The sequence below is a fragment of the Amborella trichopoda genome, chromosome 13, assembly GCF_054954075.1.
Source record: "Amborella trichopoda isolate Santa Cruz 75 chromosome 13, AtrichopodaSantaCruz75HAP2 v2.0, whole genome shotgun sequence".
Classification (NCBI taxonomy): domain Eukaryota; kingdom Viridiplantae; phylum Streptophyta; class Magnoliopsida; order Amborellales; family Amborellaceae; genus Amborella; species Amborella trichopoda.
The window spans coordinates 39,317,433-39,382,013 of NC_142348.1; the positions used below are offsets into that span (position 1 = coordinate 39,317,433).

The window sequence follows — 64,581 nt, forward strand, 5'->3', positions numbered from 1 at the left end:
AAAGGGTAAAATTAATATTTTAACTAAAAGACAATGACACTATACAAATAAAGTTCCAAGACACTAACTTCTAAAATGCCATTGTACTTTTATGAAAATTTCAAATTTAACCTTGGTTAATGGTAAAGTTACCTATTTAAATAATTTTTTAATGAAAAAATAATGATTGTTTTGATAAATACACCCATCACAGGAAAAAATGAGCCCAATAGCCCAGATTGAATCTAGGTCAATCAGACGATCATGAATGTCTGATAATGTTTAAATTTAATTTTTTTTTCTACAAATCCAAATCACTTGAAATTTGAAGCGTGTGTACATCAAAAATAGATGAATCTTCAAATGGTATCAAAAAACTATTTCACGTGAAATAAATTGATCAAAATACCTTTAAAATGTTTCGAGGGTATTTTGGTCAATTTTTATTTCACGAATTATTTTTTTTATATTTTTATTAGATGCATCTCGATGAGAAGAACACCCTTCTAAAATTTCTAGTGCTTTAGATTTGTAAAAAAAAAAATTAAAATTCAAACACTACTAGTTATTTGTGTTCGTCAGATCGGCCCAGATTCAATATGGGTCGTTAGGCTTACACTATTCCATGAGTTAATGGGCTCATATATATATATATATATATATATATATATATATATATATATATATATATATATATATATATATATATATATATATATATATATATATATATATATATATATATATATATATATATATATAGGGAAAAGATGTTGTGTGCCCAGGTGCGTATTGCCACAGCAAATGTCCACGGCCCAAATTGAATTTGGGCCGATCTAACGTTCACAGATGTCTGATAGTATTTGAATTTAAATTTTTTTTCTAAAAATCTAAATCACTTGAAATTTTAGGAATATGTTCTTCAAAAACAAGTGAATCTATGAAAAATATATAAAAAAAAATTATATGAAATAAATTGATCAAAATACCCTTTAAAATCTTTAGGAGGTATTTTGGTCTATTGTTTTTTTACGAATTATTTTTTTTATATTTTTATTAGGTGCGCATTGATGAGAAGAACACACGCTTAAAATTTCAAGTGATTTGAATTTGTATAAAATAAATTAAAACTCAAATACTATCAGATATCTGTAAGCATCAAATCGACCACAGAATGGCCCATATTCAATCTGGGCCATTCGTGTATGGGCGTACAATAGCGACTTCTCTTTCTCTAATCTTAGTTTTAGAGAAAATTATGGAAACCGCTAGTAGCAAATCTTCCTTGGCATGCCACCCCCAATACTTTGTAATCTACAGTTTTTATTTAAAAAATATTTAATTTTTCAACTACCCCTAAGACAAAAGTAACGTACAAAATATCCCTTGTACTACATGTAAGATTAACCATATATATATTATATAAATACGATTAATATGAAATTTTGGGTGTATATACCTAACACTATTTCTCACAATATAAAAATATAAAAAAATTATTTTCAATAATTTAAAATGACCAAACTACCCCCATTAGTTTTTAGAGGTATTTCGATCATTTTATATTATGGAAATATTTTTTTTATATTTTTTATTTCTGTGTTCTATTCTTTAGTGCCCATTTCTAAAATTTCATTATGATCTAATTTATATAAAAATAATTAAAATTAAAATACTGATATACAATATGAAGCGCATGATGAAGATCTGACAACTCCCATGTCACCTATATTTATTCATTATAGCTGACCAGCTATTATTAGCATTTCTATATATATATATAGGAATTATGGGTAATTGTACTGTAAGATGGAGATTTGGATCTAACTTTTAAGGAGATGTAATCTCTAACATGGACATCATGAATATGAAAAAATAAATAAATTTAAAAATTAATTTTGTGAAAAAATATTTGGAATGTTAGTTTCAATTATTTTTAGGTGGAGCGCCAATTTGCATCCATTTTTAAGATGGATGCTTTATATCCCCGGGATTGTAAATGTAGAAATACAGCCCCAGCTGCATGACACAATTTTCTTTTAGATATCCCTACTTCAAACACCTTAATACTACATTATGAGCCCCAACTACTATTGTTCTTTGCAACTGCCCCTAAGTAAAAAGATGACTTTGTTTTACTAAAATACCTTCATTTTAGGTCATGTTTCCCCACTCTCACTTTGTCTCTCTTAACCTGTCCAGCTCAAAATGTGTCAATCTAGCATAACTTAAATATAGAAGCCATAATGGCACATTTTGTATCATACTAGCTAGCACAATTTCAATACAAGTTGGTCCGACTCATTTTTTGTCGGATTGATAAAAAACTTATATTAAAAGTCAGTCTAGTACATTTTACCCAAAGCATATTTGACACAAAATGTACCATACCGACACATTTTGAAGATAAGAACTCAGTTCGACACACTTTTGTAACGGACATGCACATGTAGGGTGTGAAATGTAAGTTAGAATAGAAGATATTTTTGTCCACAAAGACCCCTTTTTGACTTAGGGGTGGTTGTAAAAATAAAAATCTTGTGATTAGGGGTATGGTTTAAAAAGTATTAGCAGTGTGGGATACCTAAAATGTAACGTCAAAAGGGGCATCTATGTAGGTAAAAATAATAAAGAAATAAAATAAAATAAAATTTTGAGAGATTATACTGGATCTACAAGAAAATCCACCAAAAGATCTTTTCAAAAGGTAAAAAATATTTCTTTACTCAATCACCCTCTATTTACTAAAAAAGAAAAAGCGTATTCCCTTTAAATACAAACTCAAAAAGAAACAAATAAAAAACTCTCTCTCTCTCTCTCCCACATTTTTCTCCCTAAATCTCTTTTCTTCTTATATAAATCCCCCTCTCTCAACTAAATCCCATAAATATAAGAGATTCATTTTAACGCCCCATATCTCTCGGGCATCACGTATAATTATCATTTTATTTTAAAATAGGAACAGTATAAAATGAGACCATTTACTTTTGGTACAAGGTGAGACATTAATCTTGACCATTGGATTTAAAATTAGTAATTATTCTATTGATCAAGCTCAAACTTCAAAAGAAATTTTCTCGAACTATGTAACACATCCAAGCTATCAAACTTCACATCAGGTGATTGTAACTAATTGTGACCACCTTGTTTCAAAGGTAATTAGTCTCATTGTATACAATTTTTTCATAAAACCTTATACAATGGGTTTTTAATTTTTATGTTTTGGGCAAGCTTTCTATGCTTCCCCTACAGCATAGAAGTTCTTTCATCCCCCTTATCCAACCGTCCATTCTGAATTGAGCGCTAAGATTGTCTCAATCACAATGTCACGTCTCTATTTTATTTTTAATTGTTGTTTCTAACAACTATTTTGACACCAAATTTTCGACGTCCATTCCTCTATTAAACTCTCACAAGCAAAAAATATTTTTTAAAAAATAAAATGACCAAAATACCCTTAAAAATTTCAAGGGGTATTTTGGTCATTATATTTTATCAAAAATTTATTTTTAATATTTTTAATAGGTGTGCCCTAATGAAAAAGTGGCACGTACCAAATTTCATATTCATAAAATTTGTATAAAAAAAATTAAAAATAAAATATTTTGAGACGTCGGATCTAAGATCAAACGGTGAATGGCTCTCCTGATCAAAATTGGACGACTGGATGGTAGGGAGAGGATAGAACTTCTATGTCGTAGGGGAAGCATAGAAACATTGCCCTTATTTTTTTATTACTTTTTAAGATCTTTATATTTAAGATTAGGGCAAGTTTTCTATGCTTTTTCTACAGCGTAAAACTTATGAATGAAGGGCTGCGATTGCCCCAATCACAATGTCACATCGTTACACTATTTTATTTTTAAATTTTTTTCTATAAACTATTTTGACACCACAATTTGAACGTCCAATCCTCTATTAAACTCACACTAGCGAAAAATATAATAAGAATATTTCCAATAAATATTTACCAAAATACCTCTGAAATTCAATGGGTATTTTGGTTATTATATTTTATCGAATTTTTTTTTAATATTTTTAATAGGTGCGCGCCAATGAGAAGATGGCACGTACGAAATTTCATATTCATACAATTTATATAAAAAAGTAAGAAAAACTACTTTGTCATGTCGGATCTAAGATCAAACGGTGAGTGGCTCTACTTGATCAAAATTGGACAGCTGGATGGTAGAGGATGCATAGATCTTGTATGCTTTTCATATTCATATAATTTATATACAAAAAAGTAAAAAAGAATACTTTGATACGTTGGATCTAAGATTATTTTTTCAATCAAAATTGGACGACTGGATGGTAGGGGACCATAAATCTTCTATGCTGTGGGAGAAGTATAGAAACCTTTCCCTTAAGATTATTTAGGTTTCAGAGAAACTCCCTAACATAAAACGCTACTCTCTCCCTCTACAATCACGTAACAGCAAGGAAAGAAAGAAACAGAGAGAGAAAGAAGAAGCAACATGTAAAACCATGACAAGCCAAGGAAGAAGAAGCGTCCGCGTCCCTCTCGCTCTCTATTTTCTCGCTCATCAAACCCAACTCAAAACAACAGCCAGGAACAAGATCCATATTCAAAGGAAGCAGAATCCGCCATGACCGAGTCGACAAAGAAGGGAATCAGAGATAATCAGACTCAAACTATGATAAGGCCGAGGAAGAAGAAGTGTCCGTGTCCTTCTCGCTCTTTCTTTTATCGTTCAACACTATCAAAAACCAGCAAGGAACAAGATCCATATTCGAAGGAAGCAGAATTCTCCATGACCGAGTCGACAAAGAAGCGAACCAGAGAGAATCCGTCTCAAACCATGATAAGGCCGAGGAAGAAGAAGTGTCCACGTCCTTCTCGCTCTTTCTTTTCTCTCTCAACACTATCAAACACCAGCAAGGAACAAGATCCATATTCAAAGGAAGCAGAATCCTCCATGACCGAGTCGACAAAGAAGCGAACCAGAGAGAATTTGTCTCAAACCATGACAAGGCTGAGGAAGAAGAAGTGTCCGCGTCCTTCTCGCTCTTTCTTTTCTCTCTCATCACTATCAAACACCAGCAAAGAACAAGACGCATATTCAAACGAAACAGAATCCTTCATCAACGAATCGATAAAAAAGCAGAAAGGAGGGGCCGTTAATCGTGGCATTGAGATTGATGAAATAAAAATCCGACTCTTACAATTTAGGGTGGAAGAACGACGCCAACTGATAAATTTCATGATAAGAGAGGATCCTTCTGTCTTCATCGGAACAGAGAAAGGCTCAAGATAAACCGTTTGATTATCTGCCTCTTCAAAGATGACTTGCTTCCTGCAATGTAATTTTCTTGTTTATTTCCTTATTTTCTTTTTTCCCTTTTTTTGTCTGCAATCTGCAATATTTTTTTTTAAAAAAAAAATTACGGACAATACAAATATCATCTTAAGTTATGTAAGAGTTTTGTTCATAAATGGATTGTATAGGTGGTTGAATGGATTGTATAGGTGGTTGCGGCTCGTCGTTCCAAAGTCGATATTTGAGGGTTTGATTTGAGCTCCATTTTTTTTTTATGAATCTTTTAGAAAAGTGCAAAAACAAGGCTCTAAAAGTTCGTCCTAATTAAAAAAAGGTCACTGACCTTGTTTTGGACAAGGGGCCGTGTAAACAGTTGTCGTGGAAGTTCAAGTTTTTAGTGAAGAAATGGGAATCCTTAGACTCTTACCAAAGGTATTGATAGGTGGCTCTCCAACTACTTCTAAACGTGAAGCACCCCAATTTCATTTTTTGGGCAATTAAGAAGTGCAGTAAACATTTTGAAAATGGATTGTGTATAATTGAATGGCGTAGATTCGATTCGATACATCTTTTAAGAGAGCATCAATTAAAATGAAATATATAGAACACTAGAGCATTATATATATGGTGCAGTTTGTATAGAGCCGAGGTTCTAAATAATCAAATTAGTGCCCACCTTCAAATAGTGCCGAGATATGTGGTTTCAAATATGGAAATATTTGACTAACCTTAAAATATATTTTCATTTTTAATTATAATATTTAAAGCTTCAAAAAAGTGTAGATCAGGCATATTTATGAAAAATTGAATAACTTAAAAATTGACTGTCCTAAAATGGGTTACAAGATGCACTATTTTCAAAACTTGAAATCGATTATTTTCTCAAGACCATGCATCTTGATGTCTAGATGATCAATTCGAGGATATTTTGGCATCAAAACAACCTCTTTAAATTTTTTAGGCAGGCTCTAATTTGATTATTTAGAGCCTAGGCTCTATACAAACGTTTTCCTTAATGAAACACTACCGGATAACTGTGACCGTGCTATGAAGTTTTGATGGTGATGAGGGTGCGAAATCACTGATCATTTTCGTCTATAGATGTTTGGAAGAGTTTTATATATATATATATATATATATATATATATATATATATATATATATATATATATATATATATATATATATATATATATATATATATATATATATATATATATATATATATATATATATATATATATATATATATAAATAATATTTAATTCTAATTTTATATGATTTTCATAATTATAATTAATGAAACTATGTTTATTATTGCTATAATATATGAATTACTATATTAATATTAATGAAATTGTAATAAAAATAAATACATAGTGGAATATTTATTAATTATGATATTCATGAAAAAATTGTAATTACTTTATTATTTATAACTACTAAAGACATCCTCAAGTTAAATTGGTTTATTATTTCTTTTTTAGTTATAAATTTTAATTTATAACTATATTTAATATTGCATGTAGTTTTAAAGAATTTGAATTTTTTCAAGTATAGTCATAAAATTGATACATTTTGAAATAAATATTAAAAAATGACATGCATTTGGCAGTTTATATTATAGAAGATGTCCTTTGTGTTCATACTTTATTTATGTGTGATTAGGTCTCATGTTTTTATGTAAATAGGCCTTCATAGATACCCTGAATAAATGCTTTATTCCAAATATCATATTAACTTTAATTTTCAAACTTTAGTGTTCAAGATGATCCTCAATAAAACTATAGCGTTCAAGATCCATTTGAACTTGGATGAGAGTTAATTGTAATATTTTCCCTTTTAAATCAGAAAATTGGAAGAGAGTTATTTGTAATATTTTCCCTTTCAAATCAGAAAATTGGAAGAGTTAAAAGATTCAAATCTTACTATTAATTTTAACTTTAATTTGGAACATTGGAGGATTTAACTTTAACTTGGAGTTAAAGATTCAATCCTTGCTATTAATTTTAACTTTAATTTGGAACATTGGAGGATTTAACTTTTAACTTGGAACATTGGAGGAGATTGATGGGAAGTATACTTGAATTCACCTTATAAAAACTATATTTCTTATAATATTGTTTCTCATATATGTTAAATCTGTCTTTGTTTCTATATTCCTTATAATATTGTTTCCCATATGATAAATCTATCTTTATTTTTTAAATCCATCTTTGTTTTTTTTTTTTTTTTACGGTAAGCCTTTTCAACTTTATTAGGTAAACCTTTTCAACTTAAGCCTTTTCAACTTTTCTAGGTAAACCTTTTCAACTTTACTCTCCAAGCTACGACGAACCTTTTAAACTTTTCTCTCTTTGAGAGTTCACAAATGTCTTTTATTTAACTACTTCAAAATTAGTATTCAAAATTCACAATTGAAAATGGTAATACATGAATTACTACATTGATATTAATAAAAATAAACTATTAGAATATTTATAATTAGAAACATATAGTTATATGATATCATTCAAAAATCATAACTACTTTGTTATCTTTATTAGTAATATATTGTAACTACTAAAAACATCTACAGGTTAAATTGGTTTATAAATTTTTTTTAAAATTTTAATTGCAAATTTTAATATATAACTATATTGAATATCACCTACAGTTTTAAAGAATTTGAGTTTTTAAAAGTATAGTCATAAAATTTGTATATTTTAAAATAAATATTAAAAAATAACATGCAATTAGCATTTTATTCGGTAGAAGATACCTTTTTTATTAGGTACTTTATTAATGTGTGATTACACGCATTTTATTTTGTCGAAGATGCCCTTTTTATTATGTACTTTATTCATGTTTGATTAAGCCCATGCTTTGAATGTGAATAGGCCTTCATAGAGCTTCCCCTCTCTTTCTCTCTCCCCCCTCTCTTATTGTCTCTCACTCTCTCCATTTGTCTTCTCTCTCTCCTCCCATCCCTCTCCTTTCTTCTCTCTATTAGCGTATGTATATTTATATTGATATAAATCATTATGAATACATATTGAGATATGTATATGTTTGGGTATATATCCCTTAGGTGTCTCTTGATTAATTAATAAAGAAAGGGTTCTCTGCAGTACCATGAGTTTTTTACATAGAGTCAGAGCGATAGGTTCCTCAACCTCAAGATCTGAGCTTGCACTTCAGATCTGAAGTTGCATCATGGTATAAGCTCTCTAAATGCAAAGTCTCTCTCACTTAAGTAATTTGCGTTTCTGACTACAACCCTATGCCATTGACTGGCTTTGATACAACGGACAACCACGATCTCTTTTTGGCTTGGCAAAGCTCTCACTCCTCCTTTCACCTCTCACGCTGCTCCTTGAGCCTATTGGCAAGAAGCTTCTGGTACTTTGTTCCTTGAGCCTGTTGGCAAGAAGCCTCTGGTACTCTGCTGCCTCAGCCTTGGCCTTGATAGATATTTGTTGCAACAAAAAAGAATTCAAAATATAAAATAAAAGAGTTTCGACTCAAAAAATATATAGGAAGCTTGGATTGAATCAATCGACACTTTCACTATTGCTTTAGAATAGAACACAAGGCTGTAGTACAATAGAGCAACCACAATCTTCCACTTACGCCTAACTCACCCTTTCTATCTCAACAGCCACTTTACATCACAATAATGTCTTACTACTTATAGACTCAATTAACCGCCTATACATATGGTCTACAAAGGGCCACATGGCCCATCACATTGTACACCTCTTTTCACCAAGCACCCCTTCACATTGTACACCTCTTTTCACCAAGCACCCCATCACATTGTACACCTCTTTTCACGAAGCACCCCCTTCACATTGTACATCTCCTTTCTATCCCACTTCTACTACTTTTCCTTTTATGTCCCTCTTTATTCTCTTTTATTATCTCTTTCTTTCTTCTTTGCATCTCTTTTTGCCCTTCTCTATTATGCATTTCATTTTCTTATCTCTCTCTTTCCTTTTTCTATAAAACCCTTGCTCCTTTTATATTTGATTATTATTATTATTGTTATTGTTATCTCTATTATGCATTTCATTTTCTTATCTCTTTCTTTCCTTTTTCTATAAAACCCTTGCTCCTTTTATATTTTATTGTTATCGTTATTATCATTGTTATTGTTACTGCTACTATTACTATTATTATTATTATTATCATGCTACCTCAAGGGGGCCATACTGAGGTTCATCTGGCTTGGGTCTATCCCACAAAATTCGGTCTGGTACCTTTTTTGTCTCCGGTACCTTCTCCTAAGGGAGATGACGTCAGAAGGCTATCGGATTCACAAGTGATCCTTTCTACCCTCTTTCTAATTTTTAAATTTTCTTCATCTTTCTCCATTGTACCAATCAGCCCTCTAAAGACAAGTAAGGGTCTTATGCCACTGTACCAATCATCCCTCTAACGACGAGTAAGGGTCATATGCATGTGTATTTATAAGGCACAAAGTACAACAAGGGAGCCAAACGAACCCGTGAGGTAGGTCCCGCCTCACACCCCTAATTCATGAACCCACCGTAAGGTTGGTATCCCCTCACGCCCCGAATTTTCTCTCCTTAGTTGGTACCTACCCGCACCCACGCACTCCTTAGTTGGTAGCGACCCACACCCACGCATTGTGGTTTTCGAGAGAGTGATATTGGGCAATTGCGGTTTCGAGAGAGTGATGTTAGGCAATTGCGGTTTCCGAGAGAGTGATGTCGGGCAGGGTCCCATATTTGAGTCCCTGCATACGAACAAACCCGACGAGACGGAGGCCCAACCATTCATCTCTAACAATTGATAAAAAAATATTAAAAGCCATCCCTGCTTCAACCTTATCAAAATATGCGTAAATTGAGAGGAAGGAATGTCAACTAGGCCCAAACATCTAAAGAAAAATAAGAAAGAACATAAAAAAAAGAAGAAATTAGCATCTTTCCTCTTTATAGTAAGTTAACTCTATCCAGTCTTGCACAGTAGACTCTCTTCGTAATAATGAGTTTAGCATCTTTCCTCTTTATAGTAAGTTAAATCTGTCCAGACAGTCTTGGCACATTAGACTCTCTCCATAATAATGAGTTTCCTCTCTCCATAATAATGAGTTTCCTTGACTTGTGTGTATATATTAAAAAAATTAAAATTTTTCAAAAAAATCCTTAAACATGTAAGGTTGATCTATAATTTGTGTTATATGTTTTTGGGCCAAGATTGTGAGTGTTTTTCTGCCATAAATCCCTATTTATGTATTCTTTCTATTTTGGATTTTTAAAAAATGACCACATGCTAGGGTGGTACGCACGACAACCACCCCAACAAGGCTAATGATCACATGCTAGGGTGGTACGTAGGACAGCCACCCTAACAGAGCCAATGATCACATGTTAGGGTCGCAGGACAACCACCCTGACAGGGCTAATGATCACATGCTAAGGTCGTATGCAGTACAACCACCCTAACAAAGCCAATGATGACATGCTAGGGTTGCAGAACAACCACGCTAACAAGGCTAATGATCACATGCTAAGGTGGTATGCAGGACAACCACCCTATTAGGGCCAATGATCACATGCTAGGTGGTTGGGGTAGCAGGACAACCACCCTAACAGGGCTAATGATCACATGCTAAGGTCGCACGCAGTAAACAGAGCCAATGATGATATGCTAGGGTCGCAGGACAACCATCCTAACAAGACTAATAATCACATGCTAAGGTGGTATGCAGGACAACCACCCTAACAGGGCCAATGATCACATGCTACGTGGTACACAGGACAACCACCCTAACAGGGCCAAGAAAAAGAGAAGCCCAACCAAAAGCAAAAAAACAAATAAAACGTTGAGTGAGAACTTAAATAAATAGAACTAAACTAGCTTAACTATCCATGCAAAAAAACAAATAAAATGCAGAGTGAGAACTTAAATAAATACAACTAAAACAGCTTAACTAACCATATAATCTATATATCAATGACCAAAACTCCTCGATAACTTAACATGAAATTTGTCAAAAAAAATTTATCCTTGAATTTCTCTAAAAAAAAATAAAAATAAATAAAAATAAAAATAACATTACTTCAAGATATGTTTGTAAATCTTGGGTCTATCGAGATATATAACAGAATTTTTTTATCCTTGAATTTCTCCAAATAAAAAATAAAAATAAAAATAAAAATAACATTGCCCCCAAAATATATTTCAAAATGTTGGATCTATTGAGATATAAAACTTAAAAATGAGAGATATGAAGATATTTTCCATTTCATATATGTCATGGCAGCCATTACCATCACACGCCAAGAAGTTCTTCGACATACCCCGCTATAACAAATTTTCAATCTCGAGTGGAAGATAATTAGCACATATGTGGTGTTCCAAGGGAACATAATGAGCATTTGCTCGCTTAGGCAAAAGATCTGCTTGCGATGAGTTTTTTATCTGAAATTTGGGGATCCATCTAAAGATTACAAGAAGTTTGATTTTCAAGGGTATAAAAAAGGATTTTGATTTTTTCAACACCGAGATTTTACTCTTCAAAAATTGGACAATCTATATTCAATCTAAAATTTAAGGCCTTAAAAATAGTCTAAGTTAGGTTTTACCCAAGTAAGTGGACCAAATGCTCAAAGCCATGTTTCTAACAGGATAAGATTGCAACTTTATGGAATAGAAGTAAGTGGACCTCAAAAATCTAATAGAAAAGACTGTTACAAAGTTTGAAAACCTTCTAACTGATTATCTCAATCTCAAGATGTATGGATATTAAGGAAAAAAATGTAAATTTCAAGTCTTAAAAATAGTCATTAAGTTATATGGACAATTTATTTTCAAGATGTTTAATTGCTTATAGATCTGCTCAATCTACACTATTTTTAAATTTTCAAATTTCATAATTAGAGCTAAACATGAATTATCAAGATTCAAGACATCATAAGGTTTCCGAAACTAGAACTATATCTTCCAGCAACATTTAGAGTTACACCAATAATACAAGGGTGTGAGTGCGACAAACGACTATGAAGGACTTCAATCTAATTACGCTTATCAAAGTGACACTGATCTTATTTGCATATAAAGAGAGGATTGGCAACAAATGGAGTAGATACATAATATATATATATATATATATATATATATATATATATATATATATATATATATATATCCTTTCTAAGGGTGTGGGTGAGGTTTTGGGAATTTAGGGTTTTTTTTTTTCCAATTTTTTGAAACTATGGTTATATTAGCGATAATTTCCCTTTTTTTTTTTTTTTTGAAAAACTCCCGGACAATACAAGTATCATCTTAAGTTATGTAAGAGTTTTGGTCATAAATGGATTATATTGGTGGTTGAAGTTCGACATTCCAAAGTTGATATTTGAGGGTTTGATTTGGAGAAAAAAATTTGTGAGCTCCATTTTTTTTTTTTTCTTTTATGTTTTCTTTTTTGGAATCTTTTAGAAATGTGAAAAAACAAGACTCTAAAAGATCTTCCTATAAAAAAAAAAAGTCCCTGATCCCCTTTTGGACAAGGGGCCGATGGTTGTGGAAGTTCAAGTTGGGAATTCTTAGACTCTTACCATAAAGGTGTTGATAGTGTTGGCTATATGGTCTTTCAAGGCCTTAAAGCCAAGAGTCGTACGCTTAGTGGGAGTTAAAGAGAGATTGAATTTGGGTGCTTGGCGCATTGGGGCCCAGATTCATATACTCCGAGTATTTGAGGTATTGAGTGTATACGTTTTAAGAGTGTGAACTCTTGGGGAGGTGTGATGTTCACACCTCCTAGTCAGGACTATACTGATTAGAATGCTTCATAGTTGATGTGATAAGCCAAGGCGTAGCCCGGGTATTTAAAAGAGTATTCATCCTATATGGAATGGTCGGCTCATGGGGCATGAGCCCGTATCCTGACACGAGACTGTTCTATGACATGTACACCCACAGTCGTATGGGGAAGCCACTTTGCTATAGTATTATCCGACTTAGAAGAGCTAGTGCACATGTGCTTTGAGAGGACCCATGTATTTGAATAGGAACACGTCCAACAGGGGTGCACCAGTAGTCCATTGAACCCCCGGTGACTGGTAGCTCTGGCTCAACGACTTTGATGTGATCAATTATGTGTCATTGCCATAAACCATAGACACTGCAGCCTAGGTCCATTGAGTCGGCTTGAGACACCGGTGCAATGTTATTCGGGTTAGCCCAATGGAAGACTCCGACTATTGTTATAAGTTTAAAGGTCTCATTTATCTTTGGCCCAAATTTATCTAAAATTGATAAGGAAATATTTTATATTGATGAGAAATTGTGTAATAATGTTGATAAATCATTTAGAGAATTTTTTAGAGTATTTGAGATTTTTTTAATACTAAAACATGATTTTCAAATTTGTTTGATATAAATACCAAACAAGGACATCCTATGGGGATGCCACATGGATCCCAAGTGGCCATAGGGATGCCACGTGGTACCCCCACCTCCTCACTCGTGGATGACATCATGACGATGTCATATCCATGTGGAGACCTATTTATCATTAATTCCTTTGTTGATATTATGTTGTAACATGTTATCTTGTTATTTAAAGTGTCATATATTGTTATGACTTAAGTTTGATTTAGTCACAGGTTTTTTTTTGCTCATATGTAGCATTTTTGGCATGTGTAAAGTCATGGGATTTTGAAAATTAATTTAATTCATATGATTATCCACATATGATTTTGTAGTGGGTGAGTATATTTTATGTGGCACCACCTTATGGGCTTGACTCCATGTTTTAAAATTCTATTGGTAGTATCATAAGATATTTTATTTACATGTGTGGATGTCTCATATTACCTTTATTTCCATGCCTTTATATTTTATTGACTCTCACAAATTATTCAAAAACTATGGGCATAAGTGTAAACATGAATTTGGACTTAATGGAAAATAAAACATGGAGCTAAGGGCTTCAAGGTAAAATGACTATAAACTTAGGTTTTAATGAGTGAAGGGTGTCAAAAGCTCATCCATTGATCTTGGTGATAAGATATAGATGAGTGGCTTTGACAAAAGCCTCTCATGTGCCATTGATCTAAGGCATCAAGGATTAAGATCAAATCTATCTTTATGATCTAAGTATAAAAGTAACTTATGGGATCAATTATAACCTTAACTTGAGTATTCACTTCAAAGAGAAAGAGAGGGAGAGCCCTTGACAAAAATGTGGCCACCCATGAGAATATCTTCTTCCTTGAGCTTTCATTTGAAACCCTTCCATGGAGTAATCCCTCATTTATGTGATCAAACACATACTATTGCTTCATTAAAATATTATTTTTTCTTCTTATATTTTTAATTTCTACCGCATATCTATTATCAAAGCTTGCTGTAATTTTTAATTTACAGTAGCTTTTTTCATTTTTTGTCATGAAAACTTGATATTTGAAGAGTCCCAAAGCAATAGTGTAATTCATACACATGGTATGTGTAAACTAACTTACTTACTCCATGATCTTGAGTAGTTTCCACTTGATTTTCTTGATCTTATTTTTTTAGGATTTTTACTGAGAATATACAAGTGATGATAGGTTTATTTCATCATATTTGAGCATATGAAATAGTCTTTTGAGTTTTTTTTTTAATGTTTAAAAGTTCGTGTGGTCCCTTATGGACCACATGGTGTAGTTTTACCATAACTTCCTTATTTTTTGTAGTATTTTTGTCAAACTTTGAAGGGCTATTTTGATACATGTCTCTCTCATAATTTGATCCACATTAAGTGAAATAAAAATGATCATTTGTTTCCCATTGGATTGATCTCCTTGAGTTATTATTATCAACCGTGCCTTAGACAATGAGACAAAATTAAGTTCTCAAAAGGCCCTTTCGTGGCTCAGGCACAAGGGGTTCGAACCATGGTTTTCCTATATATATTTACATGTTAATTTAATGTATTTACAGTTATTAAATAGATTCATGATTGGTTAAATTGAGTATATTGTGTGTATATTGAAATTGTTCTTTAATCTTGCAGTATGAGCTTTAATGCTATGCATTATTGTTTATGTGAATTGAAATCTTATTGAATTATTATAGTCTAGTGTATGAGACATTATGATATATGATGATGATGAAAAGTGAAGATGAAATTATCATATAATGTTGATATAATGAGGAATTGCAAGTACAAGTCATGCAATATGTTGTAGAGATGTACATTGTGAATATTTGAATATTGTATTGAGTTTAATTGTATTTTTGAGTAAGGGATTTGTAAGGGACATATTAGGGTTGAATTTTACTATTCAAATGTGTATAAACCATGTTTGTAGGTTAGAATATATGTATTATGATTTTGCATTGAGATACTTATGCATTTAATCCCTGGAGTTTTTATACAATGGGAATTTTTTAAAAGATTGCATTTCTAACCCATTGGTCTTTTACCACCATCAGATAGATGGCTCTCCAACTACTTCTCCAAATGGATATGAAATGAATGTGAAGCACTCCAATTTCATTCTTAGGGCAATTGATGAAGAGTAATAAACATTTTGAAAATAGATTGTTTATAATTGAATGGCATAGATTTGATTCGATACATCTTTTAAGAGAGCATCAATTAAAATGGAATATATAGAACACCAGAGCATTATATACATGGTGCGGTTTATATAGAGCGGAGGTTCTAAACAACTAAATTAGAGCCCACCTTCAAATAGTGTCGAGAAATGTGGTTTCAATAATAGAAATCTTTGGCTAACCTTAAAATATATTTTTAATTTTTAATTATAAAATTTAAAGCTTCAAAAAAGTGTAGATCATCCATATCTATGAAAAATTAAATAACTTCAAAATTGACAATTCAAAAATGTGTTACAAGATGCATGAATAACTTAAAAGTTGACGGTCCAAAAATGCGTTACAAGATGCAATGGCAAATTTGAAATAGATAACTTAACTATTAAGCAATCACAAATTTGAAATATTTACAAAAGTACAATGACATTTTAGAAGTTAGTGTTCTAGACTTTTATTTGTAGATTGCCTTAGTCTTTTAATAAAAATTTCAATTTTATCCCTTATAGAGATGACAAAGTTACCTCTCGTCTTGTAGTAATATTTACAAAATTGCCCTAATGATGAAGATATTACAAAAAGTAATATTTTTTAAAAAATACACCACAAAATTAGTAAATCCGTCCTTCTCAACTCTCTCTATCTTTAACCTTTGTAATTTGAAGGGTTGTGAAGTTTGGATTATCCTATATATATATATAGCAATGATCCAATGCAACAGTTGTATTATAGTATAATGCAATGACACTTCTAGAAAACCATGTTTGTGGTATTTGTATGACCCCCAAATTTTACACACACACTTTCTTGATCTCAATAATCAATCAAATGAGTCCCCTCCAAAAACGAATCTAGACCATTCATTTTGTGAATTTCAAGACCTTAGCCTTTATAAATTCAAAATTATTTTTTTCTCTTCTAACATTATTCATCTAATGATAATAAAGCCATCTAAAAAGATTGGAAATGAAAAAAATCTTTATAATGCCTAAATCTAAGGATCTCATCAAAATGAATGACCTATGTTAATTGGGCTAAAAAAATATTTTCTAGGTTGTGTTTTCAATTTTTTCCTTCTTTATGATTGTTCATTAGAATGAAAAGAGTGCATATTTCAAAATTTGGATCAAACAAATGGTCATAAAATGGTTTTTTAAGGTTATTGCATCATATTACTATACAACGGTTGCATGAAATCATTGCCTATATATATATATATATATATATATATATATATATATATATATATATATATATATATATATATATATATATATATATATATGGTTTATCTAGAGTTAACAACCCCTCAAAATACAAAGGTTAAAGTTAGAAGAGGTTGTGATGGGTATATATATATATATAAAAGATGATTACTTTTTGTTTAAAAAACTATTTTAATAAGTATCTTAACTATTAACCAATAGCAAATTTGAAATGAGAAATGATCCTATAGGGCCCTCCCCCACCCATGTGTGTAGAACTCCAAAGGATCACCATTAAATTTGGCACAGATCTATAGAATGGTGATAACTTTTTTAGATATTTGTGCCAACTTTAATGGTGATCCTTTGGGGTCCTACACATGGATGGGTGAGGGTCCTATAAGATCATTACTCATTTGAAATTTTTACAAAAGTAGAATGACATTTTGGAAGTTAGTGTCCTCAAATTTTATTTGTAGAGTGTTATTATCTTTTAGCAAAAATTTCATCTTTACCCTTTATGGAGATGACAAAAGTACCCACTATCTTGTAGTAATATTTAAAGAATTACTTTTACTTAATGATGAAGATATCACAAAAAAATAACTTTTTCAAAGAAATACACTACAAAATTAGTAAATCCACCCCTTCAGAACTCTCTATATATTTAACCTTTGTAATTTGAAGGGCTGTGAAGTTTAGATTATCCTATATATATATATATATATATATATATATATGAGACCCTCTCACACCCACGTGTGTAGGACCCCAAAGGATCACCATTAAATTTGTACAGATCTCTATAAAAGTCAAGTCCCACACACCATGTGATAACTTTTTCAGATATTTGTGCTAAATTTAATGATGATCTTTTGGGGTCCTACACACATGGATGTGGGAGTGTCTCATGGAATCATTACACACACACACACACACACACACACACATACACACACACACACACACACACATACACACATACACATACACACACACACACACACACACACACACACACATATATATATATATATATATATATATATAGAAAAAAGATGGGATTAGCCCACTAGCTCATATGAACATATAAGCTCAATGGAACAGATTGAATCTGGGCCGATCTGACGATTACAAATGTCTGGTAGTGTTTGAATTTTATTTTATTTTTTACAAATCCAAACCACTTGAAAGTTTAGGTGTGTATTCTTCTCATCAAGGCGCACCTATTAAAAATATAAAAAAAATTATTCGTGAAAAGTAAAATGATCAAAATACCCCCCGATGTTTTTTTCGAGGGTATTTTGATCAATTTATTTCATATAAAAATTTCTTTTGATATTTTTTAAAAATTTACCTAGTTTTAATAAACACACACCTAAAATTTCAAGTGATTTGGATTTACCTATTTTTTATAAACACACACGACCAAACATCTGTGATCGTCAGATTGGCCCAGATTCAATGAGCAAGTGGGCTAATCCCAGCTTTTTTATCATCTGATACAGCCCGTTGGGATCATTTTTACTTGTGAGCCCACTATATATATATATATATATATATATATATATATATATATATATATATATGTGTGTGTGTGTGTGTGTGTGTGTGTGTGTGTGTGTGTGTGTGTGTGTGTGTGTGTGTGTGTGTGTGTGTGTGGATTTTCTAGAGTTTGCAATCTTCCAAAAACCATAGGTTCAAGTTAGAGGGACTTGTGAAGTACCATTTTACACTTACTACCATCACCTTATTTGATGACCAATGCCTATATACAAGGGCATTTTAGATTTTTCGCTAAAAACTTCAAAAGACAACCTTCCAAAACACGAGGGAATTTTGAATTTTGGCCCACCGACTCTATCCCCTCTTTGACACGCCTCTGCTCTCTACCCCCTCCCCTTGCCTTCCCCATTCTCTCTCCCTCTAACTCTCATGTCTTGCCCTCCCCCATACTCTCTCTCTCCTAAAAATACAGGATCCCATCCCATACTCTCTCTCTTACGTTACTATTCCCTCACACCCCTCCCTCTCTCTCATGACCTCAATGCTTGCTAACTGGCTTATGATCTGGTTGAACTCGTTGAGATGTTCAAACAGATCTGTACCTTCTTCCATCTAAATAGAATACAACTACTTCTTCAAGAACAACTTATTCGTCAAGTAGATACTCTAGAGTTTTATCCAAACCTCTAGAGCAGTTTCGAGGTCCACCACATAATGCAAGGCATCATCTGATAGATTCAGACAAATCGCACTTACCGTCTTTTCCTCAATCTCTTGCCACTCTTTATCGTCTATCTTTGTTGGTTTTTTCGATTTCCCTAGCAAAGCCTTAGCTAAACCTTGTTGTATCAAACGATCCTTTATCCTTTGTCGCCAAAGGGTGAAGTTGTTCTTTCCATTGAATCTCTCAATGTCATATAAGCAATTTCCTGTCATCGTGGTAGTAAACCCCAGAACGCGGAATAACCTGGTAGGCTCTAATACCAATTTGTTGAAACTAAAAACAATCCACGAAAACAAAAAAGAAAAAACAAACACAAAAGAAAGAGACAAGCAACCACAATGCAAAGATATACGTGGTTCGGCAATGTGCCTACGTCCACGAGAAATGAGAACTTCTTTACTGGCAATAGAAAATAGGGTTACAATAGCTCGTTTCCTCACACCTCTCTGTTCTCTGTTATTACAAAAAGATCTGTGTTTTTCCCTTAACCTAAAAAGAATCACCATCGCTACAATATATAGAGTCTCGTACAAATTACCAAAATACCTATGTACAGATATATATCAAGTCCCAGATAGATGGTACAAATTATCGAAATACCCTTGTACGGATATCTGAAACCCCGCAGGGGCTGAGTCAACTATGTCTACCTGACCGGACACTCTTCCGGGCCTCAAGCCCTTCGGGCTTTTAACGGCCATCTGGAGTCGTCATTTTGACTCCTAATTAGCAGATCTATTTCCTCATAGTACAATACATCAATTCTCAACAGATACATCACACGGAATTGGTAATCACCAATGATGATTGAAAAACACCGCCCTTGGCTAAATATGGAACAGATACATCACACGAAATTGGTAATCACCAATCTGCTTTAGCATTTGCTTTACAGTAACAATGAAGTACTTCAACCTCAAGTGACTGAAGAATGTCACCAATTTCATGAAAAATGGAAGAGAGTTTCCAAAGAGCTCGCGCTTCTCTTTTACACCATGATATAATATTCGTTGAATCTCCTTCAATAACCTTTTCTTTATGAAATTTTAAAAGCAATTTAATTCCCTCCAATAGACCGCTAGCTTCTGCTTCATTGATTGTTGTATTAGCACAAAGACTCGAGGAAGATTTCTCAACCCTATTTGAAGGTGTATTTTACTTCAATTGCTTAGAGCCTCGGCGCTCCTGCACATTTAGACGCTTCAATAAATTTGGTGGCATGATTGTACATTTCCCACTGAATTACAAAAAAAATAAAATAATAATAATAAAAATAAAAACTCAAATACACCCTATTAGTCCCCACACAAGAAAAGAATAAAAGAACAATAATAGAGAATTCATTGTAGTCATCACGACTCATAGTTTATTGTAGCTTTATCGGTATCAATTCCTGTTCTAGGAAAGAAGAACCCGCCGACCATATCTTTGTGCACGGCATATCTGCATGACATGCTCAAGGGCGAGGCTATAAATGCTTACAAATTCGTTCGAGTTAGAGCGAGAGACACATTTGGTAGAGAGAGGATCGCCATGGATCTATGCAGGCCCACCCTTTGCTTCATGTCTTCTGTCATTCTTTTTCTCATCATAACACAACCCGTTCCTTCGGCTTCACAGGAAGTTGGTAATCTCTGCTACCCATTTTCTCTCTCTGTCTTTAGATACTGCAGTTTTTTTGTTTTCCCTCACTTTTTTCGTCCTCCTGCAATTTCTTCTGTTCCTCTCTTCCTTCTAAATCTAATTTATTTCTGGTTTTTGCTTTTGTATCCTCTCACATGATGTTCTCTCTCTCATATGAAGTTTTTGTTTGATGAATGGTAAAGGATGAGAGAGAATTTGATTATTTGGAAGCAGTGAAAGGAGGCCGAAGAGCTGGGGCGCGCTCTATCCCGAATAGGCGGCTTGCAGCAATGGGGATATGCAGTCCCCTATTGACCTGCTTCACGAAAGGGTGGAGGTTCTGCCAAATTTGGGGCGATTACAGAGAAAATATAAGCCCGCTAAAGCCATCCTAGAGAACAGAGGCCATGATAAATGGTATCACCTGCAACTCTCTTGAGTTCACTACAATTGCCCGACTTTTTCTCTCACTCTCTATAGGTTTAGAAATGGGCAAGCCAGACGGGACAGCCCGGCGAAACTTTTTTTGCCCGATACGCCAGCCCGACCCCTGCCCCACCAGCCAGCACAAAGAGCCCGCACCACTTTCCCGCCCGCACAAAAAGCCCGCACGGAAAGCCCGCACGCACGGAAAGCACGCACCACTCGCCCACAAGCACGGAAAGCCCGCCCACTTACCCACACGCACGGAGAGCCCGCACCACTTGCCCGCACCACTTGCCTGCACGCACGGAAAGCACGCACCACTTGCCTGCAGCCACGGAAAGCACGCACCACTTGCCCGCACGCATGGAGAGCCTGCATCACTTACCCGCACGCACGGAAAGCCCTCACCATTTATCCGCACGCATGGAGAGCCCGCACCACTTGCCCGCACGCACGGAAAGCCCGCACCACTTGCCCGCACACACGAAAAGCACGCACAACTTGCCCGCACGCACGGAAAGCCCGCATCACTGACCTGCAGGCACGGAAAGCTTGCACCACTTACCCGCACGCATGGAGAGCCCGCACCACTTGCCCGTAGGCACGGAAAGCCCGCACCACTTGCCCGCACGCATGGAAAGCACGCACCACTTGCTCGCACACACGGAAAGCCCACATCACTTACCCGCACGAACGGAAAGCCCGCACCACTTACCCGCACGCACAGAAAGCCTGCATGCACGGAGAGCTCGCTCCACTTGCCCGCACGCACGGAAAGCCCGCACCACTTGCCCGCACACACGGAAAGCAAGCACCACTTGCCCACACACACGGAAAGCCTGCACCACGTGCCCGCGCGCACGGATAGCCCGCACCACTTTCCCGCACTCACGATAGCCCGCACGCACGACGAGCCCACACCATGTTCCCGCACACACGTCCGAACGGCTCGCACAACATGCCCGCATGCCAGAACAGCTAGCAAACGTGCCCGCACGCACGAACGGCTCGCTAACGTACCCGCAGGCACGGACGGCCCGCACGCTCGGAGGCCCTCATACGTGCCCGCATGCTCAGAGGGCCCGCACATGTGCCCGCACGCTCGGAGGGCCCGCACATGTGCTCACACCCTCTGACAGCCCGCACTATGTGCCCGCATCCACGGATGGCCCCCACTATGTACCTGCATGCACGGATGGCCCGCACTACATGCCCGCATGCACGGATGGCCCGCACCACTTGCTCGCACGCACAAATAGCCCGCACCACTTGCCTGCACGCACCCCGCACATACAAAGAGCCCGCAGCATGTGCCCACTTGCACAGATGGCCCGCAGATGGCCCTCACCACTTGCCCGCACATCCAACGAGCCCACACCACATGCCCACACATCCAACAAGCCCGCACCGCGTGCCTGCACATCCGACGAGCCGACACCACGTGCTTGCACATACGACGAGCCCGCAGCACGTGCCTGCACATCCGACGAGCCCGCACATACGACGAGGTCGCACATACAACGAGCCCGCACCACGTGCCTGTACGCACGGATGGCCTGCACCATGTGCTCGCAACGCACGAATGGCCCGCACTACGTGCCCGCACACACGGATGGCCCGCACCACTTGCCCGCAACGCACAGATAGCCCGCACTACGTGCTCGCATGCATGGATGGCCCTCGCAACTTGGCCGCACGCATAGCCCGCTCATATGAAGAGTACGCACCATTAGCACACACGCGAAGAGCCCGCAAGCACGAAGTGCCGGCACTATGTGCCCGCACGCACAGATAGCCCGCACCATGCACCCGATTGCACAGATAACCCTCACCACGCACCCGCACGCATAGATAGCCCGCACCACGCACCTGAACGCACAGATAGCCCGCACCACGCACCCGCACGCACGGATAGCCCGCACCACGCACCCGTACGCATGGATGGCCCTCACAACTTGGCCGCATGCATAGCCTGCACATACGAAGAGCCCGCACTTTGTGCCTGCACATACAAAGAGCCCGCACCACGTTCCCGCACCATTTGCCCTCACCCACGAACAGCCCGCACCATGTGCCCGCACATACGACGAGCCCTTACATACGACAAGCCCGCACCACGTGCCCGCATGCACGGATGGCCCGCAATATGTACCCGCACGCACAGATGGCCCGCAGTATGTACCCGCACGCTCACAACTTGGCTGCACTCATAGCCCGCACATACGAAGAGCATGCACCATGTGCCCGCACGCACGAAGAGCCCGCACATACGTGCCCACAAGCACGAAGACCCTGCGCCATGTGCCCGCACATTTCACGGTTCCGCATGACATGCCCGCACATACTCGCCCGCACGCACGAAGACCCCACGCCATGTGCCCGCACATATCAGGTTCCCGCACGACGTGCCTGTACATATCATGAGCCCACACCACGTGCCCGCAAGCACCACGCGCAAGAACAGCCCGCACCACGAGTCCGTTGGTGCATTGTGAACAGCCAAACGACTGCGGCAGCTCCTTTTGGCCTCTTGGAACTGCGAGAATCTGCATATAATAATGGAAGCGTTAAAATTGTGGCCAGCCAAACGACTGCGGCAGGCCCCGTTTGGCCTCATCCAACTGCGAGAATCTGCATATGATGATAACGGAAGCATTAAAAACGATTACATTCACAAATCATCCAACTACGAGAATTTCCATACGATGGAAGCATTTATAACGATTACATTTAAAAAAGAAAAAAAGGGTGTGTCGGTTTTTACAATTTCATGTTACATTTGGAATTCGGGTCCATAGCCGTGTATGCGTGAGTTATTCTTAGCCTCCTAATTTGAATGGTCTGTTGGGACTATTCGTGTAATTATGTCATGCACTATTGACTTTTAAAATTTTTACATAGGATTTTTTTGGTAAAATTTGGAGGGCCCTCTCTTCTTTATTGGCATGCAGCTAAAAATAAATAAAAGAATATTCGTGAGAAAAAATTATTAAAAAATAATTACAGTTTGGCCGTTGGATACGATTTTATATAATCTGGACCATTGGAAAGGTGTACTACCATCTAGATCGTGGAAGGGAGACTTTCCCTTTAGTTAAAGGCTGGGCTCAGGTGCATCCTAGGACACATTTATTATCCCCAAAGTCATTTTGGAATTCATTTTGGATTCAAAGTTTTGCTAATCTATCTTCATCTAAACAACCACAATCATAAATTTGACAAAAAGTAAATAAATCATGAGCCTTAAAATTTATTTATTTTATACTTATTTTCTATTAAAGGACCTGAAATCAAATATGTATTGTCTTTCTATTAATTTGGAATGTGCTTGAAGTCACAGATACTTTGAAAACCAAGGCAGGTGCATGAGTAGTTAAGGTCCTTTTTATCAAAACTTAGGGCTTTTCTCAAGTTTTTAAGCTAAGATTCACAATTAAGCTGAAGGGGTGTAAACAGATCGGGTCCAAGTCGGATAGACCCTGACCCAATCCACTAGGTCCAGCATATGGATTGTCCCATCGGGACCGTGGGTCCACCAAACCCAATTGCCACCCTCAATAAGAAGCATTATATGCTTTTGGACCCCACAGATGACTAGTGTGGTTGCTCTTCAAACATAAGAAAATGATACATGCTGAAATGCCATTTGAAAACATAAAGTCGAAAAAAAAAGTAGGCCCAAAATGCATAAGTAATTGAGAATATTAATTTAATAACTATGTGGACCTCTTTTTGAGGAGTGGAATGAGAGATTTTCCACTTCTTCTGAGAGTGACTGAAGGGTCTTTCCACTTCTTCAAAGATTGACAAAATAAGGCATTGTACCATACGTTTTTCAAACTTTTGCACAAAGCATTAATGTCTATCCAATATTCTAACTAATAAAAGATATGTTTAAGCAAATCAAAAGTTCCAGGTGAGTGAGTAATGCATTCTGGATTTCAAGAGTTGTATGACTCTAAACACATCTAAAATCCCTGCAAATCCATTTTCGTTTCAGATTCGTTACTTTTTTAAGATCTGATGAAGAACTTAGGTTAACAGGTTGACAGACAGGTATAAGATGGATATTTTTAAGGCTCAATTCCGCATTCAAGAAAACATGCCAAGAGATATGCATTTTCTGAAATCCATCTCCAATATGTATTTTGAACCATAGTTATCTAGACCAAACCAAACCGGTGGTCTGACAAGTCGAATCACTAATAAGTGGCTTAGCCGGTTTAATCCAAAGTAAAAACTAAGTTTGGTCAAAACTAATGTTTGAACAACTTTAGCCGCTCAGGCCAATTTATTTTAGCTATTCCAGCAGTTAAATGAAGTTGAGAAAGTTTTTAATATATTTTATTATTTTAGCTATTCCAACAGTTAAATGAAGTTGAGAAAGTTTTTAATATATTTTATTATTTTACGTGAAAATATTTCCTGATAAAATATTTTCATGTGAAAGAATTCTTTCATGTGATTAAGTGTGGGAATATTTTTATATCTATTGGTTTCAATAAATCTTTTTATACCAATTGGTAGTTAATTGGAGTGAAAATATTTTCACACCTAACCCACATGAGAGAATTTTTTCTCGTAAAATATTTCAGAAAAATATTTTCATACGAATCAACCATGCTCTAAAGGAAAGGGTTTATATAAGGTTGACACCTTAAAATATAGAATTAAGGTGCACCTTTAAAATCCTTTTGAAAAAATTTGTTTTGATGTTGGAAAAACATCTACTTGATCACCTCGACATCAAGATGTATATAAATATATATATAGAGAGAAAGAAAGGTATTTCAAGTCTTAAAAACATTGTCTTAGAACTCATTATTTGGACCATCTGTTTTGAAGGTTTTCATATGTTCATAGATCTGCTTGATTTGAACTGTTTCTTTAGTTTAAATTTTTTTTTATAATTAGAGATAAAAATAGATTCTTGCATCATTCTAAGAATTTTTTATACCAATATTACATCCAATGATAAAGTATGGAGGTGTACCTTACTTTGACTATTTAATGTTGCAACTTTATGCAGACCACACCCTTTTCTAAAAGGGTGCAATTGGCATACGGATGAATCCGTAGCTATAGAGGTAAGGTGCACCTTCAAATTTTATCGTGGTATATAATTTTGATATAAAATATTCTTAGGATTATCTCAAAATCTATTTTTATATCTAATCATAAATTTTAAAATTTTAAAATTGCTTAAAATCAAGTAGATCTATAAACATATGAAAATCTTGAAAATTGACGGTGTAGATAATATGTTGTAAAATGCACTATTTTTTAGACTTAGAATCTTTTTATTTTTCATGGTCATATATCTCGATCGAGATGATCAATCCAAGGGTTTTTCAACATTAAAACTACCTTTTCCAATGGATTTTTGAGGTGCATCCGTAGCTCTACATTATAAGGTTGCATCCTTATATAAAATTTTTCCTTTTTAAGATGTGGTCCAACTAGTATGATAAATGATTAGACCTTATTTGAACAGACCAAATCCCTAATCGGATCGGTGAATGATCTAATGATGTTGTTTTGGAACGTGAATGTACTAGAACAAGTTGCAAGGGACCAAAATCCTATTTTATTTATCTATAATTGCTTAACTAAATAAGATACTTACATAATCATTTGGTGTCGTGTTGTAGGTGGTTATCACATCAGTCTAACACATTGAAGGTCTCCGATTTGAGGGCTGTTCTTTACATTTTTTTAACGTTGTCAAATTTTGTTGCACTTCCAAAAACCAGTAGGTCTCCTAAATTACGTTGTCAAATTTTGTTCCACTTCCAAAAACCAGTAGGTCTCCTAAATTTTGACGTTTTATCTTTTTTGACTAATAATTAATGGTTACTGATTCATTTTTTAAAGGTTCTCAAATTTTGTTCTCCACTTCCCAAAACCAGTAGTTCTCCTAAATTTTGATGTTTTATCTTTTTTAACTAATAATTAATGGTTACTAATTTAGTATACTTACTTTTCACATTTTAATATTGAAATTTAAGCATTAAAAAGATCCCCTAAATCTGCATTATTTCTAGATCATATTCGATGGTTTGGGGTAATTAGATTTGCATGGTATTGAGAGATTTTTTTGTGCAGGAATTGCATTTTCTTGTCAAAGCTAGCCTAATGAAAGTCTTTTATCAAGATCGGATCGGACATCGAGTTAAATATTTGACTTAATCAAAGTTGAACCGGATTTCAGAAAAAAATAAATAGATAAATATAATAGTTTATAAATATAAAATGTATTAAGAAAATTACCAACGTCATTTAATTTATTGAAACGATTAACGTCGATTTGGTCTCACCGATTAAAACTAGTTAAATATTGTTTTAAGTGCTTTTTTAATCAAATCAATTTTTACTTCAGACCAAACCAGCCAAGGTTTCGGTTAGCAATCTAACTCGTCGGACTACTGGTTCAATCTAGTCTTGATAACTGCCATGAAAACCCAAACCTTCTAAAAAACTCAACTTAAAAAATATGGCCATCTTCCCTAGATTTCGACTGTTTTATGAATACAAAAGAAGGCCTAATTCAGCTAGATTTGTTTTAGGTAAGAAGCGAAGTAATAAATATTTTCATCCCAATTCCTAAGAAATTTAGGAAAATTTCAGCTAATTTCAAATTTAAAGAAAAAGTCAAAGTGGATTGGAGTAATAAACGAAATCCTCATCCCTCTCTCTCATGCTCCAAAGTTCCAAGATAAATGCCTTAAGTGATCCTATAGGCTCACCATCCTTCAGTGATCCTATTGGATTTAAATGTGACAGAACAAATCGATAGGTCTTTCAATCTTTTTATGTGAAAGTTTTAAGTTTTGCCTGTCTGGTGCATCTAAGCCATTAAAAAGCCCTTGAAGTTTGATGAAAGGATAAAGGTTTCTTACTTTATCAATGCTCAGGAGGATATTCCACTGTTTGTAGTTTGTACTTTCATTCACAGTTAGAAATGGTAATTTATTGATTTCAAAAATATCATCAATTGATATGGTTTCCTTAGGGACTGAAATTTATTGGTGTGCAATTTCCATGAAGCAATCTCAAGAAAGATTGGGAGTTGCAGAAGAAATGAAACTAATCAAACTATTATCATGAAGTCAGGATACGCAGAATGGCTTGAGAAAGCTTAAAAGGCTTTTTATTTTTATTTTTAATTTTCTCTTCTTTTTTTTATATTTGGTTTGTGGATTTGCGTTTCTGAATTTAGATGTTGTTCTCTAAGGATCAGTGACTGGTTCAATGTCCGATAATCTAAAACTTCATTGAAGAAGCTAAATAGCAATCCCCAAAAGCTTCTTAGAAGAAGAAAAATTACAGTGAAGAAGGGCTCAAAGCATATTTTCAGGAAACAAAAAGACAATGAGAAGAGATGGTTCAAAAAAGCTAAGCAAAAAATTTGCAAAGGCTGATTTAGAAGCTTAGTCACACTATTATCATCCCAATTAGATACCTATAAAGTTCAGATAAAGAGAAAAAAGTAAGATTAAAAGTAAATATACAAATGGGTGAAGATACGGGGACTAAAACAAGGCCCGAGCCTCATAAATGGATCAATTGGGCATCTGATCTTCCGGAAATTAAACGAAATTCAGGCGATGGGTCACTAATTTCCGGCAATTTTAGGTTGTTTGAAGAGATAGAAAACGGACAAAAGGGCTCCGTTAATTCTCATTTTTCTGGCAAATTCCTCAGATTCGATGCTAGAATTTTCAGGACACCAACTTTTGTAAGTATGAATATGCCCCATCTACTCATTAATAAATTCTAGAAAACCTTCATATAAATTAACGAACAATCTCTTTTTTTTCCGTTTTATTGTCTAACAAGAAAAATCAGTGCTTATTTGTTTGAAAATTTTTTCAGGTATAGCAGTTCAAGAAGCATAGCAAGAGAAGAAGGTTTAAGCTTCAGCCCAGATTAACAATTTTTTCCAGCCAGTGTCAATCAAAATGCGTCATTTTCAAGTGAAATTCCGGTGTTATTTTTAGTCATAAAAGAAGGGCATGTTCCATCAATGTCTCAAAACCAAAATGGTGGCCAATTAGTTCTATTTAATCACACTCCATTATGGCGCGAACGGCAGGAAAATGAATTTTTCCGGCAAAATTCTGGTGACCAAGTTGCCGGGGAAAATTGATGGAAAAAGTGGCTGACTCTGACGAGGTAGAGTGCAATGCTGTGTATTATTTCTAACGTGTTTAAGATAAGTGAGATAGGCAATAACCATGTCTAAACTAGCAGTTTTACTGGTATGTTGTTATAACTGATAAGTCCCGGTTAAGATAAATTTAATCCAGAGTGAATTATCTTGTTTGGCAGTGTCCCTTATAAAATTATCTGAGATAAATTTGGAAGTAGCTTACACTTGAGTTTATCCTTTTGAAACGCTGTTTTATTTTATTCAAAGTAACTTATATTGAAAATGATGTGTTTTTAGCAAAAAAATACAAATAAAAATAGCTGAAAAATATAAAAACCTCCCAAAATCATACTTTCTATACAATTTTCCCCAATCAAGTTTTACCTCAAATTTAACTTTTTTAGCAAATACCCCCTCAAGTAAAACAAAAAGATAAAATAAAGATCAAAATACCTTCTGGAAAGCATGAGGTCGGTCCAGCACAAAATGAGAATGGTCCAGGACTTTTCTTCTAGAAAGCATGCGGTCCGACACAAAATAGGGGTGGTCTGGTACAAAATGGGGGCGGTCCGACACTTTGGGCTTTGGAAAGCATGTCGTCCAATACTAGGGGCATTTTCGTCAAAAATATGATTTTTTTGACTTGGGAGTATTTGCTATGAAAGTTCAATTGAAGGTAAAAATTGTTAAAAAAAACTTCGTTGGGGTAGGTTGTTTAGAAAATCTCTTTGTGAGGGGATTTTTGTAATTTTTACCAAATTTAAATAATTAAATAATATTTTATAATAATTTGTAATTCAAGATATATACCATACAACTAACAATATAATAGTAATTGTTTGCCAACCAATCCATTCTCAATAAGATTACTGTAATGTATGGTTTTCAAATGCTTTGCAAATCAAAATAATGAAGGTAAAACAATACAATGAAGGTAGGCTCTAATTTAAATTAATATTTTTCAATTAGGGATAGAAATAACTGGAAAACACAGTATGTAGCATCGTCTCTTTCTCCTTCCCAAATTTTTCTACATTTCAATTTCATGGTCGGCAAGTTTTTCGTTTTTCTTTATCTCTTTCATTGCTTTACTAACAAAATTTGTGACGATTTTGTCTGCGATTGAAGAAATAAAAAAATCCGGTTCTTTGATCATTTCAGGTCAGGGGTAATATATCATCTATTGCGGATTCTAAAGCACATAAATATGAGTATTACAGATATATGGGCTCTCTCCCCACTCCACGATGCACACAAGGCGTTGCATGGAATATAGTCAAGAAGGTTTGCAACTTTCTCTCTCTAAATCTTCGTTCTAAATATGTTTTATTGCAATTTCCTCACTCTATCGAGATTTGCACCCAACGTTGGCCCCTTTCCACCTGATTTTGTTCAAAGCTCGCACACGGATTCTCTCTCTCTACCTCTCTTTCTCTCCCCTCTTTTGGTATTCTCTAATGGAGCCAAGCATAAGCAAGGACAATCTTTGGGGGGTAAGGTTATTGAAAGAGTGCAAGTTGAACTTGATTTATGGAAGCACAAATATCTATTTTTGGGGATAAGGTTAAGTTGTTGAGATCCTGTTTAGCCAATCTTCTAATGTATCACATGTCTTTGATTCAAGTTTTTGCCTCGATAGGGAAAAAGATTGAGAAGATGATTAGAGATTTTCTATGGGGTTCGTGTGAAGAACATAGTGTGCACCCCCAAACTTGAAGGTGGTATGGGCATTCGGAATGTCATAAAGTTTAATGGGGCACTTTTGTGTAAATGGTGGTGGCATAATGCCTATTTTAAAAATCATCTTTGGTGCCAAGTGATGTTATCTAAGTATCGATTGGACAGTTACAATCTATGACTTGGTGGTGGTAGAGGGAAGGGAATTTCTTATACATGGAAAGCCATCTTCAATTGTAGACCCATGATCACAGGATATTTCAAATGGAATGTTGGAAGTGGTCGATAGGTTATGTTCTGACACCATAAGTGGATTGGATAGGTCCCCTTAAAAGTTGCTTTCCCCGATCTTTTCCGTGTGGTCTCTGAACCAAACATGCTTATTGGTGATGCTGTGAAAAGAAGAGGACATGGGACTTCTTGGAATATCAAGCTCATAAACAGATGGTTAAATGATGTTATTTTTTCTCAATGGTGTTCTCTGATGAAAATATTGGAAAAAGTTTATATTTCACAAGATGCGAAAGATGAGTTAGTCTGGGAGAATGAGAGTGATGGTATTTTTTCAATAAAGTCAGCTACAACTTGTTCTTCCATGATCGTTATAGATGGTCCTATCCGGAGATTTTTCAAATTTGGAAATGGCCAATCCCACATAAGGTACAAGTCTTTAAATGGTTGGCGGCACAACATAAAATTTTAACAATAGATAACCTTATGAAAAGGGGTAAAATTTTGCCTAATATTTATTTACTTTGTAAAGAAGATGGTGAATCTGTTGCACATTTGTTGATTCACTGTCCCTTCACCTCATGGATATGGCATTGGCTTTTTAGCTTGGTAGGAATCTCTTTGTTGCTACCGCAGAAGATTTCAAGGATTCTTACTCAATTCTCTATTCCGTTCTTATCCAAAATTGGAAGGGGTAATTTGGACGATAGCCAAAGGTATGCTGATGTGGGAAGTGTGGAAAGAGAGGAATAGAAGAACCTTTGACGATGTGGCTATGCTTGCCCAAAAGGTAATACATTTGTTCAAATTGTTGATCAAGTCTAGTCTTTCTGTGACCAAGGAGGGCTGAGGAATCTCAAAAGTGGATGTCATGGCTAATATTTCCAATCTTTTTTCTTGTGGGGTGAGGAAGTGTCGACCTAAGGCATTGTGATTTGCTCCTCCAATGGGCTGCCTTAAGATCAATTTTGATTGGAGTTCTATGTGTAATCCAGGTCTGGCTGGCATTGGAGGTGCTATTCATAATTGTTTTGGGAATACTATTTTATCCTATGTAGACCCAATAGGTTTGGCAACTGCGAACTTTGCAGAGATGAGTGCTCTATTTAGAGGCTTGCTAATTTTCATACACTGCAACCTAGGCACTACTTGCCTAATTGAGGAAGATTCATTGAATGTAATAAGGTAGTATAAAAATGAGCAGTCTATTCTTTGGGAACTTCGCTCTTTGTGGCTACAGATTATGGATGTTGATGTATCTTTATCTATTACCTTCTCCTATGTTTTTCGAGAGGCTAATAGATTTGCTGATGCACTGGCTAAGAGGGGTGTTGAGCTTGACTCCCTTACTATTCCTTATGATGTAATCTCCTTTAACCTAAGCAAGGATTAGTTTCTTCGTTAGCAGGGCACTTTCCAAGCATTAACGCACTGTCCTACCAACGAAAAAACTAAAAAAAATCAAAAATCAAAATTGAAATTGATCAAGGCGAATTTTTTTTTTTTTTTTTTTTTTAAAAAAAAAAATATGAGTTGACCAACTTTCTTTAATTTCTGCCGAACCATTTCATATTTTACATGAATTTTAATGTCAGTAAGTAAATCACTCCAATTTTAATTTTGATAGTGTTAATTTCAGGTGAGGACAGTCTCGAGAGAGCAGCTGAGGCTCTTGAGGGCTGCAGTTCATGATGTAAGCATTTCAACTTTCATAATTAAATATATACATTACTGCATGATTTATCTAGTTTAGTGATCCATTTATTTTGTATGATGCCTATTAAATAAATAGTAGTAATTGTGTCTCATTAGGTCACAGGAAGCTGAGGCGAACGCAGCCCATCAACCAAGGAGTGGATCACCTCCACACTCCAAGGCGTCTTTCACCTGCTCGCCATTTTTGACTTCAACATACACCATCATTGAAGAAGTATCCTTCAATTTCTTTTTGTTTATTCTTTTAGGGCATGTAATTTATTTGTTACTTAGACAATGAACATTATACTAGATTACCAGTTCATATTAAATTTTATACAAATATAAAGAAGTGCCCTTCAATTCTTCCATATTTGTCGTAAGGATCGATAAGAAATCTTTTAATCTGTTCTTGGTGTTTAGTGATTCGCCTTGTTTGGAGTTGTTGCAACCTGGTCGTATTCGTGATTTTCTATCTAAAATAACTTATTGTATTTATTGGCGCATAATGTTAGATAAGTTGGGATCCGTGGGCCACATTGTACACCTGACCTTTCAATAATCCGGATCGGTTCAAATCGGTTGCAATCCACAAAAATAAAAAGTAAATAAAAATGAAAAGAGGGGTTTATGCAGTTGTGAATTTAGGGGGAACTTAGAAAAATAGTAGAAAAACTTAATTAATTTATATATATATGGAAAAAGATTGTGTACGCCCATTGGCATACAACTACAGTAAATACCCATGGTCCAGATTGAATCTGGACCGATCTGACGATCACGGATGTCTGATAGTATTTGAATTTAAATTTTTTTCTATGAATCCAAAACATTTTAAATTTTAGGCTATGTTCTTCTCATCAAGGTGCACCTAATAAAAATATAAAAAACATAATTCGTGAAAAATAAATTGACCAAAATACCTCTGAAACTTTTTGGGGGTATTTTGGTCAATTTATTTCATATAAAATACGTTTCTGATATTTTTCGTAGATTCGCCTATTTTGAAAAAACACACGCCTAAAATTTTAAGTGATTTTAATTAGTAAAAAAATAAATAAATAAATTCAAACATTGTCGGACATCCGTGATCGTCAGATCGGCCCAGATTCAATCAGGGCCATTGTCGTTTATAGATGAAAATATATTTTAAGGCTTTCACAAAGATTTCTTATATTGAAACCACATTTCTAGGAGGTGTGCTTTACTTTGATTGTTTTGATCATTGGCTATATATATATATATATATATATATATATATATATATATATATATATATATTATATATATATATATATATATATATATATATAAAGACGATGCTATGCTACGCCAATTCGTGTACCACTACTATAACATCGAACGGTCTAGATCGAATCTAGGCCGATCTGACGATCACGAATGTCCTATAGTAATTTTTCATTTTTTTTTTTTTACAAATCGGATTGATCTGAAATTTGAAGCGTGTGTTCATCAAAAATAGGCGAATTTACAAAAAATATAAAAAAAATATTTTACAAGAAAAAATGACCAAAATACTCTTGTAAAGAAATGGGAGTATTTTGGTCCATTTTATTTTTGTGGATTATTATTTTTTATATTTTTATTAGGTGCGCCTCATTAAGTTGTACACACGCTCTAAATTTCACATCATTCTGATTCGTAAAAAAAATTAAAATTCAAACACTCTCAGATAACTGTGACCGTCAGATCAGCCCAGATTCGATCTAGGCCGTTGGGCGTTTACTATAGTGGTACGTACATGGGCCTACAGAAAATTTTTCCTATATATATATATATATATATATATATATAAATAGGCATAATTTGTATAGAGCCAATGCTCTAAACAATCAAAGTAAAACACACCTTCTAGAAATGTCGTTTCAATACGAGAAATCTTTGTGATAGCTTTAAAACATATTTTTATCTTTAATTATAAAATTTAAAGCTTAAAAAATATTGTATATCAAGATGATATGTTAAAACATGAAAGTCTTGAAAATTGAGGTCCAAAAATGCATTACTAGATGTACTACTTCCATCACTTAATATCCATTTTTTTTGTCAAGTCTTTGCAACTTGTTGTCGAGATGATCAATTTGATGATATTTGGGCATCAAAACAACCTCTTCTAGTTAAAGTTTTGAGGTAGACTCTAATTTGATTGTTAAGAGCCTACGCTCTATATAAACTTTTCCCTATATATATATATATATATATATATATATATATATATATATATATATATATATATATATATATATATATATATATATATATATATATATATATATGAGACTCAGTTCCATTTTTGTAATTTAGAGAATAATCTCCCAAAAATAATGAGTATGTATATATCTAGAGAGAGATTATAAATGATCGGACCATATTTCTTTTTTGCATCTAGAGAGAGAGAGAGTTCCTAAATTATAGGCATATATCTAAAGGGATAGGGAGAAATCCTAAATTTTAGAGAGAGGCCATGTTTCTAAAACATTGCATAATTATAAGGAAAAGTTTATATAGAATCGAGGCTCTAAACAATCAAATTTGAGTCTATCTCAAAAATTTCATTAGAAGAAGTTGTTTTGATGTTCAAATATCTTCAAATTGATCGTCTCGGCATCAAGAAGCATGGGCTTGAGAAAAAAATAGATTGTAAGTTTTGGAAAAAGTGTATTTTGTAACACATTTTAGACCGTTAAATTTCAAGATTTTCATGTTTTCATAGATATGTTTATCTACACTATTTTAGAAGCTTTAAACTTTATAAATAAATATAAAAATATATTTTAAGGCTTTCGCAAAGATTTTCAATATTGAAACCGCATTTCTCAATACTATTTGAAGGTAGGCTCTAATTTGATTGTTTATAACCTAGGCTTTATACAGACCGTACCCTTTATTTATTAACTTATTTGTATTACAAATTATGTAATGCATTAGTTTTTCTTAATATTTTTCAATTAGATGAATTTATAATACATTTTATATTTGTTCTTATTTGTGTATTAAATAATTATAAAATATAAATCAATAATTTCAATTTTAGTATCTGATATTATAATTAGTTAGGTTCTGATAATTTTGGATGAGTAAAGTAAATTAATCAATGTTTGATATTTTGATGTGATACTAATTTTACAAAAATAGTTTTTTTAATATTTAATATAGAAGTGTTTTCTCATATTTTTTAATTATTTTGATACAATATTATGATATTATATTATAATTAATAATTATATAAATATCCAGATACGAAAACAATATCTCAATATTCACCTAGTTTTACAAATTAATAAAAGTATATAATGGACCACTCCTAATTTTTTTTAGAAATTAAAATAACACCATTTTTAAATATTTATAATAATTTTTTTGAAAAACCTTTAGGACAAATTTGCCGACTCTTCGATCCGATCCATCCATTATTCGAATATCGGAACAGCTTTTAAACCTTGCATTCAACAAAACCCGTTACCCCTTATCAGCGCACAAGCTACTTATTATTACATGCCCGAAACATAAATATTTTTTTGGTTGGCGAACTTTAGGATAAGGTTTCTACGAGTCAGGAGAATTAAATGAGTCCTTTCCCCTAAATTTTGGATTCAAATTTTTAAGGAATGGAAATCTCAACCATGTTAATAATCTTTAAAGAAAATAAATTTTTAAAATAAAAATAAACTTTTTTTAACTTAATTTGTACATAATCGACATTAGAACTTTTTAGGCGTCACCATTTTCTAAGCGGCACATTAGAACTTTTAGGGGCCACCATTTTCTAAGTGGCACATTAGAACTTTTAGGGGCCACCATTTTCTAACCGGCAAGCTTTCTATGTTTCTCTGCAGCATAAAAGTTCTATCCTCCCTTTTATCTAACAGTCCATTCTAAATGGAGGGCTAAGATTGTCCCAATCATAATGTCCCATCTCTATATTATTTTATTTTCTATAAACTATTTTGACACCAAATTTTGGACGTCCATTCCTCTATTAAACTCGCACTAGTGAAAAGTATATATAAAAATATTTTCAATAAAATAAAATGACCAAAATATTCTTAAAAAATTCAAGGGGTATTTTGATCATTATATTTTATCAGAAAATTATTTTTTATAGGTGCGCCCCAATGAGAAGATGACACGTGCCAAATTTCATATTCATATAATTTGTATAAAAAAACTAAAAATAAAATACTTTGAAATGTCGGATCTAATATCAAACGGTGAGTGGCTCTCTTGATCAAAATTGGACAGCTGGATGGTAAGGGAAGGATAAAACTGCAAGGGAAGCATAGAAACCTTACCCTTTTCTAGCACCCATCTCGAAATTGGATGTTAAAAACTTTGGGGGACCATACTGTAGAAGTGCGTCCCTTTAACACGCACTACTTTCGCTCTTATGTTTATGGATTTAGAAACTCTCCAATAAATTCAGGTAAATCAGGTGGCATAGTTGCACAGCAACCGATTATCAAATTAGAATGTGGAATCTTCTTACCCCAAATTACCCTCTCCAATAAAGAAAAAACACTAAAAAAATAGAATAAGCAAACCAAATGACAACTAATTATAAACAACAATAGAGAATAATTCAAGAATAATTGTTTCATGTGGGCGGACATCCATCATAAACATGGTTATAAATAGGTGGTCCATTTAAAAATAATTGAAATTAGCGAATAATTGAAATTAGCGGTCTAAATATTTTCTTAATAGAATTATTATTTTTTGCTTTCAAAATTTATTTATTTTTCATATTCATGATCTTTTTATTAAAGATTATACATTCTCTAAAAATTAGGAACAAATTATATTTCAAAAATAAATTTATTTGCTACTGGTATACCTTATTTTGGGCTTCACATTCGAATTAATCGAATTCATATCATACAAAATGTTCAAGTAACACCAATAAACTATCACATTTAAATCCATAAGAATTTAAACCTAAATTCCCCAATATTTGATCATACAAAATGTACAAGACGAAGAAAAAATTAAATCCATAAGAATTTAAACCTAAATCCCCAATATTTGGGGCACTAATTGAAATCAGATCATACAAAATGTACAAGACGAAGAAAAAAACATAAATCCATAAGAATTTAAACATAAATCCCCAATTTTTGCTAAATTAATCGAAATTCAGATTATACAAAATATAAAAGAAAAAAATAAATCTATGAGAATTTAAACCTAAATCCCCAATTTTTGCTACTGGTGTACTTGATTTTGGGCTTCACGAGATAGAGGGAGTGAGAACGGGGAAAAGAGAGGGTTGGGAAAGAGGCGGAGAGAGGCTCCTGGTTCTTCACGAGAGAGAGAAAGAGAGAGGGACAACGGGGAAGAGAAAGGCTCCTAGTTCTTCACGAAAGGGTTCTTCACGAGATAGAGCTTATTGGTTCTTCACGAGAGAAAGAGAGGGAGAATAGGGGAGAGAGAGAGAGAGGGAACAGGTGAGAGAGAGAGCGCACAGTTACCTAGAGAGAGAGAACGCGCCCACTCACGCAAAGTCGGGGCTTTTTAATCGAAGCTGTTCTTTATCACGGTTCCATAGGTGAGACGTAAATCCATAAGAAGACCTATAGGTGAGACGGCTCACCCAAATTTTTTTATTATATATATATATATATATGAAAGAGATCTTGTACGGTCCAAATTTAATGTGAGTCAATCTGACGGTCATGACTTCATTTCGTATTTTAATTTTAATATCTTTTTTATAAATTCAAATCACTTAAAATTTTAGATGTGTGTTTTTAAAAAATAGGAGAATCTAATAAAAATATCAAAAAAATATTTTACGTTAAATAAATTGACCAAAATACCTCAAAAATATTTCAAGGGTATTTTGGTCAATTTAGTTTTATAGATTATTTTTTGTGATATTTTTATTAAGTGCGCCTTGATGAAAAAAATACATGTCTAAAATTTTAAGTGATTTGGATTTATAGAAAAAAATTTAAAATTCAAATACAAAATGAGACCGTGGCCATCCGATTGGCCCATATTCAATATGGGCCGTATTTTTACAGGTACACCCGTCGACGTACTTCCATATATATATATATATATATATATATATATATATATATATATATATATATATATATATATATATTAATAGCTCCATAGGACCCCACGTACCTGTCGTCAGATATTGTAGTTCGTTGAGATACAGGCAAAGTAATGTGCTAAACCGGTTACCCTTTGTTTTGTTGTAAACACATTTTCTTTTTGTTGAGAAACTGCTTCTCTCTCTAACCTTGTTCGCTCCTTTTACATGAGTTCGAGTGCTGAAGTGCTCCCAAGGCTTGGTCAAGCTGACTGCCATAATGGGTAGGAAGGTGGGTTGCTGGCCTTATCCTCTCCATTTGATCTCTCTCTCTCTGTGAAATAAATATGACGTTGTTCTCTTAACGTTTTTCTTGAACTTGGGTCTCTCTCTAAAATAAATCTGGTGTCGTTGATTCCAAGTTTTTTTTTGACCTTGCAAGTAAAGTATGTGAATGGCCTGAGGTATTTGGGATTGAAGATTTGACGTACTTCCATATATATATATATATTAATGGCTCCATAGGACCCCACCTACCTGTCATCAAATATTGTAGTTCGTCGAGATACAGGCAAAGTAATGTGCTAAACCGGTTACCCTTTGTTTTGTTGTAAACACATTTTCTTTCTGTTGAGAAACTGCTTCTCTCTCTAACCCTGTTCGCTCCTTTCACATGAGTTCGAGTGCTGAAATGCTCCCAAGGCTTGGTCAAGCTGACTGCCATAATGGGTAGGAAGGTGGGTTGCTGGCCTTATCCTCTCCATTTGATCTCTCTCTCTCTAAAATAAATATGACATTGTTCTCTTAAAGTTTTTCTTGAACTTGAGTCTCTCTTTAAAATAAATCTGGTGTCGTTGACTCAAGGTTTTTTTTTGACCTTGGAAGTAAAGTATGTGAATGGCCTGAGGTATTTGAGATTGAAGAGTTGGGGTAGAGAGATGTAAAGTATATGTGAGATATCCTCTCAAGCTAATCAATATATCCTCTCAAGCTAATGACCTCTCTCTACCTAATCACGATAACTAGATTAGGATGTGTAACTAGCTTTTTGATCTCTCTTACTTCCTCCTCCTTTGAATTTCTCACCAGACCATTAATTAAAAAGACGAAAGCCTCCAAATAGAGAGCCTCTTTCTTGTTAATACGGTCCTTGAACCGTTCATGTGCGAACCCTAATCATCTATTTCATAGAGAAAATGGAAAAAAAACATGATTGAGAAATCTATTTGGGAACCACCATTTTTTTCATCTCTGCAATTTCTCTATTTTTACAGTAACAAATTAGCAGCAAATTAAGTAAAGACATTGGCCTTTTTCTCCATCCCTTGTATCTTTTCATGCACTTAAAGGACATTGAATTAATCTACAAGATGATAGATTCCATACTCATCCATCTGGTAAGTGGTTTGCTCCACCATTTTAGCTCGACCATAAGAGATAATAAGGCCATGTAAGAACTTCTGTGATTTGATATGAGGGTTTTTTTTTCTTCTGGTTTTTATTAAGATTTGATTTCAGATAAAGATCAGACTTTGGTAAACTGCCTAATCACTAGATCCATCAATTACCGACCCCTAACTACGCTTGCTAGCTCAAGAGTTGAGTTAAAGATCTCAATGATTTGATCAGGGTTGCTCAAACGGCGAAGCTTCGATTTTGCCAAATTGAAAGTTAGGGTTTGGGGATTATTAGATTGAGAAACATCAGTGCAGTAATGATGAGCATACACAATAGCTCAGCGTTTGGGGAAGAAAGTTCGCTTTTAACTAGGTTAGAGTGAGAGAGAGAGAGAATGCACGGATTTTAACTTTGGAAAATTGTTTTTTTACCATTTCAATCCATTTGGTTTTTATTTGTTTACCAGGTGAGTAATCAACTCATATGTCATTGAGACCTGTAAAGAGATTTGACGGTGATTGAGGAGGGTCCTATGCAGCCCATGTGTGCGAGGGGTTCATAGGATCATTAATATATATATATATATATATATATATATATATATATATATATATATATATATATATATATACCCTATCCGTCTAGGTCATCTCTCTCCGAGCTAAGGTTCATAACTTCCCATGAACAATGGATTTTTGAGGCATTTTCAACAAAGAAAGCAATCATGGGAATGCTCAGCTCAATGTCATCTATGTTGTTAACCCTAGGAGCTGTTGGAGTTGGTTGAGTGAAATGGGGACAGAAAGTGGTACAATTTCAAAAAATTAGATCTCGAACTCTTTTGGTTTTCAGGCATGTAAGAGTACTTTCTCAAAACGATATTTGCCCCCCTTCGATATAGCATTTTATCTGCATAAGAAGAGCAATTGGTCCTCGGGATACATAAAAACAGACAGGTATTTTTCAATGTTCCTAAAGTCTATGCACCCGAGCTTGAAACCCACATAATATACACCAGAGTCTTGATAGTTTAGAGAGAGAAATAGATAAAATCAAGTAGAGAGAGAGAGTTTAGCCCACTGATTTGCTTGTTAGAATTGTAGACAACATATGTTGTTAAGAGGCTCCACAGTTGTTCAAAGTGTCCATCTCGTATGGGATAGAGACCCCATTATATAGAGTTGTACAGTGGCTGCTCATTAATTGTAGTGTGGTTACATGTACCACCAACAGTTACCAGTTACATGCAGCCCCTTAACTCACTTACTGTGATAGTTACATGCACCATCAACAGCTATAAGTTACAAGCAATTTAACTCTCTTGGTTATATTTACCTCCATCTCATCAACGTCTAGATGACCATTGGATGTCCCACATGTATCAACAGCTAAATGACCACTGGATCCCCTTACGAATCGAACTCACAAAAAGATAACGAGCCTTGAGCCTGACCCACACCCATGCTCGAGCGAGGGGCACCTCATGCACGGATAAGAGTGAAGTGTAAAATGCGCCATTAAGTGCCCTTGCCCTCACTAATGCATACGCACACGCACGTACGCGTATTGCATCCCACACATCGCATGCGTCGCACATTTACCTTCTTTCTCCTTTATACTTAGAATATATTGTATAGGAATGCATGCTCTTAAATACACCTCAAAAAACTCTCTTCTCTTCAATGTGAGACTCAAACCCACATCCTTCTCTGTCTATAAAAATAATTTAGGAAAAAACAATAAAACTAAAGTTGTTGTTTTGAATACCCTTAAGCATTTTTAAAACCAAAAATACTAACAGGACCGACCAATTCACTACTATACTACCCTTACCTAGTTCAAGGAAAAATTTGTGATCCATGCCATCTTTGGCTTTTATTTTGATTCAACATAGGGAAAATGGAGGACACCCAATCTTTTTCTCAATTCTTGTTTAAATCTTTATTTGAAAATGAGTTCTATGGCCCATTTTTTTCTAAAATTATGGGTATTAATGAGTCTTAAAATCATGGATTCAAATAGCAACAAAACCCAAAAACTCCACTTTTCTTTTCCCCCAGATATGGTAGAACCATGCTTTCATCAGAAATTAACTTGTTTTTAACATGTTTTTTGCCAAGAATTAGATTTCTCGGCTTGTTTTCATAGGTAAATGGTTTCTCACCCAATTTTCTTTTTTTTCTAGAATTCTCAGTTTCAGGCAAACTATGTAGAAATTACACTTGGAATCTAAGCTTGTTTTGCTGTACATAACATTTTACATAACATTGATATATTTTTCTTTCCATAAGCCATCTATAGTGTTCAACATCTATAACTTGACCTTCCACATTCTTTCCTATTGTATTCCTCATCCTCCCTTCAAATTCAAACTAACATTCGAAACCTTTCCTTCCTAAGAGTACAAACCCTGGTTCTACACATGGCATGGCGCACATCAAAATTCAAAACAACCATGCTTTCATAAAATGTTTTTGTGTGCTTCCCCCTTTTTCTTTTTTCTCTCTCTTCTTTTTTTGCCTTTGAAGCCTACTTCTTTACCTGGTTATTGATTTAGAGTGTCCTTTCGTCAAAAAATACAAAAAATAGATGGAGAATATTCCGACTCATGGAGTCTCCAAATGAAGACTCTCTTTATCTCACAAGATCTGTGGGATATTGTTGAAGAAGGTTATGCAATACCAGAAGATGCAACAACACTTGATTCGTGGTCGCAAGCAAAGAAAAATGAATTCAAGGAAAATAAAAAGAGAGATGCAAAAGTCATTCTCTTCATCCAGTAGGCTGTAAGTAAACCTATCTTTCTTAAAAATTGTTTCAAAATCAAAAGAAGCTTGGGATATTTTGAAATTTTAATTTCAGGGATCCGAAAAAGTGATTTCTATCAAACTCCAAAATTTATGAAGAGAATTTGATAATTTGATGATGAAAGATAGTGAAGCCGTTCAGAACTTTTTTACTAGACTTGATGGCATAATAAATCATATTAGATGTTATGGAGATGATATTCCTGATAAAAAAAATAGTTCAGAAAAGTTTGAGAAGCTTGCATGTAAAGTTTGAATATGTTGTAGCTGCCATAGAAGAGTCAAAAGATTTATCTAAATTTTCATGACAAGAATTAAGTAGGTCTTTTGAAACACATGAGCAAAGCATGAGCAGATTTTCAAACCAGAATATAGAACAAGGTTTTAAGTCAAAAATGACAATCTGAGAAAAAAAATTATTAAAGAAAATAAAGAAAGGGGGACATTTCAAAATTATCAAAGACGTCGTGGAATACAAAATATTTCCAGAGGCCAAGGAAGAGGAAGAAATAATATCAATAGCCACAGAAATCCAAATGGAAAAGATAAATATGAATCTTACTGTATTATTTGTAAAAAATCAAGGCATGAATCCAAGGATTATAGATATAAATGTCAAAAATGTAAAAACCCCAATCATTCTCAAAGAGATTTTTTCTTTCAACAGAAAAATGAAATACAGAAAAATGAAGTACATTTTTTAAGAAACATAATAATGCAGGCCATATGTTTTATTCATGCAATGTTCGACAGAATTCACATGATGCTTGGTATTTGGATAGTGGTTGTAGTAATCATATGACAGGAAATTGAAGCAGTTTTGTTGAGATGGAAAAAAAAATCTCTTCTCAAGTCAAGATCGGTGATGGGAAGCTCCAAAACATTGAAGGAAAGGGAGTAATTGTAGTAAAACCAAAAGGAGGTAATCCTAATTTAATTTATGATGTTCTCTATGTTCCTGGCTTGACACAAAATCTTTTTAGTGTTGGTCAATTAATGAAAAAAAGATATTCAATCATTTTCAATATAGATGAATGTGTGATTTTTTATAAGAAAAATAAACAGACTATAGCCAAGGTGAAAATGCCCCAAATAAGTGTTTCCTATGGTGATGCCGTCATGTACAAATTATGCAGTGAGTTCTGGAAATATTGATAAATCTTACTTGTGGCATTTAAGTTTTCTAAGTTTGAAATTGACAAATTAGAAATGTATGGTAATTGGACTACATCCAATAAATACATAAATAAAAATATGTGAATGGTGTATCTATGAAAAATTACATAGATTGTCATTTTCAGAGTCATCTTGGAGAGCAAGAGCTCCATTGGAACTGGTCCATGCAGACATATGCGAACCGTCTCAAATAGAAACTTTTAATAAGAGAAGACAATTTCTTTTAATTGTTGATAATTACAGCAGAATGATGTGGGTATATTTCTTGGCTTAAAAATCAGAAGCATTTTCAGTTTTTACTCAATTTAAAGCTGATGTTAAAAACCAAAGTGGTTTTCCATTAAAATCCTTGAGAATAGATCGAGGAGGAGAATTTACATCAAAAGAATTTTGGATTTTTTGTAAAAACAATGGAATTAGCAGAAAGTTAACAACAGCCTATACTCCACAACAAAATGGAGTAGTAGAGAAAAGAAACAGAACAATAGTCGAAATAGCTCGAAGTGTGTTGAAAGGTAAGAATCGTCCTAATAAATTTTGGGCTGAAGTTGTTTATACTGTTGTTTATATTCTGAAAATGTCTCCTACAAAATCTCTCCAAAATAAAATACCTTTTGAGGCATAGTATAAGAGAAAACCAAAAGTAAATTATTTCAAAGTTTTTGGATGTATTGCTTCTAGGAAAAGTACTTCTCAAAATAGAGAAAACTTTGATGAAAAAGATGAAAAATATATATTTGCTGGATACAGTGAAGTTTCAAAAGCTTATCATCTTTACAATCCAAAAACAAATAAATTAGTAATTTTCAGAGATGTAATCTTTGATGAGAAAAGTGAATGGAACTTGATTGAAAATTCTGGCCACGAAACAAGAATTTTAGAGAATGATGTTTCAAATACAAGTTCAGATCCAAGCCCTTCTAGTCCAAGACAAGAAACTCCAAGCTCAAATTCTTTAGATTCAAAGACACCTCCCAAAAAAATAATGTCTCTTTCAAATATTTATGAATCATGTGATGTTGCTTTCTTTTATAGTGAACCACAAAATTTTGAAGAAGCAGGTAAAGAAAAAATTTGGTTAAATGCCATGAATGAAGAAATTTTTGTTATAAAGAAAAATAATACATGGGAATTAGTAGTTCATCCAAAAGATAAATAAATAATTGGTTTGAAATGGATTAACAAAACCAAGTATAATGAAGATGGGTCCATTCAAAAGCATAAAGCTCGACTGGTGGCAAAAGGCTATTCACAGCAACCTAGAATAGATTTTAATGAAACTTAACCATTCGAACTACTTTGGCCATAGTTGCCCAATTACAAGTTCCAGTCTTTTAGTTGGATGTAAAATCTATTTTTTTGAATGAGGTCCTTGAAGTAGTTTATGTTGAACAACCGTTGGGTTTTATTGAAAAAGAAAATGAAGAAAAAGTTTATAAACTGAAAAAAGTGTTGTATGGATTAAAACAAGCTCCAAGAGCCTGGAAAAACAAAATTGATAAATATTTTCGAAAAAATGGATTTGAATGAGCCCAAGTGAATGTTCACTTTATGTGAAAAAGGGAAGTTGATATTATTTCCTAATTGTATGTCTTTATGTGAATTATTTGATTTATACTGGTATAGACAAAAAAATGATGGAAGAATTTAAGAAAGCCATGATGAAAGAATATGAAATGACTGATTTGGAAATTATGAAATATTTTTTGGAATCCAAGTAAAATAGTCAAATGAATAAATATTTATCTCTCAAGAAAAATATGTTGAAGATCTCTTGAAAAGATTCAGAATGTCAAATTGCAAGCCAATGAGTACTCCAATGGCAGTGAATGACAAATTGTCAAAATATGATGGTGCAGAAACAGTTGATGCATCGATTTATCGAAGCTTGGTTGGGTTTTTAATTTATCTGACTAATACAAGGCTAGATATTGTACATGCAGTCAACATTTGTTCCAGGTTCATGAATGAACCAAGTAAACCGCATTGTATAGCAACAAAAAGGATTTTAAAATATATCCAAAAAACAAAGAAACACGATATCAAATATATTTATGAAAATAATACTAATCTTGTTGAATTTTCTGATAGTGATTGGCAAGTTCTATTGATGATCAAAAAAGCACTTCCGGCTATATATTCTGCCTAGGTTCAAAAGTGATATCATGGTCATCAAGAAAGCAAAATATTGTGGCTTTATCGTCAGCGGAAGCCGAATACATCTCAGCAACAAATACAACATGTGAAGTTGTTTGGCTTTGAATAATTTTATATAACTTGCAGCAAAAGTAGAATACCCCAACAACAATTTTTTGCGACAACATGTCAGCAATTGTAATGACAAAAAATCCAGTATTTCACAGTCGATCAAAGCATATAGAAATACGATGTCATTTCATCAAGGAGCTGACAAAAAAAGAAGAAATCGAGCCAAAATTCATTAACACAAAGGACCAGCTTGTAAACATCTTCACAACGATAATTACAACAGATAAATTTATCCAGTTCAGAAATATAATGAGAGTGACAAATTAAGGAGGATGTTAAAAAATAATTTGTCCCTCTCTCTACAACCCATCACCACCTCTCTTCTCTCTTTAGAATGTTTCCTTCCAACATTAAAAAAGGCGGTGCATTAAGGAAACAAAGAAAGGCGGTGGTAAAACCAACTTAAAAGGCGGTCCATCGAATGCCCGTTATAAAAAAGGGAGCTCGTGCCTATCAATGTAAAGTGCTTACGAAAAAAATAAGGGAGAGCCAGAAAAAAAAAGTGTCAAATGTGAGTGTGGTCTTCCAGATCACACTATATCACTATAACACGTCATATCTTTTACTTCCTCTTCACCCCTATTATCTTTCTTTCCTATGCTCTTATCAAATTATTATATCAAACGCTTTCGCAAATTTCCAACATTTTCTTTCTTGATGTCTTTGTTATGTGATTCGAAAGAGAGAGAAGAGAAACGTGATTATTGTGTGTGAGAGAGAAAGAGTTAAATAGCGTTGAATTGAAATCATAGTTCAGGGTTTGTAATGTCAATTCCTAATAGGAGTAGAAGTGTAAAGTAGTAATGAGTTTAGACACACAATTATGGTGGGTTTGGAAATGAGCTATGTGGTGCTTTTTAAATAAATCATTTATGACTCAATTTCTATTGCTTTCTTTCTCCACCTTCACTACCTCTATCACCCTTCTTGTTGTACAAGTCCTTGATGCCAATTTTATCCTCATGATTTTTATATTATTCAAATTTTGTTGGATAGTATTATAGATTATATCCTCTTTATAGTGATTATCTCTTATGAGCTCTCCTTTTTTTCTTATCTCGAATTGGAAAAAAATTCTTGGCTCCGTGAACATATCTATATCACTTACCCAAAAAGAGATATATGTATGTCTCTATTTGGAGGCACAAAAAAATAAGGGTAACATATGTCTCTCTCTTGCGGGTCATCACTTTGGTTTTCCATGCTTGCCTCTCCCAATGCTTTTGATTACGAGAAAATTACAGATCAACCTTTTTGTTGGTTCAGACCTTTTTATCATTGATGTCACCATTGAATGTTTGAAGACTACCAACCCTCCAACTTTGGCCCCCTTGAAGTTTCTACTATTAAGGAAGACCATTCTTAGATTGAGGTTCTTAGAAATCCTAAAGCTAGACCCCTTGTTCAACCTGTTGGAGCCATTCTTGGACATGCTAAGGCTCGACCTCCATTGGCGAAACAGGGTCCTCTTCGGTTGAACCCCAGATTGGCAAGGCCACGTGGCAATAGATCTGAGATTGAATCGCTAGGATCTTCTTTCTCCTCTTCCAAAAAAGTTAAAATTTGGAAGCCTATTGGCCGTTATTTTGCGGAGGATTTTTGGGCTTTCATTCCTTCAAACCTTCAACTAATTTGGAAAATAAAGGAAATAAGCATTCTCTCTCTGATTTTGTTTCTGACCCCTCTTTGCCTGCCTTTTTGGGTGCCGCAGCTAAGCCTCCTCATTGTGGGCCTACCTCTTCGTCCAAAGCCCATCTTTCGGGCTCTTATCCCCTGCTTTCAACTCAGCTTCCTCCCTTTGTTTTGTCACTGCCTAACCCATCCCGCTCCTCTCCCTAATTCTGCCTCCACCGCCATCTTGCCCCTCCTCTCTCCCCACTCCCTACCCATCCCGTACCTTTTCCCAATACTGCCGCCACCGTCCATCTTGCCCCTTCTCTCACATCTATTTCTACTACCTTTATCTCTTCATCCTTTTCTCACCCTTTTTCTCTCCCAATGATGTCAGCCTCTCTCACTGGACTCCTTATCCCTTTCAAGCCCTTTCAATCTTGTGACCTGCTTCTCTTCATTTGTTCCATTTTCTCTTCTGGTCATCCTCTTTTTGCTCTTCTTTTTCTCTTCACTATGTTCAATCAGAGGATTCTTCCTGTTCGTTTTTCTGCTCGGTGGTCTAGGGTCTCGGATTTGACACTGTCGCCTGCTGCCATTTGGCCGATTGTGATCGTTGATATCATTGATTTTGATGAAGCTGAGGTTGTTTATGCCAATCTCATTTGTAATGTGGCTTTTGGAGCCATAATTGTGGCAGATAACCCTGAGTTTGTTGTGGTACCTCTAACTATAGTTGAACCGAACATACCACCACTTTTGATGGAAACTATTGGTGAGCCTTTAACTGATGAAGCTATCCCAGCGGAGATGGTTGCGGAACACCTTGTACAAGCTTCAGATTCATCGTCCTTTATCTCTCAGCTCCTAAAATTTAGCCAGGTGCTAGGTCTGATGCCAAGCCTAAACACGTGATTGAGCATCATTCAAAGACCCTATCAGGCAACCCCAGCCATGTAATTTTCAATCATATATTCAAGGACATGGGCCCTAGTTTCGTTGCTCCTCCAGAGGTGGTGCTTGCAGCCATGGATGCAGCGGTTAACGTGGTCTAAGGAATGTTCAAAAAGTTGAAGGATGAAACTCAGACAAACCCAACCAAGCTCCCTGTGCACCATTATTCTGGTCTGACGGATGACCTGGAGGTCTCCTCACCTACGTCTAAGGTGCTACTGAAACCCAATTTAAAGGCGGACTCTAATGTTGTGCGCTCATCGGCTAGATTGGCTGCTCGTGGCTCTCGAGACTCTTCAGCTCCTCATTCAGATGGAGTGGTTTTTAGGATAGACCGTGCGACTTCAAAGAACCAGTCATCTTCTAGTTGCAGTGGCAGCACCTACTCATCCAGCTCTTTTCATCCCTATGAAGATTGTGGCTTCTAGGGACCCTGTGAACCTTCATCTTGCCCATGAAGATTAACAGTTGGAACGTGCGTGGTCTTGTGCTGATTGACGCAAGAAGGAGGTCAATTTCTTGATCTCTAAATTTAAACCTTTTGCTTTTATTATGCAAGAAACTAAGTATGCTTCGCCTTCTCTTTTGGATATCAAGACTCTATGGGGTAATGGTTATGTGTGCTTTGAGAGTATGGATGTCATTCGATTTTCTGGAGGTCTGTGGGTTCTTTGGGACCCAATAGCTTTGCTTTGCTTGGATGTTTTTAAATCCGATAGATTTTTGGCAATTACTTTTGAAGCTCCTGTCAAGGGTTTCCGTTGGGTGCTTATTAATGTGCATGGGCCCAATGTGCCTACCCTTAAAGGCGTCTTCTTGAATGATTTGAAATCTTTTATTTTCTCTTCGGGACTTCCTATTTGCATTGGAGAGGATTTTAACCTTATTCGCTACCCAGATGAAATTTCCACTTTTTCTCGGTTTAATTCTCATATGCATCTATTTGATAACTTCATTATGGAGAATGATTTATTAGATCTTCCTACTACTGGAGCGCACTTTACTTGGTCCAATAACTACTCCTCCAATCTGATTTTATCCAAGATTGACCGCTTTCTTATCTCAGAAGCTTGAGAAAGAGTATTCCATTTGGTCAAGGTTAATGCTCTTACCAAACTTTCCTCTGATCACCTCCATATCTGTTTTCATACTGAGGAGGCCTTATCTGGGCCTAGACCTTTCCGTTGTGATATTCACTAGCTGAATGAGCTTGAAGTTGTGGATATCATCAATCGTACTTTGGGTAATTGTTATGTTTTGGGCAGTTTTGGCTTCCGTCTTCATAAGAAGCTAATATGCCTAAAGCACCAACTCATCTCTTGGAAAAAAACCAGTATCAACTTAAAGGCAAGATTGATTCCACTTTGATGGACTTGGAGATGATTGAAAATTCTATCCAGGAAAACCAAGTCTTATCAATGAGATGATTGTTAATAAAAACTCTCTCCTTAATAAGCTTCGTGATCTCTTTAGGATGGAAGAGATTTATTGAAAATAGAGATCAAGAGTTAAATGGCTTAAGGAGGATGACAAAAATACCAAAGCTTTTTTATGGCGTGTAGAAGGAAAAATGATATTTCTACTCTATTTCGCTACTGAGTGTATCGAAAGGCGATTTTTCAGCTCGTAATGAGGCCATTGTTTAACATTTTGAGTCTGCTTTTTCTAGTTATTTTAACCTTGGTTTCTGATCTGGAAATGGATGTTACTGTGGAAGAAGTTAGACTGACAGTTTTTGCTCTTCTTGAAGATAAAGCCCCTGGCCCTGATGGTTTCCGTCTTATCTACTTTCAGTATTTTTGGGATCTGTTATACGATGATGTTTATTTGATGGTAACGGAATTTATGTCCACTAGGAGTGTTTTCAAGGGCATTAACTCTACTTATATTTTTTTAATTCCAAAAAAAGATATCATTGTTGATATTGGAGATATTAGACCGATTAGCCTCTTGTTTAGTCTTTGTAAAATTATTGTAAAAGTTTTAGCAGAGAGACTTAAGTTGATTCTCCCACTTGTGATCTCTGATGAACAATCGGTCTTCATTAGAGACCTCATGATCACAAATAGCATTCTTATTGCCTAGGAATGCATTCACTTTAGAAATCTTTCTAAGCAGCCGGGAGTGGTTATTAAATTGGATATGTAGAAGGCATTTGATAGAGTTGAATAACAAGTGCTCATGAGATTATGAGAAGAATGGGTTTCGGTGTCAGATTGATTTCTTGGATTATGGGGTGCATTTCTTCGGCCCATTTTTCGATTCTTATTAACAGATCTCCTAATGGGTTATTACATGCTTATAGGGTCATTAGACAAGGAGACCCTCTATCTCCTTTTCTTTTTACTTTAGTAGCAAAATGTTTTAGCCTGATGTTTAAAAATGTTGTAAATGCAATTCTTCTTATAGGTTTTCAAGTTTCCTTATCTGGGCCTACTATTTCGCATTTGCAATATGCAGATGACACCCTGATTTTTTGTGATACCAGTGAAGAGTAGATGCAAAATATGAGATGTCACGACCCCACCCTTTGACACCTACCGTACCTGTTGGAGGGCAACGGAGTGTAGGACCGCAATCAGAGGTAGCGAATGCCACTCAGGTGGGAGTGCGCTCAACGCTTTTTAGAAGGGGAAATCAAGCAAACCACAAAAGAAAGCAAAAACCATGCACAAAGGTACAAGAACTGGACAAAAATAAAACCAACATATATATACAAAGGTACCAAAATTTTAATTATAACCATGTCCAATGCACTACAGGCCCAACTACAAAAATACAATACTTTAAACAAAACAACTACTGGGCACCACCAACAGATACCTGCTATCAGGATAAGGCCTTTCTTGCCAAGCTTGAATCTTCAACCGCCAGCCACAAGTGCCCAACCGTCCGCTCTCAAAAACCATAGGTTATTACCCTACATAGAGAAAGACAAAGGGATGAGTTATAAAGCCCAGTAAACATATCAAACATCATTTATTTCGGCCTATACAATGCTATTCACAAACATCCCCCAAGATTCATGCCGGTGTCATAACACAGAGTCATATAACACAATTCTTTAGTAATGGTGGAAGAAATGTAAAACAGATATCAGAGTATCATACATCACATGAGCTAATAGACTACCATATCTTTCATCAAAATATCAGATTAGTAATGTAAGAAAACACATAATGCATACAAGCAATCATAGTGTCGCCTACTCCCGAAGTAGAACTCAAGTCAATCTTGTTACTTGGGACTTCTACCCAGACTCAGGAGAGAAGACAATGAAAAATGGGTGACTCATTTCGTAATGTCTTCACACACATATAATCCTCAGCACGCTTTGGAGCTTTTGATAGGCTATGGCTTTGCAAGACACGACTATCTCCTCATGCCTTTTCTGGCGAGAGGGCGTTACACTACCAATGTGCCCATAAATACTTAGGAAGCGCGACCCTCCCAAACATCCATATTCACAACCTAACTTATTTCCCGTCATGGGGAGTTATGGAAAGATCTCAAATTCCTGTACAACTTTTCTTATCACATCAAGTCACATTACACTATCAACGGATGACCTGTTGTGTAATACTTCATTTAGTAGTCTTAGTACCTCATATCTCACTACTAATGGATGTCCCATTGTGTAGTGGTTCATATCGCAGTCTTATCATATCAGATCCCTACTATAAATGGATGTCCCATTACGTAGTGGTTCATACCACAGTCTTATCATATCAGATCCCCACTACCAATAGATGGCTCATTGTGTAGTGCTTCATACTACAGTCTTATCATATCAGATCCCCACTAACAATGGATGTCTCATTGCATAGTGGTTCATATTGCAGTCTTATCATATCAGATCCCCACTACTAATGGATGTCTCATTGCGTAGTGGTTCAGATCACAGTCTTATCATATCAGATCCCCACTACCAATGGATGTCCCATTGCGTAGTGGTTCAGATCACAGTCTCATCATATCTGATCACAACTATGCACATGCAAATCTCATAAACATTCACTCATGCCCAAGCATGTCTTATTACAATTATTCAAGAGTTCATGAGTGTTCACAATATCATAAGCATGCATATTCAATACTTCATAACAAAACAAGGCCTTTAGTATGAAGGCCTCTTAGAGAATTTGGCCTAACTTCCATTTCATGGGGATTTTAGTCATGATTCCAAAAGCCAATTTAAAAATAAACCCAACCAATTTTCATTTAGAGGTGGTTTAGCCTTAATCAGAGGCATATTGTTCATTGAACAGTCTGTTATAAAACACATAAAAATTCTGGAATTCCCCTGCAACTCACAACAGTGACATATGCATGCAAACAGAGGCATAATTCTCGCATCATCAAGAATTTAAACATAGTTCCAAAATCAAACTTGAATTAGACATACCCATATTTCATTTAAAAGTGGTTTGAAGTCATTTTGACACCATTTGATCAGTCAAAAGTTTAGTATAAAATGAGCAACAGTCCTGGAAACTGCTGCAACTGATAACAGTGATATGTCTATACAATAGAGGTATAACTTCCAAATTATGAGGAATTTAGACATGGTTACAAAACAAAATTTGAATTAGACACATATATATTTCATTTAAAAGTAGTTTGAAGTCATTTGGATACTATTTGACTAATCAAACTTTCAGTACAAAATGAGCAACAGTCCTAAAAACTGCTGCAACTGATAACAGTGACATGTCTATACAAACAGTGGTATAACTTCCAAATTATGAGGAATTTCGACATGATTTCAAAACAAAATCTTAAGCAGACACATCCCTATTTCATTTAAAAATGGTTTGAAGTAATTTGGATACTATTTAGTCAGTAAAGGTTCAGTACAAAAGGAGCAACAGTCATTGAAACTAGTGCAACTGATAACAGTGACACGTCTATACATACAGATGTATAACTTCCAAATTATGAGGAATTTCGGCATGATTTCAAAACTAAATTTGAAGTGGACACATCTATATTTCATTTAAAATTTAATTCATTTGGATACCATTTGATCAGTCAAAGTTCATTACAAAAACATGCAAGGTCCCTGGAAATTCACAGCAAAGTTTTTGGCACACCTTATAAAATAATCAATAACTTCCAAACTAAAATAGATATTAACACAAAAAATATTTCATCTTAATTTAGACATACAGGGGTACTCTTCCACATATTTTCATGACCAATGGAGTTATTTTCAGTACTAAATTCATCTTGCCAATGAGGTCCACAGTTTTGTAATAACAGTGCACAAACAACACAATTTCACTAGCATACAACCATATACCTATCAAAATCACACTTATACTTTGCTTAATTTTTATGCTTAAATAAAAACTATGGAAACATGAGTGTTAGATCCATACTCAAAAGTGTCCCAAAATCCACCACACAAGCCAAGTTTTCCAAGCTCCCAACAAAGGCTTCTAGAGGTAGAGCTTCTAAGTATTTGAGAAGGGAGGATGTAGGAGGGAGAGAGGGCTAAAGCTCTTGGTGGTAGGTGAAGGGGCTTATTTATAAGCAAAGAGGTGCAGGTGGCAAGCAAGGGCTCACAGGTGGCAAACAGGGGGTACAAGTGGCATCCAAGTGGCTGACAAGGGCATACAAGTGGCTTACATGCGCCACATGGTACTCATGACAGAACACTCACAGCGGTTACCTTCTTCACACACGGCGGTAAAGCTTACACGCACGGCGACTATCTTCTTCATGCACGGCGGCTATCTTCTTCACGCACGGCAGTAAACATTACCCGTACCGCGGCTATCTTCTTCATGCACAGCGGGCAAGCTTACACGTACGACGGCTATCTTCTTCACGCACAACGGTAAAGCTTACACATATGGTAGCTATCTTCTTCACGCACAGCGGTAAAGCTTACAGGGATGGTGACTATCTTATTCACACATGGCGGTAAAGCCTACACACACGGGGGCTACCTTCTCTCTCTTCATCAGTCTCTTACCGTCATGCGTGCTCTTCGTCGCGCGTGTTTACTCTCTTCTTTTGCTTCTTGCTGCCGCGCATGACAGCACCTCATTGACGCGCACTGCTGTCCTCTTACAGTCGCGCACTTCACCATGTCAAAAAATGTTGGACCTTACATGAGCACATTCCTCCAATGCTGCCAGCTAGCTTTGGGCCTCAAAGTGAATTTCCATAAGACTTCAACTGTGGGCATCTCTTGCTCTAACAACCTTTGGGATTCTCTTGCTTTAATTTTGGGTTGCAGAGTTGAGAAGTTTCCCCTTAATTATTTAGGGGTTTCTATCTCATATCGTAAGCTCACTTATGGAGCCTAGGACCCTCTTATTCACAAGTATCAAGTTAAATTAGACCTATGGAAGACCATAACTTTATCTTTTGGTGGGCGTGTCACTTTGGTTAAATCCACCTATGCACATCTTCCTATTTACTTAATGTCAGTCCAACAAATACCTAGTGAAGTAATCGAGCTTATTGAAAATATATGTGAACCTTCATTTGTGGTAATATGGTGGATAACCACAACAAGTTTCATTTGGTGAACTGGGATCAGGTTTGTATGTCATCAAAGCCAAGGGCTTTGGGTTTCAAAAAGCTTAAACTTATAAACTAGGCACTTCTATTCAAATGGTGGTGGAGAATCTTTTAAGAATCTTCTCATCTCTAGAAAGATGTGCTAATTGCTAAATATGGTTTCGATCATCTCACTCACTCAATTAAAAAAGGTAGAAGAGGCAAATTCATCTCACAAATTTGGAAAGATATTTATAGCTGCAGAAATATTGTTTTCAGCAATATCAGATGGCTTATTGGCAATGGAGATAACACTATCTTTTGGTTCAACAAATTCCTTTGTGATGCACCTCTTTCTTCTACTTGTCCTTACCTGTTTGCCAAACTTGCTTAACCTGATGCAAAACTTTCAGAGTTGATTTCTCTTTCCCCCTCTAATTATACGGTCTGGAACATCGGATGCCGCTACAATAGGCTACCAGACATGTTTATTTCGCAGCTCCATAATCTCCTCCAACAACTTGAACAAGTTTAGATGTATTCTAATGTTGAAGACTTGGTCATATGGGAATCAGAAACTGACGGACTTCTTTCTGTCAAATCAGTGTATATGTTCCTTTTTATAAATCAGATTCACATTATTGATACCTCTTTGGGTTCTATTTGGAAATGGCCAGTTCTAATTAAAATCCAAGCCTTCATATGGGTTGCATGCCAAATGAAATGTTTAACAATAGACAATCTACAAAAGAGAGGTAAAATTCTTCCAAACATTAGCTTGATGTGCAAAAATGATGAACAATCTTGCTCTCATATTTCATTCACTGTCCTTTTGCCTCTAGCTTATGGCTCTGGGCCTTCTCTTTATTGGATGTTTCCTCATAATACTTTTGAATCTCATCAACATTATTAACAATCTTTCTGCATTGGATTACCAAAAAGATTTGGAAAATTTTCAGAAGTGCAATCTTATGGCCGATTTAGTTAGAATGTAACATGAGAACCTTTGATGGGGTGTCTCAGAGTATTGAAAGGGTAAAAGATCTCATTTTACAATCTCTTTGGAATTGGTTTTCCTCCACGCCTGAAGAACGGAGTGCTCTTCGAACTGATATTTATATCAATTTGAAATTTTTGGCTTATTCCTTTTCTCACTCTAGTCATCCCCTTAGAACTTGGATTGCACCTCTAGAAGCTTGCTTCAAACTTAATTTTGATGGCAACTCATTTGGAAATCCAGGGACTACAAGTGTTGGTGAGCTTCTTTGCAACAATTTTGGATCGGTTCTTATTTTTTATTCGGGCCTTTGTGGGTCTACAACAGCTAATCACGCTGAATTGGCTGGTCTCCTTCATGGCCTTCATATTGTCATTGACAGGGGTTTCATTAGTGATATTATAACTGAAGGGGTTTCCCTGAATGTTATCAAGTGGTGTAGAAAAGATCCCCTGGTCCCTATTTACTTTTTGGTTAAAAATTCAAGACCTATGTGTCAGGCCTAATTTGAGGTTAAGCTTCGACCACACCATGCGCGAAGTCAATGATGTTGCTGATGGGCTTGCTAAACATGGTGTTTCTCTTCCATGTTTGCAAGTTTCTAACGCTTTGATCCAATCTTTGTAATTTTATGCTCTTGAAGCATTGCTTTAATAAAAGTACGTAACATTTGTCAAAAAAACAGTTCTCCGACATACCCGGTTATAACAAATTTTCGATCTCGAGTGGAAGATAATGAGCACGTATGCTCAAAGCCATGTTTCTAACAGGATAAGAATGCAACTTTATGGTATAGAAGTAAGGTGGACCTCAACAATCCAGTAGAGAAGACTGTTACAAAGTTTGAAAACCTTCAAACTGATTATCTCGATCTCAATATGTATGGATATTAAGGGAAAAAAAATTTCAAGTCCTAAAAATAATGCATCTTGTAGTATTAAGTTATAAGGACCATTTACTTTCAAGATTTTTAAGTGTTTACAAATCTGCTCAATCTACACTATTTTTAAATTTTAAAATTTCATAATCAGAGTTAAACATGAATTATCAAGACATCGTAAGGTTTCCGAAACTAGAACTATATCTACCAACAACATTTATAGGTACACCAAAAATAATAGGGTGATTGTGACAAACGAATATGAAGGAATTCAAGCTAATTACGCTTATCAAAGTGACACTTATCTTATTTGTGTAAAAAGGTAGGATTGGTACCAAATGGAGTAGATACATAATATATATCTTTGCTAAGGGAGGATTTGCTACCCAAATGTATGGCTAACTTTCGATTTTCTTTCTTAATGGGCCTACTCACAATGGGGAAAATACTTGCTGGTGAATCTATCCATGAAGGTGGCGTCCAAAACCCTAACTTTGAGTGGCAAGCTCGGCATCGGAACACCAGTTTAGGTGGCAACCAAACAGGTCCCAAATATCTAGGTTTAAATTTAAGTTCAAGCTTTCAAGACTCCTGCATCATCTCTTTTCTACTGCTTCTCTTAAGGCTATGCTGCAAGCAAACCAGTAGTTTCATGCCTACCCTCATTTCAAACTCCCCAAGTCCGAAAAGTAATTACAGATTGCAAATCAGAACAGTAGATGCAGATGTTGTAAATGGTCTACTCCTATTTTTTGGGTAATTAAGCAAAGAGCTAAACCTTGAATGTATAACTGCTAGCCTTGTACCCCTGTCCTGCAAGTGGCCAAACATCGGGAAAGAAATTTTCGAGCGCGCACAAATATTAGGACTCAAAGTTGTCTCTTAATTTTAATTCTTCATCATCATGTAATGTAAGGCCTAAATGATAAGGGAAAGGTTTCTATGCTTCCCCTTCAGTTCTATCATCCCCCTATCATCCATCCGTCCAATTTTGATCAAAAGAGCCACTCACCGTTTGATCTTAGATCCAACGTCTAAAAATATTTTATTTTTAGATTTTTTTTATACAAATTGTATAAATATGAAATTTGGTACGTATCATCTACTCATTGGGGCGCACCTATAAAAAATATTAAAAATAATTTTTTGATAAAATATAATGACCAAAATACCTTTTAAAACTTTTCAGACGTATTTTGGTCATTTTATTTTATTTAAAATATTTTTTTTATATTTTTCGCTAGTGCGAGTTTAATAGAGGAATGGACATTCAAATTTTGGTATCTAAATAGTATATAGAAAAAATTAAAAATAAAATAGTTTAGAGACGTGAAAATGTAATTGAGGCAAACTTAGCCCTCCATTCAGAATGGATGGTTGGATAGTATGGAAATGATAGAACTTATATACTTCCCCTTATTCAACCAACCATTCTGAATGGAGGATTAAGATTGCCTCAATCACAATGTCATGTCTCTACACTATTTTGTTTTTAATTTTTTTTCTATAAACTATTTTGACACCAAATTTTGGACGTCCAATTCTATATTAAACTCTCATTAAAGAAAAATATTAAAAAAATATTTTTAATGAAATAAAATGACCAAAATACCCTCGAAAGTTTCAAAAGGTATTTTGGTCATTATATTTTATTGAAATTTTTTCTTAATATTTTTAATAGGTGTGCCCCAATGAAAAGATGGCAATTATAAAATTTTATATTCATACAATTCGTATAAAAAAAACTAAAAAAAAATGGTTTAACACATGAGATCTAAGATTAAATGGTGTGTGGCTCTGTTGATCAAAATTGGACGGCTTGATGGTAAGGGAAGCATAAATCTTCGATGCTGTAGGGGAAGTATAGAAACAGTTCCCTTAAAAATAAATTAGGGCAAATTTGGGTTTTACATAAACTTTCTATTATAAAACGCTACTCCCAATCTACGATCACGTAACAGCAAGGAAAGGAAGAAACAGAGAGAGAAAGAAGACGCAACCTGTAAAACCATGACAAGGCCAAGGGAGAAGAAGCGTGCGTCCCTCTCGCTCTTTTTTTTCTCTCTCATCACTATCCATGGCCAACCTCCCAAACCCAACTCAAACAACATCAAGGAACAAGATCCATATTCAATGGAAGCAGAATTCTCAATGACCGAGTCGACAAAGAAGCGAACCAGAGAGAATCTGTCTCAAACCATGATAAGGCCGAGGAAGAAGAAGTGCCCGCGTCCTTCTCGCTCTTTCTTTTCTCTCTCATCACTATCAAACACCAGCAAGGAACAAGATCCATATTCAAAGGAAGCAGAATCCTCCATGACCGAGTGGACAAAGAAGCGAGCCAGAGAGAACCTGTCTCAAACCATGACAAGGCCGAGGAAGAAGTGTCCGCGTCCTTCTCGCTCTTTCTTTTCTCTCTCATCACAATCAAACACCAGCAAGGAACAAGACCCATATTCAAACGAAACAGAATCCTCCATCAACTAATCGATAAAGAAGCAGAAAAGAGGGGCCGTTTATCGTGGCATCGAGATTGATGAAATGAAAAAATCCGACTCTTACAATTTAGCGTGGAAGAACGACGGCAACCGATAAACTTCATCCGCCTGTCATCATCGGAACATAGAAAGGCCCAAGATAAACAGTTGATTATCTGCCCGCCTCTTCAAAGATGACTTCCTTTCTGCAATGTAATTTTCTTGTTTATTTCCTTATTTTAATTTTTGCCCTTTTTTTTTGGTATGCAATGTTATTATTATTATTATTTTAATTCCCGGACAATACAAATATCGTCTTTAAGTTGTGTAAGCGTATTGGTCATAAATGGATCATATTGGTGGTTGACGTTGGACGTTCCAAAGTCAATATTTGAGGGTTTGATTTGAAGCAAATATTCTTTTGGGAGCTCCACTTTTTTATTTTTTAGTATTTTTTGGAATCTTTTAAAAATGTGTAAAAACAAGGCTCTAAAAGATCTTCCTATTAAAAAAAAGTCCCTCACCTTGTTTTGGACAGGGGACGTGTTAAGGGCGGTTGTGGAAGTTCAAGTTTTTAGTGAAGAAATGAGAATTTTTAGACTCTCACCACAAAGGTGTTGATAGATGGCTCTCCAACTACATCTCCAAATGGATATGAAATGAACGTGAAGCACCCCAATTTCATTTTTAGGGCAATTGATGAAGAGCAGTAAACATTTTGAAAATGGATTGTTTATAATTGAATAGCGTAGATTGGATTCGATTCGATGGATCTTAAAGAGAGCATCAATTAAAATGGAATATATAGAACACCATAGCATTATATATAGGGTGCGGTTTGTATAGAGCCGAGGTTCTAAACAATCAAATTAGAGCCCACTTTCAAATAGTGTCGAGAAATGTGGTTTCAATAATGGAAATCTTTGACTAACCTCAAAAAAGTGTAGATATTGCATATCTATGAAAAATTGAATAACTTAAAAATTGACGGTCCAAAAATCCATTATAAGATGTATGAATAACTTAAAAGTTGACGGTCCAAATATGCGTTACAAGATGCAATGGCAAATTTGAAATAGACAATTTAACTATTAAACAATGATAAATTTGAAATAGATAACTTAACTATTAAGCAAATGTAAATTTGAAATAGTTACAAAAGTATGATGGCATTTTGAAAGTTAGTGTTGTGAAATTTTATACATAGATTGCTTTTGTCTTTTAATAAAAATTTCAATTTTACCTTTTATAGAGATAACAAAAGTATCTCTCGTCTTGTAATAATATTTACAAAATTTTCCTAATAATAAAAATATTACAAAACGTAACATTTAAAAAAAAATACACCACAAAATTCGTAAATCCATCTTTCACAACTCTCTTTATCTTTAACCTTCGTAATTTGAAGGGTTGAGAAGTATAGATTATCCTATATATATAGTGTAATGATCCAATGTACTTCTAGAAAATCATATTTGCGGTATTTGTATGACCCCAAATTTTGCACACACACTCTCTTGATCTCAATAATCAATCAAATGAGTCCCCTCCAAAAACAAATCTAGATCATTCATTTTGTGAATTTGAAGATCCTAGCTTTTATAAATTCAAAATCATTTTTTTTCTTTTTTAATATTGTTCATCTAATGATAATAAAGCCATCCAAAAAAATTGGAAATGAAAAAAATTCTTCTAAAGCCTAGATCTAAGCATCTCACCAAAATGAATGACCTATGTTAATTGGGCTAAAAAAAATATTTTTAAAGTTGTGTTTTCAATTTTTTCTTTTTTTGTGATTGTTCATTAGAATGAAAAGAATATATATTTCAAAATTTGGATCAAACAAATGGCCATAAAATGATTTTTTAAGGTTATTGCACAATATTACTATACAACATTATATATATATATATATAGTTTGTCTAGAGTTAACAATACCTCAAAATACAAAGATTAAAATTAGAAAGGGTTGTGATGGGTGTATATATCAAAACGATGATTATTTTTTGTTTATAAAATTATTTTAATAAGTATATTAACTATTAAGCAAGAATAAATTTGAAATTTTTACAAAAGTACAATAGCATTTTGGAAGTTTGCTTTTTGTCTTTTAGTAAAAATTTCAACTTTATTTTTTATGAGCATAACAAAAATACCTATTATCCTGTAGTAATATCTATAGAATTGCCCTTACTTAATAATAAAGATATCAAAAATGTTTTTAAAAAATAATAAAAACAATAAAATTAGTAAATCCACCCCTCCACACCTCTATTTATTTATTTATATATATATATATATATATATATATATATATATATATATATATATATATATATATATATATATATATATATATATATATATATAAGTATATATATATAATAAAGTACCGTACCGATACTTTTATACACCAGGTCGCATACAGATACTTTTATACGCCAATGGCCAGGATTACACCACATCCGCCCCTCTTCTTCACCTTCTCTCTCTCATCACCTCCTTATTTTTCATAGAGAGAGAGAGCTTTAGATTTACTTGCAGAGAGAGAGAGAGAGAGAGAGGCTACAAGCATCTTCAAGCTTCATCTCTGAATTGGGTATATTTGGTAACCATGCATTCCCAATCTAACAGTAACAGGGTTGAATCCACTACTAAAAATTTCAACAAAACACAAAAGAGATACATCCCAAAAGCCCAACACCAAACATCAGAGCAAGCACCCAACAATGGCAGGAATAAGAACATCCGAAAAACCCAACGCCAAAGATCAGAACAAGCACCCAACAAATGGCAGGAACTAGAACTTCCCTGCGAATTCTTCATTTACCAGTCAGTTGTCTTCTGAAAAACCCAATTCATGTGGCCTTATCTTTGGATTATCATTGAAACCCTTTCCACTGTTCTTTTGCTTGCGGGCTTAATATATCCGTCTTAACAGACAACTCATTTGCAGAGGGAGAGAGGAGAAAGACGACTCATTTGCAGAGGGAGAGAGGAGAGCGGAAGAGAGAGGGAGAGCAAGAGAAAAATATGGGTTTGAGGGAGAGAGAGCGAGAACGGAAGAGAGAGAGTTTGAGAGAGAAAGATATGGGATTGAACCTGATTTTAGCAAAGGGACAGAGCCTGGTGTTTGCATAGAGAGAGAGCAAGGAGAGCAAAAGAGAGAGTTCGAGGGGAAGGGAGGAGAGCGAGAATGTGTGTTTTGAGGTGGCATACAGGCAGGGCGTCACTGTCAGGGGACAGCTACATAGAAAATTTAGATTTTTTTATTTGCAACTGTCCATTTTCACTTACTAACTGTCCTTTTCGTTTTTACCATCCATTTTCATAGTTTTAATCCTAGCCGTTGGCACCTAAAGCTTTTCTGCACGAGGTTGTGAACTTGATCCTTTTCCCCATATACATATATATATATATATATGGCATATTGCTACAGTAAACGCCAACGGTCCAAATTCAATCTGGGCCGATCTGACGATCCCGAATATTCAATAAAGTTTGACTTTTAATTTTTTTTCTACGAATCGGATTTATCTAAAATTTTAAGCATGTTACATAAAAAATAGGTAAATATTTGAAAAATATAAAAAAAAAAAATTTACATGAAAACAATTGATCAAAATACCCCTGTAAAGTTTTAGGGTATTTTGGTCAATTTATTTTGTGGGATTATTTTTTTTATACTTTTATTAGGTGCGCCTTGATGAGCAGAATATACAACTAAAATTTCAAGTAATTTGGATTTATAGAAAAAACATTAAAATTCAAACACGAAAAGAGGTTGTGACCGCCAAATGCGTCGAGATTCAATCTGGGCCATTGACGTTTACTATAGCGGTCAACTAGTGGGTGTACAGAATCCACTTCCTATATATATATATATATATATATATGGGAAAGTATGGGGTTAGCCCGCTCGCTTACCCTTTTGAGATGAGCCGAATGGCTGTGATGAAAAATACAAAATCCAACGATCAGTTTAACAAGTTGCACCTTTCACGAAAAAAGGTCTGTGCATTGGAAAATCGAGGTCGCCAGCGGGTATGTTGTCATCACAGTGTCTTAAAAAGGGCGCCTCTCGCTCTTTCTCTCTACTTCTTAAAAAAGAGAATGCACTCTCTCCCTCGCGCTCTCTCTCTCTATATATATCTCATGGGTTTTTCTCTCTCTCTTCTACTTCCCCCAATTTACAGACGCCTCTCTCTCACTCTGCTCGTGCCAAAGTCTTTCTCTCTGGTCGCACTGCTTGTTGTTCCTGTTGTCCCTCTCTTGCTGCTCGTCGAAAGAAGCCACCCTCCGCTCTTTTCATTGTGCCTCTCTACAAGCCAACTCTCTTCACTGTGCCTCTCTACAGCCCACCCCATCTGTAAAGGTTC

At 35.1% G+C, this 64,581-nt stretch overlaps 1 long non-coding RNA gene across 1 annotated transcript; it reads right to left on the reverse strand.

The window, feature by feature from the left end:
* Nucleotides 1–52,029: 52,029 nt before the first annotated feature.
* LOC148779217 (uncharacterized) lies at nt 52,030–60,728 on the reverse strand. The gene is made up of 2 exons (XR_016046700.1): nt 59,726–60,728; nt 52,030–52,255 (listed from the first exon to the last, which is right to left on the reverse strand). It is a non-coding gene; the product is annotated as an uncharacterized LOC148779217 (long non-coding RNA).
* Between the last annotated feature and the right edge of the window lie 3,853 nt (nt 60,729–64,581).